Genomic DNA, 60,948 nt, shown 5'->3' with positions numbered 1-60,948 from the left:
ATCCGTTTCTTTAATGTGCCAAAGAAATAACTGCATTGCCCTATCATGTTTAAATAGTCAGTTTACAGAATGCTAGGTTTGGACATCATTTAGTGTTCCAACCCATTCTGTGAATGGAAACCCAGAGATGCCACATGGCTTGCACTGGGTCACCCATTAAGTTAGTGGTACAGGTGGAAATAGAATCCAGGTTTCCTGGCACTTTCCCCATTTCTTTTTCGGCTGGTTATGCCCTCAGTTCTGACCCTTGCTACGGTATGTTTTTAATTCATGCTCTACCATGGGATGGATGAGTTCAAACTTCCTGTTTCCACCTGTAATGTTTCATTTTAGGAAAACTTTTATCAGCTTTATGTCCAAACCAGTAAGTATACTTACTGGTGTTTTGAGTTAAATTCTTTAAGTAACCGGAGCGATTTTGCAGTATCGCAGTTATGTTTTGAAAGTCCTGCTCTTGGGTCTAGTCCTTAATCTTTGAGAAAGCATATGGGATATACAGCGTTGGCTTTCAGATCACTGATAATGAAGAACCAGAGTTCCTGTGACCCCGTGTGTCAGTTGAAAGGGATCTGTAGGGCCACAGTAGAGATGCTTTACCAGCTGCAGTGTTTTAAATTCCAAGATTCACAGGTGGTCCTACCCTGGGTAAAACTCAGGAGGCAAAAACCACCTTGGTGGGAACTGAGGTCGGAAATCAGAGCCATGCCGATGGCCCCGGGGTAGAGCCGCTCCGGGCTGGACCCAGTGTGCACCGCGGCTGGCAGCGGTAGCAGGTGTGCGCGCGGGACAGCCTCAGGCTAAGCGGGGCCCCGCCCCGGAAGTGCTGAGAAGAACTTCCGCCCCTGTGGAGAACGTTTTTTGAAGCTGGTTGCGGCTCCCCGGCAGATAGACTGGTATGCATTTGGGCGTTGGATGGGTGGGTGTTGCACTGCTGCAACCCTGCAGACCTCCTCTCTCTTGGCTAGCCTGAGTGGAGCGGTGGGTGGGGATTACGCCCAAATGCAACCTCCCCGGATAGGGTTTTTCTCGCCATTCAGAGGTACGAGTGCCCAGAGTTGGGACGGCTTCCCTCTTAGGGTTATAGCCCTGGTCTTTCCTGCCAGCTTCAGAGCTTCGTTGAGTCACAACTACAAGTTAGGTCAGTACAATTGCGCTTCTGGTACAATTGGTATCATTGCCCACCAGACCTTGGGCTCGCTTTTTCAAACAAAAGGGAGAAACTACAAATAATTGGAGATAAGTATTAGGAGCTCTAAATTTAGGAGAGGCTTCCTCTTCCACGTCCACTTCTTGTGCCCATAACATTTCCTTTGGAAAGCAGAATAGGCCTCTGTATTTCATCTTGGCAGTAATTGTTCACCTTTTCGCTTAGCGATCACTTCCATCCATGCCAGGGCCATCTTCCAGCTACCTCCATGGTAGTCTCTCAGGACGCCCTTCTGCCTCCTCCAGCAGTGCTCAGGGGCAATGACAGGGAGATTCCCATGGCAGACTTGCTGCACCAGCATGTTATCTGAGAGCCCTTTGTAAATTAGATCCTCATTTAACATTGTACTTTTTTCTCCGATAATCCTTAGTAACTAGTGTAACGGCTATGACAGTATTTGCTTTTTATTTGAGTAAAATAATGTTTCTTTTACAGAAGTGTTCCTGAAGAAAAGGCCCACGGAAGGAATTTTACTGAATTGCAGACTCTACAATTACGGGAAAGCTACGTAAGTGCCTCTTTAAAAGACCTGGTTTCCCTGGTCTCAAGGATTCTGTTAATGAGAAAACTCTCCAGGCTATAAGCTGGCTCCAGCAGCCCAGCTGACAATGGCTGAGGCCAGTTTCTGCCATTCCTGACTATCCTGCCTGAGAAGCACCAGGTCTGGGAGTGGGAGCAGCACTGGCTGGGGGAGGGATAGTTGTCCTTGCAGAAGTGGCTAAGCTGGACAACTTCAACAAATTGGGTGAATCCACACAGAGGTTGGAAAGGGAGGGGTATTTATCAAGTCCTCTTAAAACTTTTAGTGTCTTAGGGATTCTCTTTTCCTCTCCTACTTTTTAAGCATGTAAGTCTAAAACCAGACTACTTGTGATTTTGGCCGAGCCATTTAATCTTTCTGTGCCTCTATATCCTCATCTGTAGATGGGAATGATAAAAGCACCTGCCTAGAGTTGTTGAAGATTACATGAACAGTACCTGGTACATAGGAAGTGCTATCCAGGTATTTGTTTTAATTATTTCTCCCTCTTCTTACTTCCCTGGGATTGGCCTGTTCTGCTGATTTCTTCATTTCTACAGTGATTCCTTTATAAACTCACATGTTTAATTTTTTCCAGGTCTCAGCTCTCACACAGTCAGGAAGTGACTTGACAAGACATGCAGAGGGAGAATAACTCTCCAGTGTCACCCAGGAACATACCATCTAAATGTCAGTAACAGAGGCTCTTCCCTCTACAGGAGAGTTGTGTTAAACTTTGACATTCTGTGGTCTTCTGGTGGTTCTGGAAGTAAGGGACCTAAGGAGACTGAAAAAAAAAAAAGACACCTGCTATTTAACAGGATCGGCATAAGTGAGTTATGAATGCTTAGCAGAGTCTGATTAAGTTCAGAGTGAGGCTAGAGCAGGAGGAAATCCAGCTCAGCCCTGCCATTTCCATGATTTTTATTGTTTAGGAGCTCCATCTTTGCTGCCCTGTTGTCTGGGATATAAGGTGTAAGTATGCTTCCATGATTTTGCTTAAGATGCTTTGTTTTACCTCATAGGAGTTTTATTCTTTATGTGTGGGTCAAATTTATCAATCTTATTTATGACCTCTGGATATTGGCTCATAATGAGAAAGGCCTTCCTACCATGAGGTTATGTAAGACTCACTTTTTCCTCTGTACTTTTTTGGTTTGGTTGATAACATTTAAAACTTTGATTTATTTGGAATATTTCCTAGTGTATAGCATGAAGTAGGAATCCAATTTAATGTCTTTCCAGGTGATTATCCAGTTCTCTATATACATTTATTGAAGAGTCTACTCTGCTTTTTCTTATGTGTTACCTTTGTTATATGCTAAGTTCCTGCTGTGATTATGTCTGTATCTGGGCTTTATGTTCTGTACCATTTGTCTATCTCATAAGTACCACACTGTTTAAGTCTTAAGGCTTTATAATACGTTTAAAATCCTTTAGGGGAAGTGCCCCTTCAAATGCCCTTCTTTCTCAGTTTTCCCAGGTAGTCTTACTTGTTTATTTTTTTATGTCAACACTAAAACCTTCTAAAAAGCTGATATTTTTACTGGAGTGGTGTTAAATTTACAGACTGATTTTGGGATTAGTCTCTGAGGAGCCTGAGGAGCCATACTGGCTCACTGTGAGGCAAGCTCTATATTCAGTTATCATCCAAGTTATTTAATCTGTTGTCTGACCACGTAAATTTTATTTACTTTCTCAGTTTTCTTATATATGAGAGGAGAACTTTAATGTCTGCCCTGTAGGATAAAAGGAAATAAGAAGTGTAAAATGCCTTCTTTGGGGTAAATAGAATCCTTTCTTCACACCTCCCATGCCCACCCTATTCTTGTGGGCTCACGAACCACTGAGAGGGAAGCCTCCAAGATCCTAGAGTGGATCATCAGGTGCAGAAGCTCGGGATTTTGCAGAAATCGACTTCTCTGGGCCGACAGCTGTCTTCAATCATTGGGTCTGTTAGTTTAATCACAGTTTTCCAGGTGAGTTCCCTCTTGACTTTCTACTAGGGTTTTGGGCCCAGGGGTGAAAGTGAACGGCCACCTAGGAAGGGAGAAACTTCCTGCGCCAGGTCACCTGAGGCCTTCCCTTTCCGTCCCCTCATTCTTCTAAGCCTCTCCCCTCTTCCACCCTCTTTCTCACATTCTCTTTTCTCTTTCCTACCTTTTCCTATTTCCTTGTTCTCCTCCCTTGTCTTCTTCTCCCTCGCCCACCTTGCCCTGTGAACTGGCAGAGCTGACCCCCAGAGACCCTGAAAGAGAGGATGGCTGGAGCGAGAGGTGCTCTGCGCCTGAGAGCTTTACCAAGCCAGTATCTTGGGTCCAGCCCCTGGCAGTCTTTGAGGCTCAAAAGACTCTTAAACTCAAGAGTGATCCTGAGACCCTGACTCAATTTTTTGACAGGGCTGAGCATCCGAGGGCAGGATGGGGAAATGGAGACCTTATTTTCTTTTAGCCCTGGATCCTCAGCTCTCCTTTGCGTTGTTTTTTGGGTTTGGAGTTTGGGGTTTTTTTTTTTTTTTTTTAGAATTTTGCTTGTCGCTCAATGGGGATTTGACTGTTTTTGTCATAATACTGAGGTTATAGGTTTTGGGGAGGAAGACCACAGATGAAATGCCATTTTTATCATATCAAGGGTGCATACTGTTAACTTGACTTACCACTGTGGAGACATAGAACAATTTTTAAAATGGAAAAAGGCAGAGAGATAATTAGTGTAATTTGAATTTGGAGCAAATATTTCATCAAGTTCGGAGACAAAATTGGGTTTGTTCCCAGGGGATAAGAAAGTGGCAGCAATCCGGCCAGGCATAGGGTGAGGTGGCTGACACCTGTAATCCAACCACTCCCAGGTGGGAGAATTGCTTGAGGCCAGCAGTTCCAGACCAACCTGAGCAAGAATGAGACCCAGTCTTAGCTACAAAAAAAAAAAAAAAATTGCCCAGGTGTGGTGGCGTGCACCTGTAGTCCCAGATACTCGGAAGGCTGAGACAGAGGAATTGCTTGAGCCTGGGAGTTTGGGGTTGCAGTGAGCTGTGATGATGCCACTGCATTCTAGCGGGAGTGACAGAGCAAGACTCTGTCTCAAAGAAAAAAAAAAAAAAAGAGTGGCAGCAGTCCACCAAGTTCTCCACACAGCGGTCTGAACTATAAAGATGGAATTGCCTGGTGGGATCCCTTTCTTTGCAGAGGTGAAGGGTTTACTCTGTCACAATTCCAGAGGAGACAAAGTATGCCTGTTACTAAGATACTATTTATCATAGCAACAACAGCTGCAGCAATAGCAGTAGCATAGCAACAGGCAGAGCTTTTTGTGTTCCCGTCTCTCTTCCAGGTCAAGTAGTATGGATTCCTGTGGGTGGTAAAACGTGTTAATGATGTTATTGTCATTTTTCCAGACTTAGTGTATTTCTGTTTCTTTTGCCTCCTCTATTCCCGTACTCCTTCATCTGCTTTATCTGCGGATTTCTTCAGGGTTTTTTTGTTTCCCAGTTTAACTAAATAATGATTAAAAGTCTTTTAAAGTAGGAACTATATTATTTTTATGTTCACTTATATCCCAGATTGTGTGTTTTAGATACCTTTATAGAGGATAGATTTAAATAAACATTTGAGTCAGGTGTTCATAGTTTTTTGATGTTACTGGGTCATGGTATGAGTTGAATAAAAACATTTGACCTGGCTGCCATACAATTGGTGTGTCCTGGAATTACCAAACATGTTTGAGAGCCCTAGATGATATCACGTTATATAGCTTTAGCAACAGGGAGTAAAAGTACATTTGAAAGGTCTGTTTATTATTTCAGGAACCAATCCAGAGGTATGAACAAGGTCTCAACTCTGAAGGAAAGATTTTTGTAAGGATGGACCCACACCAGAAGATCCCCGGCATATATAATGGGGATACTTTACTGATTCCTGAGTATGAAAAAGTCTCTCGGTATGAGGACCAATTAGAAAGGCATGAGGGCAGACCCACAGAAGAAAGAAGGTATAAATGCAGTGAATGTGGAAAGAAGTTTGCCCAGAGCTCGGGCCTTGTTCGACATCGGAGAATCCACACTGGAGAGAAACCCTATGAGTGTGATCACTGTGGAAAAACTTTTAGCGTGCGCTCAACCCTAACTGTGCATGAAAGAATCCACACTGGTGAGAAGCCCTATACTTGTAATGAGTGTAAGAAAGCCTTCAGTGTTAGGGCACACCTGATTATACATCAGAGAATCCACAATGGAGAGAAACCTTATGAATGTAATGAGTGTGGCAAAGCATTTAGTGTGAGCTCAGATCTTATCAAACATCAGAGAATCCATACTGGTGAGAAACCTTATGAATGTGATGAATGTGGGAAAGCTTTCAGTGTGAGCTCAGCCCTCATCAAACATCAGAGGATCCACACAGGAGAAAAGCCATATGAGTGTAAGGAGTGTGGGAAGGCCTTCTATGTGAATTCAGCCCTTATTAATCACGAGAGGATTCACTCTGGAGAAAAGCCTTATGAGTGTGGAGAGTGTGGAAAAGCATTCAGCCAGATCTCAACCCTTATTCATCACCAGAGAATCCATACTGGAGAGAAACCATATGAGTGTGATGAGTGTGGGAAGGCTTTCCGTGGGAGCTCTAATCTTACTAAACACCAGAAAATACACGCCAAAGGAAAGTGTCATCAGTGATTTATGTGGTGAATATGTTCCAAAGGATTTTTGTTGCATCGGAAGATACCATCAAAAGAAGAGTATGGTAAAAGTTAATGCCTTAATTTACACTTTATCCCTTGGAATATTAAAAAAGTGAGAAGTCACTGGAAAGTGACTCCATCAGCATAATGACTGTGGCTTTAAAATCACATCTACTTCTGAGAATGTGGTTTTACAACCCATAAGGTAAAGCCATTTAAAAATCATACCATAATGTAGTTTATGTTGGCTTAGTAGAAGCAGACTGCAGTAATTCAAACATTTTTATTTCTCTTACATCCAAGCCTTTTGTTTTGTTGGTACCAGTATTATAGATGAAACATTAAATTTTGAAATTGGAAACAATGTTGGTTAGAGAGGGACCACATATCCTCATTGAATCTAGAAATATCAACCTGTTCATCTTCTTTTTGCCTTTGATGTATCTCTGTGCTCTCAAGGATGATTAAATGCTGTCCACCAGACCATAACCTAACTTCCTAACCCTAATCCCCAAACTTTGTGTATGCACATGTAAAACTCAGGAGAGAAACAAACACTTTAAAATGATTTTGTTATTATTTTTCTATTTTAACAGTAATTTCTCACTCCTGAGTAACAAACCTGAAATTTTTGATCCCTGAAATTTAACTCATATGAGGTTCAAGATGACTACCAAATTGATAGAAATTATAGATTGCCTTGAGGGTCCACAGTTTAAACAGGTAGGAGAGAACACTGTCTGGGAATGAAATGATGTTCTCTTCTTAGAGTAGGGCTCTGTGTTGCAAATGGATGCACAGTTTCCCTGAATTCTCTTTCAATACTTCAGCTGTAAGACACACTAGACTTCATGAAGCTCTGAGCCAACTTGTAGCCAGGAGGCACTAAGGTCATAGATGCATGTGAAAAAGCACATTATGAAGCCTCTGGTATTGGGATAGTGCCAGGTACCTTGTCCAAGTAGTATTAGGCCTGGATGTGGGGATTGAAAGCAGAGAAGGTCATGGTTCTGGAGCTCAAATTGAGGAGATAGGATGTCACTCAGGGAATGGGGCATGTGAGAAAGTAAAGCATATACTATACTTAAACAGGCAGAAATGAAGGGCCTCAGTAGAATACCAGGAAGTTCTCTTTGCTATGCTGGGTTCAAGTGTGAATTCCTTTGCCCTACTTCCTTCTTATCTTTGCCAGTTGAGGGAGATTGTGGTTTCTCTTTGATCTGCCCTGTCACCCCATTTCTGTGCTATTATCTTCAATGTTTTTAGTGTTTACCTTTTTGACCCAGCTGTCTTGGTTTGTTCCTAGGATGGAGGTTTGCAGACAGAGTAATCTGGGTGGAGAACACCTGAGATCAACAATGAGGTGATGCCACATCCTACCCCAAACCACACAACTAAATACTAAGCAGTGAATGGTGAGTATTCTGAAGACTTTGAAGGAGCAGATATTCTGGAAAGAGAAATTTCTTTGATTGAAGAATTTGTTTAGCGATCAGGATATGTGTACCATAGTTACTCCTTTTGAGCTCAAATAAAGGCATTAATAATGATTTGTTTTAAGATGGGCCTTGTGTTGGTGCTAGGAATACAAAAATAAATGAAAAAAAAGCACCCTACTCTCAGGGGACTTACAGTCTATTTGAAGGCAAGGAGAAGAGAGTAGATAGAAAACAATGATTACAGTGATGTAGCCCCTGGATTTGTAGAGTACCTTGCACTGAAGAAAATATAACAACAATTCGTGAGACAGTCTTTGGAGGAGGATGAAAGCTTGGAGAAAAATGAGTTTTTTGAGCCACCTGTGTGAAAAAGAAGAATGAGGGAAGGTACGGTGGGAATAGCATATGAAATAGCACAGTGCATCTGGGTGAAGAGAATGAAGTTTTCAAGGACTGATCAGAGAATGCATATATGAAAGTAGCACACCATGACCAGACCATGAAATTCTTGTTTACTGTGCTAAAAAGTATGAAACATATACTCTAGGCTGGTGTTTTTCAAACACTTTGTGGAATAAGAAATGCATTTTATGTTGTAACCATTGTTGGGAGAGACAATCCTCCTTGGGCCTCTTGCACTCCTACATGTCTTGCTGAGTGTGCCAACACTGCACGGGCATGACAACTCTTTTACCTAGGCTGCTTCTCAGCATTGTTTATGCAGCTGGTATCCTTGAGAGATGAGGTAACGTCTCTTGGACAAAGTAAGCTTACTAAGCTTCCTTCTTGGTCATTTGTTGTTCTTTTAGAAAGTTCCTATTATAGTCTTATATATGTTCTAAGAATTATTTACATACTCTAGATATGAATCCTTTTCACAGGGGATACAAATATCATCTCCAACTCTATGGCTTGTCTTCTTATTCTCTTAATGGTATCTTTTGATGAATATTAGTTTTTAATTTTAATATAGTCCTGGATCAATTTGTTTCCTTTTTTATGTATATGTCTTATTTTGTGTTTTTTGAAGAATTTATTCTCTGCCTTGAAATCATGAAGATAATTTCTGTAATCTTCAAAAGTTATCTAATTTTCTTTTTCATTTATATCTATAATCCATTTGAAATTGATTTTTGTGCATGAGTGAGGTAGAGTCAAATTTCATTCTTCTTCATACAGATACTCATTTGATCCTGCATTACTTATAGGAAATACTGTCATTTCCCACTGTTCTACAGTGCCAATTTCTCATAAATTAATTTGCCATAAATGCATGGGTCTTTGGTTTCTCTATTATGTTCCATTGGTTTACTTGGCTATCCACGCATCAATACCAGATTTCCTAATTATTGTAGCTTTACATCATTTTGGTATCCAGTGGAGCAAATCATCCCACCTGAGGAGTCAGGCTCCAGGTCAAATTTCTATATGTGATTTTTCAAACCTGACCGTAGACAATTATGAAGGCCTTACACCTCATCGAGCAAAGCTACCCTACCCATAGCAGATTTTGGGCACAGCCAATGCATTGCATTCTCTGAAAGGAGTTATAGTCAAAGACTCAGACCCCTCAGTTAGCCATGCTCTTAGACATATAATACCTACATTCCTAGTCTGGGTAGTTCCCTTAGGAGGTCTCTTTATTAGAGGCCTTCCCTAAGCAATTTGGAGGCCCCCTTATTGAGATCAGGAAACTTGAAGACACTTTTCTCCTCTCCTAGCACTTTTCCCTTTTCCCATCCCCAGGTCCATAAAACTGCTTGGGTCTTTTGTTTGGGGCTTTCTTGGTAGTGAGATGGTCCTCATATCTATGCTGATTCATCTATCCCTTGCCTGGCTCAATTCCATGAGTAAGAATGGAATACTGTAGGAGCCAGCACTTTGTTTGAGCCCCTTGTTAATGCTATTGCTGATGAAAACTTGACTGATACTTTATCATTTTGGCCTGTTTTACCTGACTGCTACAACACCTGGCAGCTCAGCCCTTTCCAGATTAGCTCAGTTCTTGATACCACCTTCTTTTCCTCCTTTATAAGTGTCTTGGCTGTTTCTGGTTCTTTGCATGTATGTACAAGTTTTAGAATCAACTGTCCAGTTCTACCCACTCCCTCCAAAAAAGTATATTGGCATTTTGATTGGGATTGTATTGAATCTATAGATTAATGGGGAGAATCAACATTTTTATGTGAGTCTTCTAATCCATAAACATGGTGTAGCCTTCCATTTCTTTAGGGTCTTGTTTAATTTTTCCCAATTATACTTTATGGTTTTTTGTGCAGAGGTCTTGAACATCTTTATTAGATTATTTATTACTAGGCATTTGATATTTTCCCATGTAATTATTAATGATATCATTTTTTTAAATGTTTACTTTTTATTTACAGAGACTTATAGTTGATTTTTATATATTGACTTTGTATCCAGCATTCTAATTTATATGTAGATATTTTTGGTTTTTATATATACCATTTGCAAATAATGACAATTATATTTTTTTCTTTCCAATTTTTATACTTTTTTTTCCTTATTACACGAGTATGAAATCCAGTACCGTGATAAAAAGAAGTAGTGATAGCTGGCATCCTTGTCTGGAAGGCATACTGTTACTTTAGCTCCTTTCTCCAGTTATCCATCTTGAGATTAGCCCTCTCCTATACCTCCAACATTTTTCAGACTTGGAAATTCCAAGTCTATGCTGACCATTTACTTCTTGGGCTGCACATTCAATGGAGGAGAAATAGTTTCTCAGAGCTTCCAGTCCCATAGGCTCAAAAGAAATGATTTTCTGATTTGTTACTCTCAGACCTTGTGCCCTTCTAATGGATGTGGTTTTGGTAATACAAGTTGGCCCTCCTTATCCGCAGGTTCCGCGTTTGTGGATTCAACCAATCATGGATTGAAAATATTCAGAAAAAAACAATAAAAAATAATATAAATTTTAAAAATACAGTATAACAACTATTTATATATAATTTACATTGATTTAGGTATGATAAGTAATCTAGAGATGATTCAAAGTATACTGGGAGGATATGCATAGGTTATATGCAAATACTGTGCCATTTTATATAAGGGACTTGAGCATCCTCTGGGTTCCTGGAGCCAATCCCCCACAGATACCGGGGGACAACTGTATATAGTCAATTCTCATTGTTAATAGTAGTTGGGTTCTATAAAGTTGCTGCAAATACTGAATTAATACTTAACTGTTGTTCCTAGAGGAAATGCAGGGTTATATTCTTTTCAGCCTCTAGTCACAACATTTTCCGTCAATCAAAATGTCATTTGCATTGTATACATTTGTTTGTCAACATTGTTGTAAAACAACCCAGTCTCATCAGGATTAGAAAGCAGCTCTTCCACATAACTCTTTTCCTGTATAACACTGCACAGATACATTAAAAATATTCCACAGCCTGCTGATCTGTAGAACCTACCTCACCTGCAAATTTAATGTTTTCCACACTATTGATGTGCAAGTCAACCAGCACTAGCTGAGAAGGGCTTAACATTTTCCTGACCCTGGTTAACTTGTGTAAATTTCTTTGGCTTTCATCCTCAAAACAATGCTGTCCACTATGCTTTTTTTTTTTTTTTTAAATCAGTTGTCATCTCATGAATCCTAAATTTAGCCAGTTTTCATCACACACAATAAATGTTGCTTTAGCACTTTACAGAGTGGCCTCATGTGCAGATCACCAAATTTCCTCTTCCTTTTTCTGGATGTACCACATTACTGATTCATTAACATTATATTCATAGCCAATAGTGGTATAATTCGTACATGAATGAAGCTTGTCTGACATACTTATTTTCACTGTAAGGCATATCACAGTCTTCTTGCGCTTAGGAACACTAGACAGTACTTTAGCACTCTACTTGGGGACCATTTTAAACAGCAAAATCACCTGCAAAAAGCACAGAAAAGTAGCACTAATTATGCCCCAAAAAGACATTTGTTTGTAGTATGATTGCTGAAACAAGATTGCAGAGTATTACTTGTTTGATCTCTTCTGCTGGTATATTAGTTTCACAGGGCTGCTGTAACAAATTACCACAGACTTGTTGGCATAAAAAAATATAAATTTATTCTCACACCATTCTGGAGGCCAAAAGTCCAAATCAAGGTGTTGGCAGGTCCATATTCCCTCTGAAGGTTCTAGGGAACAATCCTTCCTGGCCTCTTCTAACTTCTAGGAATCCTAGGCTTGTAGCCACATCACTCAAATCTTAAGCCTCTATCTTCACACTGGCTTCACTTCCTCTCTGTCTTCTTTTTTATCTCTTTTAAATCTTTTCTTGTCACTGGATTTAGAGCCCATCTAGATAATCCAGTATAATCTCATCTTGAGATCATAAACTTAATTACATCTGTAAAGACCCTTTTCTCAAGTAAGGTCATATTTGCAGGTTCCAGGGATTAGGAAATAGACATAAGTTCCTGGGGGGCCATTCAGCCCACTACAGATGATACATTTCTCTCCTCTCAGAGATAAGTTGATTAATACAATTGAGCACTGAAGTTGATTTGAAGTTTTCTGGCAAGTAAGATGAAATGAAAATATGTTGTTTTATATTGTTTTTCATTTGTCCAACAAAAGAAAGCAATTATATTTGACTACACAGGTGAACTTTTTCCAGGAACTAAATTCAAATAAACATATTGCTTGAGTCCCTTTGTAAAGGATATTGAATAATAGAGTGGACATTGTCTTCAATTATAGTTCTAAAAATAAAAATACTTAAAATGGATCATAGTAAACCCTAAAACAGTCCCATAAAATCTTAAGTGTAAACTTGTTAATAAATTACAACATATTGGCCAGGTGTGGTGGCTCACACCTGTAATCCTAGCACTCTGGGAGGCTGAGGCAGGAGGATCACTTGAGGTCAGGAGCTTGAGACCAGCCTGAGCAAGAGTGAGACCCCATCTCTACTGAAAATAGAAAAATTAGCCAGATGTGGTGGTGCATGCCTGTAGTCCCAGTTACTTGGGAGGCTGAGGCAGGAGAATCAGTTGAGCCCAGGAGTTTGAGGTTGCTGTAAGCTAGGCTGACGCCACAGAATTCTAGTCCAGGTGATAGAGTGAGACTCCGTCTCAAAAAAAAAAAAAAAAAAAAAATACAACATACCTATAGAAAAATGCCCAAATCATAAACATACAGTTTTATCAACTTAAAGTAAGTGAACGCACTTGTGTAACCCACATCCAGCTCAAGAAACAGAATCTTTGCAACATTGCAGAACCCTCTTCCCCATGATCCCTTCTAACACGAATGACTTTTGCCTGTTTTTCAACTTTGTACATCATGTACTTTCTTGTATCTGGCTTATTTCTCTTGAGATTATGTTTGTGAGATTGATCCATGCTATTGAGTGTAGTTTTAGTTTATTCTCCTATGAAATGTCTAACTCAGTGAAACATTTCTACACGTGGCTAAGAGAGTATGTTCATGGATTTGCTTTATGTAATAATCTTGCTTTATATGATAATTAAAAGGGTTAGACTTAAAGAATCTAAATGGATGGAAGGTTAAATGATTATTAAGATAGTGTCCCTCAAATTTCAGTTGGCTTAGGCAAGTATTGGGTAGAGATTCATGATTAAATTCTTGGAGAAGAACTTGTGATTACATATTCTGTGTAGCCATGTCAGATTCTTTTTGTAATAATTTAGGGGATAAATGGATGAATAGATAACTGAACTTCATTCTTGCCCAGACATAAGGCCAACTCACTTCAGCATGTGCATGAATAGTAGAGGAATTTCTAAGTAAAGCAGTTTATTCCTCAGGAAAAAAAAAACTCTGAATCTGGTCAGTCACAGCTTGGGTGCTTAGTTGGGATTCCAAAGTTCTTTATCAAAAAGTATGAAAGAGGCCATAAAAGCCTGGGAAATGTTTAGAACAAGTCTTACTTGATGGCTGCTCAGTTCATTAAAACATCTGAGATTGAGCTCTATTGATGTCTAATAAGCATACTTCCATTTCCATAACTACTTACAATTTTTCCCTTCTTCCACTTCCCATAACACATTGTTTTTTCCTTAGGACATTCACATTCTGTTTTACTTCATTATCTGTCTCTTTTATCTTGCTTATTTGATTATGAGTTCTTTGATTACAGGAATTATCACTCCTTAAGAATTCTCTGCAGCCCCTAGAGTGGTGAATGGCTTGAGATTGTACAAGTCAGTTTGGGCTAATTATGATCAACAAGCTTTTTATTATGTAACCAACAACTCCCCAAATCTCAGCAGCTTACAATAACAAAGGTTTTTCTTATTTATCTTGCATTTCAGTTATGGATCATCAGGTACAGTTCTGCAATACATTTTCTCTACTCTAGGATTCAGATTAGAGGAGTAGTCCTACCTTGACTATGCTGCTCTTGTGGCAATAGAAAAAACAATGGTAGGACCACATGATGGCTTCTATTCAGGAGACCTTGTGTCACTTCTACTTACATTTCATTGGCCAAAACAAGTAAACATGACCACCTACTATCTATGGGTGAGTAAAATAATCCTTTCAAAAAGGGCAGTGAATAATTAAGAACAACATTATTAAGATATGTATCTGCTTGGATAGCCAATATTTATGGTGTGCTTTATTTACCAGGGCTTTTTCTGAATGCCTTATGTGTATGTTTTTGTCAATGAAAAACGGTGCTGTGAGACAGATACTTCTGTATTCCCATTTTATAGCTGAAGAAGTTGAGGTACAAAGATATTGAATAACTTGACCAAGGTTATGCAGCTAGAAAATGGTAGAGCCAGGAATTGAAACCAGAAGTCTGACTCTACAACCTGTTCTTTTAACCACTGTGCTGTATTATGCGAGTTTTAATCTGAAGATTTATGTTCATGTACCACATTGGGCTTTAAGAGGCAGTGAGTTGTGCTAGTAAAAACTCTAAAAGTGAGATTCAAGAGCCTTGGTCTCAACCTGTCTTTACCTGTAATAATCATACTACCTAGGCTAATACCACCTAGCTGGGCCTCAATTTCTACATCCTTAAAACAAGGGAGACAGACCAGATACTCCCTAATACTCTTCCCAGATTTGTGATTTTTATAATCTCTCCAAGGTATTTTACACAGTAAAATACCTTGTGATGATAGTAAAATACCTTGTGGTGATCTCTTCTTTCATCTGCTGCTTTCTTTTTTTTCGTTTCTTTTTATTTTTATTTTTTGCTGTTTATTTGAACATCTGGGTGCAGATGGGTGGAGGCTGAAAAAGGCATCCACCCTGCTGCTTTCTATATTATTATGTTCGTAGTAGATCTTGAATCTCCCCAGTCCGTTCCTTCTCTTTTACATCTCAGGCTTTACATTAGTGATAATAGTACTGCTAATATTAGCTACCATTTATTGAGACCTACTCTGTTCCAGATACTTTTTCTGGCTCTTTAGGTAAGTTATTTCATTTAAAAGTACAGATACTATTTAAAAAAGAAGCAAAGCTGAACAAAAGTAATGTTCTGAACATCCATTTTGAGAACATTAAAAAAGAAAACAGGAAAATAAACCCAAAGAAAGCAGAAGGAAGAAAATATTAAAAATAAGAGCAGAAATTGATGAAAAAGCAAACATATTTTTACTTAGAGCTTTCATGTATAAAGAACTATGTTTATGTAAGTGCTCTCTGTAAATTACTCTCATATATGTTACATTTGAATCCACCTATCTGCCTTCAGGAAAAAGATGCTAATTACATGATTAACCTCTTCTTTCAGATGGTGACTCCTGTCCTTAAACAAGAAGTTTATTCCAAAGCAGAGTTTTCCAGAAGTTCAACAGAGAGGGTGCTGTCTGGGGAAGTAAATAGGAACATTGCTCAGAGACCCTACACTGAACAAGTCCGTGGGCTTCTAAATAGTTTATCCAAGTGATGGGGGAGCCCCTTTGAAGAAGCACAACAGACACTGCCTCAAGCTAAGGGGAGTATTTGCTGTGAAATTCAGTCCTGCCAATGCTGTGGGAGTAGGAAGCCCTCCATTCAGCTTGCACATGATATTCAACTTCAGCAACTATAATAAAAGAAGCAGCATCTCTATGTAAAGTGAGTGGCAAAAGTCATTGGTCCAAAATATTTCTTCCTAACAAAACAAACCCTGGCACCAGCAGCCCTGACTTAAACACCAGCATGTCCGAACAGGAGGGAAAGCCCTATGAGTATCCTCAGCCTGGAAAGACCTTCAGCATAAAACCCAAGTCCTGTTACATAGAGAAGCCATCCTGGAGAGGAGTCCCATGAGAGTAAAGAATGTGGCAGAACCTTCAGATATTGGATCTTGTCACACATCAGAGAAGCCTTGTGGATATCTTCAGTGTGGGAGGCCTTCTTTGTGAGCTCCAGTCTTATTAACCATAAGTAGATTCATTTTGGACAGGTACCTTATCTATGTCATGGGTGTATCAAAGCCTTGAAGTACTGTGACAGCCTTATTAAACATCAGACAATCTGCATAGGAAAAAAACTCTATGGATGTGAAGAGTATAGTAAAGGATTCATTGTTGTTCACCCACCAGAGAATCTGCACTGGAGTGCACCACTACAAATGTAGCATGGGAGGGAAGGCCTTTATTTGAAAGCTAGCACTTATTAATCATCAGAAAACCCATGCTGGAGAGAAAAATCCATAAATATAAAAATATGGGAAGGCCTTCACTAAAAGCTCAATCTTACATATCAGAAAATCCACACTGGAACATAATGCTATACATGTGGCCACATAAGCTCCCATGTAAGAGGAGCTTACAGTGTTAGTTCAGTGCTTACAAGGCATCAAGATTCCATATGGAGGAAAGGTCTTTGAATATAAATAATGTGGTAAAGCTTTCAGTCAAAGCTCAGATCTTATCAAACATCAGAGAGTTCACATTGGCTGGAAGCCTTATGACTGGGACAGATGTGGGCAAATGTTTTGATGAACTCATCCTTTACCAAACATCAAAGGACACACAAAAATGAACCTTAATAATCAAATGTAGTAGAGGCCAGGCGCAGTGGCCCACACCTGTGATCTTAGCACTCTGGGAGGCCGAGGTGGGAGGATTGCTTGAGCTTAGGAGTTTGAGACCAGCCTGAGCAACTAAAAATAGAAAACTTAGCTGGGTATCATGATGCTCACCGATAGTCCCAGCTCCTCAGGTGGCTGAGGCAGGAATGTCATTTGAGCCCAGGAGTTTGAGGTTGCACTTAGCTATGACACCACTGCACTCCACCCAGGGCAGAACAACAGAGCAAGACTCTGTCTCAAAAAACAAACAAACAAACAAGAAAAAAAAAAAACAGTGGTGTAGGACTTTTTCAACATTAAATATCACTATTTAAGAAAAAAAAAATGCATATAATCACTTTAACTGACATTTTATGGGATTCAAAGCAAGTGGTGTTTAAAAAAAAAGACTTTGTCCTGTTACTTCATGGGCAGAGTTGAGGAATTAAATTTCTGTGACAGATCTTGATGGATATTTAATTGTCTTTTTGGCATAGCTAGCTTTTCATTTTCTATAGTATTAAGTAGAGAGTAGGGGGTAAGTCTTTGTAACACGTCACAACTTGCATAATCTAAACATTGATTACATTTATTGTTTTTTGTTTGGAATGTATCATCGTGCTAGTTAAAATAATTTTTCTAAGAAGGATTTTTGACATTGATTCTTGGAACCCAATAAATATATCCCTCCTTCCAGACTTACTGTGTTTTACTTTTTATGATGTTAGTCAATCTGGAAAATACTGCAAATATATGTGTGTTTTGGCAAACCATTTCCAAAAATATCCTATCTTTTTATTAAAACAAAAGATATAGAAATATAGGTCAGCTTTATTAATTTCCAATGTGCTGAACAACAGACTGAATTTGCCTTGTTCAGTTTTGTGTCTCTGACATACAGAATGATGACATAACAGAGAAAGCTTTCAAAACATGCTTGTTGAATGACTGCTCTAGGAGTTCTGTTTATGGATTTATTTATTTATTTATTTATTTTTGGAGACAGAGTCTTGTTCTGTTGTCCAGGCTAGAGTGCGGTGGTGTCAGCCTAGCTCACAGCAACCTCAAACTCCTGGGCTCAAGCAATCCTACTGCCTCAGCCTCCCGAGTAGCTGGGACTACAGGCATGCGCCACCATGCCCGGCCTTTTTTTCTATATATTTTTAGTTATCTGGCTAATTTCTTTCTATTTTTAGTAGAGACGTGGGGGGGGCGCGGGGGGAGAGGGGTCTTGCTCTTGCTCAGGCTGGTTTCGAACTCCTGAGCTCAAAAGACAACCGCCTGCCTCAGCCTCCCAGAGTGCTAGGATTACAGGCATGAACCACTGTGCCCGACCAACAAAGTCTCTAAAATCTTTTTTCCCTAGCTTTGAGATATAATTGACAAATAAAATTGTATAAATTTAAGGTGTACAATGTGATGATTTGATATATGTATATACTGTGAAGTGATTACCACAGTCAAGTTAGTTACATGTATTTGTTGTGGATGCTGCTATTTCTTTTTGTATTCTTTTGACCCTTCTCCTTTGTGGTCCTTCAGCATTTCTGCTTCCTTCTCCTTTGTGGTCCTTCAGCATTTCTGCTTCTTGAGGTCATTATCATCACATACCCTGAATATCCTGGTGATACAGTGGCTTTCAGGTTTTGAACAAGGGCCCACCAAATCTGTTAGTGTGCATACTATGGAAAGAAGACTTTAGTGGGATGAGTAGGGAAATTATGTTGTTTTTAGTTACCTAAATGAGGGGTAGGCTAGGTAAATTAAGTTTTAAAATCACAACTCAATGACATGACTTGTTTTGTTTACCTGCTCATCCATTGGTGAGGGAGGGAGTCCCACCCTAGGATTCCGAGGATGGCCAAATACATGACACTGGCATTTAACAGATGCGACTGACAATAGTTTAATAGTCACTTATATAATACTTACAGCCCAGGGCCACTCAGGAGCAAAGTAAACAAGCAGAGGCTATGGGATGCAGGCTTTCTAGTAACAAGAGAGTGAGGTGACACCTGGTTTCCACAGAGGGATGTGATCGGCTTGTTTGAATAATTTTGTGGGTGATGTAACCCGTTAGGTTAAGGACCAAGTGGAGTGCAGCTGGTCCAGTTGATGGGGAGTGAGGGTGGTACTAGCCCAGCAGGGAACTTTTGAGGCTCAAAGATATCAAAGCAGCACATGACATTTTAAAACTGCTCACTTTAACTTAGGGAAAAAGTATAGTTTTTCAGAAAAGAAGATTTATGATATATATCTTTGTTCCCAACTCTCTTTATTTGTATGTCCTCTTTTTTTTTCTTTTTAAAGCTCAGTGATACACATCTCTCCTCCAGTTCCTCTCTAGGGGGGAAAAAAAATCCCAGAAATACCCCTGACCATCCAGCACTCCAGTTGCACTTGCTCAAATATTGGTGGTGGAATTGAAGAGATGTCAGGTACTGGAGTCTATAAGGCTTCCTGCTGTATGTTCTGATTTCTTACGCTAAAAGCTATGATACCTCAAGCTCTCAGTTCCCTTACTGTTCACTATAATGCGGATGCTTATTAGGCTTTAGTTTATCCCTTTAACCTCTGGAATAGGCAGTTTGAAAAACATGGGTGTTGTCTTCAACACTGACTTTAAATGAAATATGCTTTTCACTATTAGAAAGATGTGAAAAATTAGAAAATTTATACCAGTGAAATAAAAATTAGGGTATTTCACTATATTCATATTTTTATGGAGATAGTATAAATAACACAGCAAGCAAGAAAACTCCAGAGGTGCTAACTGTTCACCCTTACTATATCAAAGCACTTATTTCATTTTGCCTTGTTTCAAGGTTCCAGTTGGAAATACTGGGGAAGTTGAAATTGTCCGCCAGATGGAACAGTCCATAAATATCTATGACAAAAATAAGAATTTTGGCAGAAAGAAGTAGAGAGAACATTAAATTTTCCTGAAGCTAGACACCTTGAAATTTCAAATATAGATCCAAGAGTTTCCCAGATCTGTACATGTATATTTGAGGAATTTGCAACCAATTGGATGTATTCCCCCATGAAACATGCAGATTTCCTTAGCTTTCTGGTAGTGGAACCTGTGCCAGATCTGAAAACTGACATTCTAAGGATCAGATACATTTGGCAGACACTATGTAGCTCATTCAGTGTTTTTTAAAACTTGAATTATTCACCAACCATTAATAATTTAGATATTTTAAATAAAAATCTGGATTTTTTATTTTTTTTGACACAAGATCTCACTCTGTCACCTAGGCTACAGTGCAGTGGCATGATCATAGCTCACTGCAGCCTTCAATTCCTGGGCTTAAGCAATCCTCCCACCTCAGCCTGTCTGGTATAATAGCTGGGACTACAGGCTCATACCACCACACCAAACTAATTTAATTTTTTTTTTTTTTTTTTTTTTTGTAGAGATAGGGGTCTCACAATGTTGCCCAGGCTGGTCTCAAACTCCTGGCCTCAAGCCGTCATCCCTTCTCAGCCTCCCAAAGAACTAGGATTATAGGCATAAGCCATAGCGCCCAGCCAAGATTTCTACATTATCTTGAAAGATTAAGATCTGGCATCACTCGGCTAGACCTCTGTAGATGCACTCTTCAGTTCATTCCAGTCCCTACCTTCCAGCTTCATTTTCTGTCTGGGCCTTAGAGGCATTGAATTTGCGTCTTAGAATAATGATGACCTCAAAAGAGGATTTTATTTAATGGCAGAGAAAACTAAACAGAAACAAGGTAAAGTCACTCTTGACCATCTTAACAGGTTATTTGCAAAAAAATGGGAAACCATAAATTGAGGAAAATTTTAAAAGATGTTTCTTGATTTAGTTTAAGTAAAAGTAATAAAACATACTATGTCAATAATTTGACTTTTATGGCCTTTTCTAACCTCAGAGAATTGAAAGCATTTTCAAAAGTAGATATAACAGCTCTCTCCACAGTAATTTAGCTAGTACACATTTCTGAAGATATTAAGTATTTAAAGAATGATTACTCCACCTATGTGTGTCATGTATTTTATTAAGGGTATATACAAAAGATGAGTAAAACATGGATTCAAAGTTGTTGAATTTACAATCTAGTAGGAAAGACAAATGAACACAGATCAAAAAATTCTGCCTGGGAGAATTGGGAAAGTAAAGAAAATGGACATTAGGTGGGACTTTAGGGATAAATAGGATTTTGAGATTGCATTAGTCAGGGTCTCCAGAGAAACAGAATATTAATTTATTAATACTCTATTATTTAATACTATAGTATTAACTATATATTATTATGTGTACATATAGGGAGAGAGATTGATTGATTTTTAAGGAATTGGCTCATGTGACTGTGGAGACTACTAAATCCAAAATCTGTAAGGCAGGCTAGCAGGCTAAGAACTCAAGCAGGATTTCTATGTTACATTCTGGAGGCAATATTCCTTCTTCCAATGATATGTTTTTGTTCTCAAAGTCTTTAACTGAATAGATGAAGCCCATCCACATTATAGAGGGTAGTCTCCTTTCCTTAAAGTCAACTGATTGTAAATATTAATTGCAACTACAAAATACCTTAACAGTAGCATATGGGCACACAGCCTAGCTAAGTTGACACATAAATTTTAACCATAACAGATTTGTAGGGAAAGGAGGAAGAAGCTGTTAACAACATATGAGTAACTGATATTTCACAGAGGTGGTATATGCAGTTTCTTTTAAGGTTGCTGGGTAGAGTAGTAGGTTATATCAAAACTTGTGTTCTGGGCTGTTTACATCAAAATTATGCTTTATTTGCTGGAGTATAACTCCTGTGGAAGAGTTCATTTTAAAGAAATTCAAAGCATTGCTCAGGTAACAAAACCATAGAGGAACAAAACCAGGAACGTGAGTCCATCACGAGGAAAATCTCTTCCCAACTCACTCAATGCACCTTAAAAAAGGGAAGTAACTGGGTTGGTGAAGTGGATAGATTGGAATAGCTTCCTTGGGTTCATTACGGCATCTATCCATTTTATAATTTACCTATCCGGTCCTTTAATTTACTTCAATGCTTGGGACAGAGAGAGTGAGGGATTTATTTAAAGTGGAACAGACCGAGACTAAAATTTCTTGACCCCAAGTCTGACATCTTTTCTGCTACTGTTTTCAGAAGTACATCTCCTGGGTGCAAGAGTCGCCTCACAAAGACTTAAAAAGAGCTCTAGGCTGCTTTCAGGGAGGGCGTTGAGCCTTAAGGGGAGCTGGCTGGAGATGGAGAAAATAGAGACGCCCAAATCTCCGACCCCCCTATGAGTCTTGTGTAGACATAGTCCCGATTTTGCTCACGCTCAAGCTCTCTCTTCTACTTTCTCGAGAAGTAGAATGAAGACTGGGGCTCTGGAGAGAATTTAAGAAAGAGGGCAGATGCTAGAGTCAAGGCTAGGAAGTGTGGGGGCGACCGTAGGCTCTCTTCTCCCAGTCCCAGCTGCGGGGAGCGCCCTCAGCCTAAAGAGACCTCCGGAGAGCGTGGGGGTGAGGGGGACATTACTTCCTAGCTGAAGGGGTGGTGGGTTGGCTGGGTGTCACGCTTTCCGCTTACCGCTGCCCAACAAAAACCTTTGTCCGCAGCCTTGGCAACAGTTTGTACCAACACTGTTCAGCTTCATTTGTCACTGCAACTCTATCTTATAATATGAAGTTAAAGAGCTTACGTGAATTCTTGGCTGCCCTGGCAAACTTGTGTTTTGTTTTGAGACAGGGTCTTGTTCGGTTGCCCAGGCTGGAGTGCAGTGGGGTCATCAGGCTCACTGCAGCCTCAAACTCCTGGGCTTAAGTGATTCTCCTGCTTCAGCCTCCCCAGAAGCTTGGACTACGAGCTCAGGCCACCATGCCCCCCCTTGATTTTTCTATTTATTGTAGAGATGGGGTCTCGTTCTTGCTCAGGCTGGTCTCCAACTCCTGACCTTGAGCAATCCTCCTGCCTCCTAAAGTGCTGGCATTACAGGCATGAGTCACTGCGCCTGACCAGCAAATTGCTTTTAATCAGTACAACTTTGAAAAAAGGGAGAGAAGAACTTGTTGATACCTTATGATTGTAATATTTACAAAGATGGTAACTGAAACAAAACAATATGGGCTTTCTTTACAAAGAAGCCCTTGGTGACTTACGTGTATATGTGTATATGCACAAATATATGTAATGTTAAATATACATAAAACATAAGTTTCACTTGTACCCCAAGACTTTTTACTATTTAATATAATACTACCTTTTGAAAACTACTAGTTGGTAAGCAACCTGACTGAGTTGCTTCCCTTCATTATTTGATATGCTGTTAGGGACCATAATCTATTTAAATAACAATGCCCCCAAATAAAATGTGGTTAGGAAGGCATGTTATGCCAATAAAATATATGAACAGTCATTTTTATTGAGGTACACTTCTATTTTTGTGAATTTTCTGAAATATTAGAAAATAAACACAATCCAACATTTGAGGCAAGAATTGCTTACCTTCCAGGAACATCCTGTATTGGGGAGAGACGAAAACAGGAAAAGTCCTGTTTGTCTAATAAAAACAGATTATCCTTATGTGGTCTGTAATTTGCTAAAAAACAAAATGACAACAACAAAAAACTTGACCTCACTGTCTATATGGACAGATCCCCTAATCAGTAATATACCCTTCAGGGATGGCCAACCAGCACTTAATCAGAAAGGTTACATTCCAGTTGAGGTTAGCATTAAGCACTGCTATTACTTCTATCTCCAAATAACAGTAGAGGCTTTATAATTTACATATTGAATGTTAGAAATGGGATTTCATTGGTAGAATTTGTGATATTCAAGATATATAGTGATAGGCCGGGCGCGGTGGCTCACGCCTGTAATCCTAGCACTCTGGGAGGCCGAGGCGGGCGGATCGTTTGAGCTCAGGAGTTCGAGACCAGCCTGAGCAAGAGCGAGACCCCATCTCTACTAAAAATAGAAAGAAATTATATGGACAGCTAAAAAATATATATAGAAAAAATTAGCCGGGCATGGTGGTGCATGCCTGTAGTCCCAGCTACTCGGGAGGCTGAGACAGGAGGATCGCTTGAGCTCAGGAGTTTGAGGTTGCTGTGAGCTAGGCTGACGCCACGGCACTCACTCTAGCCTGGGCAACAGAGTGAGACTCTGTCTCAAAAAAAAAAAAAAAAAAGATATATAGTGATGAAAATATTTGAGAGACTCTTCCTTCTGCCTCTGCAAGAAACTGGTATAGTCCTTCATAGTTCACCTTTCAGAATAGCATTCAGGCTTGATTGTGAACCATTTCTGATGTCAGAAAATTTTATCTGTATTATGCACTCCAAGGTTAACTGCATCCTTAGCAATTTCCTTCCAATGAACCTTTCCTCCAAGGTGTGAGAGAGCAGCTACGTAGACAGAGGAAATGGGAGTTCATCAAGCCTCCAACACGTTATATAGCCTGTGTACCCACTTACTGTCAAAGTTTCATACTCAAATTATTAAAGAAAATGTTTCTCTTCTAAGTATTAGGGTGACTTACAATTAGCAATAATTTCATATGGTTCAGTCCAACAAATAATGAGCATGTGTCCAAGTTTTATTTAACTCATTAACAAAGGAGCCAACAGAATGGCAGACCTAATTTCAAAAGTATATAAGAAATTAAAATTTATATAATTAGTGGGAGAAAATACTACAATAAAATTGCCAAAGTATATACAAAATTCATTAATGTTCTGTTGTGTAATAAAACCATAACCTTTGAGGTTATCTTCTCTACTGAGCAGGGGGAAAATTTATCACCTTTTCAATTTTCTACAAGTTAACCTCTACCTTTATAGGACTGGAAAACATTTGAGACCTAATCAGCTGTGAGTCAAAGCTAAATTCCCCTAGAAAGTAAAAATGTTCTGGCTTCTTTTTGCCTATTTCCAACACTCAAGTGCCGAATTTGAAGGCAGACACCAAAGACAACACCAGACAGTAACCAGGACTTCTGAGTGTGTTTGAGTGTGGGCAGATGGAAATCAGAGCATAGTAAACATGAAAGTTCTTTTAGTTCCATTAAGAAAGGCCCTAGATTCTCCTGCTGGACATCACATCATCAAAGTTGGAGCAGTAGAGGCAAAGAGAGACTGATATGTGTTCATAGGAGATGCAGCTTGTCCTTGTTTCTCCCGCTTCACATCCATCTTTTCCCAACTGCCTACTCTGTTGACTTCAGGCTCCAGCACCATATACAACAGCCTCACGTACTGTTTAACCAGCTCTCACAACTGTGTAAGGCCAAATCCCTATAATAAATCTCTTATGTGTATATCTCCTAGTGGTTCTGCTTCTCTGATCAAACCCTGACTGCTTGGATCCACCAAAAGAAGAGTTTTAATACAAGTCACCTCTGCTTTTTATCCTGGTGCTGATAACACAGTAAAGTAATTCCCAATGCTGGGAATCACCTGAAGTCCAAGTGGGTCCTTGGCTTCACACAAGAAAGAATTCAGGAACCAGCTGAGAAGGTGTAAAGTGAAAGCAAGATTTATTCATAAAGTATAGAAAATATACCCTACAGAGTAGAGGCTAGTTCTCCCCACAGAGGAGAACCGGCCCCTGTGGTCCCCAACCCAGGCTGCATCCCACTACCAGTCCATGGCCTGTTAGGAACCTGACCCCCCATCACTGCCTGAGCTCCGCCTGCTCCCGGGACACCTCCCCCCAAAATTGTTTTCCATGAATGAAACCAGTCCCTGGTGACAAAAAAGTTGGGGACCACTGCTTTAGCCTCTCTATGTATGCAACAGCTTATTTATAGGCTAAACAAGGGGAGGAATATTCATGTTACTTCTTGGAAAGGGCAGTGTTTTCCTGGAAATGGGCTGATGTCCTCCTTTTGACTAAATATGGGCAAACCGGAAGGGCTGGTCCCAGATGCATGATGGGAGTGGGAGGTTTCTTTAGACACTTTCACGATAATTTTATGGTAATGAGGGCATAATGAAGCTGCAAGGTCAAGAGGCAGTCAATTTCTCCACCATCTTGGTTCTAACCAGTTGGAACTTGTCTTGCCTCCATCTTGTTTTGATCAGGATAGCTCAACTTTATGACTCAGGCAATGCCTGCATAATTAAACAATACCTGAAGCAGTGCTTGCCAGTTCCCCCGACTCACTCAGAACACAGGTGGGGCAGACCAGCGCACACATTGAGCTGGGAATCAAGCCCAATCTACCTGAAGCCTTAAGCCCAACTACCCAGCCTATCCTGATCTATCCTACAATAAATGTCTGTTGTTGTAAGCCCCTGAATTTTAGTGTGGTTTGTTATACAACACTATGTTAGGTTTGCTCAGGATGGGAACACACAAAGTATGTATAGGATGGAATGCAGTTAATGGAAAACTTAGTGATCATAAGGCCTGTGAAACAATAGCAGCAGGAGTCTGGAGAGTCCAGAGGTTGTAAATCTAACTCTGACCACAGACGGTTGTAGTGACACAGGGGTCCCAGAAACTGGTTGTTTGAAAAGAATTTATTACAGTGGCTGTTCTGGCCCAGTTGCTCACTCCCCTGAAGAAAATCCTCTACAAAACCCAAGGCTCTAGCCTTCCTTGTGGTGGATGCTCTTTTAGGCCTCCACCCATCTGCACCCAGATGCTCAAATAAACAGCATTTTGCTACACCTGAGGCTTCATGTATCTCCCTCTCGACTCGGGACCGAACACATTATTGTGGCAATAGCTGACTAATACAAGAAAGGCTTTTCTCTCTGCCATTTGTTAATCAGCAGATCCCCATTCTCCTGGCTAAGCAATGGAATTTCATTAGATGAGGCCTAGAGAAAACAGAGGCCTGAGAAGTTAATAACTTACAATTGTAAAAGAAAAAGTACATGAGAAATTTTATATATACAAGGTAGTATTCAAGATCCTTGCTTCTGACAATTATAGCTCAGAACATAATGGAAGCATCAGGCTAAAGAATAGGAGATACAGACCTTATTAAGATCTAGCTCCTTTTGATGAAGCCCTCAAAATTTTTGGTAGGATAAGGCAAAGTGGAGAGGGGAGAAAAAGCCTCCCTTCCATTTGAAACACAAGCAAGCAACCTGAGAGACGTTACACTACTGACATCCTAATGTCTAGCTGTCACATTCGTTCCTGAGAGGGGAAGGTTCTGGGTGCAGGGCAGAGAGGAGATGAGGGCACGCAGGAGAAAGGCAGAGAAGAGAAAAAAGAGCTAGTGATGCTGACTGCAAATGTCCTACCTCGTGTGAACGCCCTTTATGGAAAAGAAAAGGGCTACCATTTTTTATCTGTTGTCATCCAGCACTACTCCAACACATTTCCGATTAAGATACCCTGCCGAGTTTGCAAGAGGCGAGAGTCTGAGACACTTCGTAAAATTTTCAGCAATCCAGGAGCCGGGTTTAGAGTAGTCTTTGCCGCACAGTTGTCGCTTCCTAGACCTTTGGTTTCCACGGCTGGAATTTAAAACAGAGCGGAACCGCCACCTCCAGATTTCTAAGAGACGCCGCGCCCGTTGGCTGAGGCAGGTCGCGGCCGCGCGCTCGCTCGGGGGCGTGCTCTCCGGGAGCCGCCGGAAGCGGGGCGCGCGCCTGAGCTGCCCGTTCCGGGAGGTGCAGTTCTGCAGGCTGCGTCCTACGCGCTGCGACCTGCGCGCTCACTCACCCCAGGTGAGCGGCCCTGCGCGGTACCTCACGCCTCGGTCTGGGGTTCGGCCCTCAGAGCCGAGGCGTGAGGAGACCCTTTCGAGGCTCCGGATGTGCTGGGCTGCATCGGGGAGCTAGCACCCTCTCTGGTTCAGGGTGGGGAACGCCTGGAGTCCGGAGAGGCACCGGGCTACACGAACCTGAGCAGGCGTCTGACCGTAAGCCTCCGGGAAGGCCCAGCTAGCTGCAAGGCCGCCCGAGACGGGACCCTGTCTCTGGATTAGGGATACCATTCCTGGGGACCGTGCTTTCGACAATTGGACGAAACCTGGGGCCACGGGTGCTGTGTGAATCTGAGATTTCGCTTCCCGTTTTGCCAGATTAACATGAAAGAAGGTCAATGTTTTTCCAAGTGTTATTCGTGACAGGTGTTTATCTCTCCCACCAATTGGGTCGTATGGACTCAAGTATGGAAAAACTCTGTAACAACTGATAAATCTAGAAAGTTTTTCTTTGGGCTAAGGACTACGTACACGTACTTAATACCGAATTTGGAGAAGTCTTCTCTCATTAAGCCCACGACCTCCTTCCACCTGTTCCCCCGCACCCATGTGGTTTTATTTATCACCATCGAACATACTATATACTTTCCATAATTGTTGTGTTTATTGGTTGCCGCAGCTAGAATGAATGCTCCCTGATGGCAGGGATCTTTGCTTTGTTCACTAACATATTTCAAACACCTAGAACAGTTTCTGCACATGGTAGGCCTCTAATAAATATTTGTGGATTTAATGAATGAATAAACAAGTTACTCTGGTTACAAGTCTTCTTAATTGTGTAGGTTCTTCGCAGCATTTGCCTTTTTCCCCCTTATCACTTAATTCTTATTTCCCAGAGTTCCCTCAGAAGGCTGCAGTTGAAACTCCAGCAGAAACCGGGCAAGATGGATATGGACAGAAGAAAGGCTGCTGGCCAGCTGTATGCCTCCTGCGGTCAGCAGGGGTCTGTGATTGTGAAGGTGAAGTTGGAAGAGGATCATCCCTGGAATCAGGGTTTCGACCTTCCTGAGAAACAGCCCCCTGCCTGGGAGATCTTCAGGCAGCAGTTCAGACACTTCTGCTACCAAGATTCCGGAGGACCCCGTCTTGCCCTGAGTCGGCTCCAGGACCTCTGCCATCAGTGGCTCAGGCCAGAGACAAATACCAAGGAGCAAATGCTGGAGCTGGTAGTGCTGGAGCAGTTCCTGTCCACCCTGCCGGAGGAGCTCCAGGCCTGGATCCAGCAGCATAATCCAGAGTGTGGGGAGGAGGCAGTAACCTTGCTGGAGGATCTGGAAAGAAAGAAAAATGTACATAAAGACGCTAGTCTGATGTGGTTGTGGGGAAGCTGGGACCAAAATGGGATCTCAAGTGTGAGGCTCTGAGAGAACAATAGGAAGACCCACCATTCAGCAGGGGAACAGAGCTTTGTTTGCTAAGCTAGCCCTGTAAAGAGGGGAGGAGTGGGGAACATAGCAGATTCGGGGAGGGTGAGTAAAGATACTGAAACTGTTTTATGAGCATCATGCTCCTTACTTTACAGGTCACTCAGTTCTCACAGCACAGAGAGAGGTAGGTGGTATTATCTGATTTTTCCCACATAGAAACTGAGTTCAGAGAGGTTGTGAAACTTGGCCAAGAACACATAGCCAGTAAATGAAATGATAGAAACAAGATTTGGTCAAGCCTTGTTTTGCTTGCCTTTCTAGCTGCTTCTCAGTGTCCCGGGAGGTAAATAAGGTACTGGTTTCTCTTTTCTTCTTCCTAGTTTCTCTTGCATATATTTCTTGTGGACACCTTCCTGAGATTTAATTCCTGTTCAATTCATGATATCCTTCAGGCTTAATGAATGCTGTTTGTCTCCAGGTTTCTGCCTGTGCTCTGAAACAGAAAGTCCTCATGCAGACAGTGACCATTCAGACACCAGATGAAGAATCTTCAGATACCTGGGTGCAGCCCCCAGAGAGCCAGTTCAAGGGCAAAGGACCTGAGCCCCAACTAGCAAAGGAAAGAGGTGAGGCAAGAATTTCTTTAGAGGATTTGGACTGAAATGAACTCTGAATGTGTTCTTTTGTGTAGTGTGACATGTTAATTTCTTGTTATGAGGGTTATTAAAGGACATCACAAAGGTGACATTTTAGGTGATAATAATTTAAAAGGTCAGAACAGCCTCAGTAATATGGTCCATTTTAAATATCCATAGTTGAATTTTCAGTATATAGTCTGGTAGCAAATGTTACTTTCAATTATTTTGATGTTATATCCTTCAGTAGACCCTGATAGGATATTAACCTATAAAACTATATTGATTTTTTTAAAAGATACCTTTTATTGTTACCAAAGAAGTATATATGCATTGCAGAGAGTTAAAAAAAATACAGAATAGCAAAATAAGAAAATAAAGCTTGATATTCTACCACCCAGAGATGATTAATGATTTTTTATTTTATATCTATACATCTTTTTGTATGTCCATATATCTGTATGTGCACGTAAATGTACATATACACACATACCTTTTACCAAAATTAGATCATATTCTATGTGCTATTTTATAACCTATTTTTTTCAGTTAATAATCTTCCCCTTTCTCTGTCAATACATTTTAATGTTACCTAAAATCAGTCCAAATTCAAATTGGCCCATTTTTTCTATAATGTCTTGAAAGCTAATTTGTCCAAACCAGGGCTACACACCACACAATACATCTGGTTATTATTCCTCTTAATTCTTTTTTACTCTAGAACAGTCCTCCTGTCTCTTTTTTTCCCCTTATCTTTTTGTTGATCCCAGGCCAGTTGTCCCAGCCTCGGGGTTTTCTTTTTTTTCAAATATTAAAAAATATGGAATGCTTCATGAATTTGCATGTCATCCTTGTGCAGGGGCCATGCTAATCTTCTCTGTATCGTTCCAATTTTAGTATATGTGCTGCCGAAGCAAGCACAGGTTTTCTTTTGCTTCCATATTATGTCATTTACTTTGCTATTCACATCTCCTATATTTCCTGTAAACTGGAACTTAGATCTAAAGGCTTGAAGGATTCAAATTAAACATTTTGGGCTAGAATTAATGTTAGGTACTAGGAGACACTAATATCTGGGTGTCTCACTATTAAATCACTGTTTTAGGGTGATGAAAGTCTGATCCCTCCATTAAACAGCTAATTTTTCCCCTTGTAACTAACTGTGGTGTCACTTTGGCACTATGTGAGTAGCCAGTTTCCCATCAACAAAATACTTAATGTTTGATAATCCTTGTATGGGTCAATCATTTTATTACGGGTTACAAAATGATTTTATAATTCTTTTATTCCTTCACATTATTAACTGGCATTATTATTTACAGATCTTTCCCTAATCAAATATGTCTGTATGTCTGTCTGTTAACATCCTCCTTGGAAGTCATGATTAATGCTTGATTTTTCCCCATTATTTAGTGATTTTCAAATTAAAGGAGTGATTTAACAGGCACTTCAAGTGGTGACATGAGATTTTAGAACTTTATGTTAACATCATTATGGACTTACAGATTTTCATTGAATCAGTTTCAACCCACCACAGTCATGACTTTTTTTAATGCTCACATTGGTATATCTTTGCCTTGTGTGGACGTCTTCAGTCTTGCTCTTATATCTGTGTGCCATAACCCTATTAATTTTTGAATGTTTGCTTTCTGAACAAAATGATTGTTTCAGGTTTACCTTATACTTTCTCTAGTCTCAGGTGTAGTGTCCAGCATTTCTGGAAGAGCCTTGGTTCTTTTTAGTGGAGAATGGTATTGGTGAACAAAATCTGGGTGCTGGGAGTGTTCTTTATCACTAAGGCAACACTACTTCGACATTTCCTGCGCAGAGCTAGATGGACCTTTTTTTGTAAAATACATGAGTTCATATTGATGTATTCAATTCAGTTTCAACATTGCAGTGTTTCGTTTTTCTATATTTAATTTGTTTCTGCATTTATTTTTGTTAATTCCTCGTTTTCCTTTGGCTTATTTATTTATTTATTTTAAGTTGTAGTAGATTATATCGGAGGTGATCCTAGGAAGCACAAGGAAGGGGTATTGAAATAAGAAAGGGCGAAAAGCCAATGAAGTACGTCCTTTTTTTTTTTTTTTTTTTTTTTTTTTTTTTTTACTTTTCAGCTAGATTGATATCATTCTCCCTCTGTTTTCATCCTCCCTCTATTACTGATATATTTGATGCTCTGAATATTTCATTGAACATTGGTTTAGATGAATCTTAAATGTTTTGAAACATAGTGTTTTTAGTATTATTTTCTAGAAAATCTGAAACTTATGTTTGTATTTTGCCTTGAACCAGTAATTGGTTGAAAGTTTTAAAATTTTCAGGTGGAAGGGGTTGTTTGTTTTCTGATTTTGCTATTAATTTTAGATTTTTTGTGTTGTAATCTGAGAATGTTTGTGTTGTTTATATCTTTTAGAATTTATTGTGGTTTTTTAATGCACAATATATAGAAAGTTTTCATTAATGTTCACTGCATACGTGAAAAAGATGTTTCTCTATTTTTAGAGTACAGAGCTTGACGTATGTATCTATCCATAAGATTTTTTTTTTTTTTTTTTTTTTTTTTTTTTTGAGACAGAGTCTCACTCTGTTGCCCAGGCTAGCATGAGTGCCGTGGGGTCAGCCTAGCTCACAGCAACCTCAAACTCCTGGGCTCAAGCAATCCACCTGCCTCAGCCTCCCAAGTAGCTGGGGCTACAGGCATGCGCCACCATGCCTGGCTAATTTTTTCTATATATATATTTAGCTGTCTATATAATTTTTTTCTATTTTTAGTAGAGATGGGGTCTCGCTCTTGCTCAGGCTGGTCTCGAACTCCTAAGCTCAAACGGTCCGCCCACCTCGGCCTCCCAGAGTGCTAGGATTACAGGCGTGAGCCACCGCGCCCGGCCTATAAGATTTAATTTATTAATTTTATTTATTTTTGTCCATTTGGTGTTTTTCTAGACAAAGGACAAAGTCTCTATTTTTTGTTTTTCTCTGTATCTTTTTATATCTTCTATAATTTCTCCTTTAGCAAAGTTACTTTTCTGTTATTTTCTATATAATTATTCATATCTGTTATGTCTGCATTGTAAATTGTATTCTTTAACATTATAAAATACTCTTCTTTGTCTCATTTTATACTTTGGCCTTTTTCTGAAATTTAGATTTTAATGAATTCTTTCTTTTTACTTGCATTTGCTTAATTTACCCTTGTTCATCCTTTATTTGTAATTTTTCTCATTTTGTTTTAGTTGTATCTCTTATATACATAATAGAGTTGGATTTTGCTCTGTGATCAAATCTAATTTGATCTAAGGGATGAGTTAAGCCTATTTGCATTTAATATGACTGATATGACAGTTATGTTTGATCTTAATATAGTCTTATGTTTTCTGTTTTACATGTGATATATACATATGTAAATGATAAATGTAAGTATAACCATATATATACACATACACATAGATACATATGTATATGCTTTTCAATGTGTGGTTTGTTTCCCTTCCATTTTTTTTTAATTATAGTAGTTCTTATAGTTAGGAAACTTTGCATTTTTATACCAGTAGTATATTAGTTATCATTGCTGCTTAACAAATTACCACAAAGTTAGCAGCTTAAAACGACACACATTTATTATCTCATGCTTTCTTAAGTCTGGGAATGGCTTAGCTGGGTCCTCTGCTTCAGGGTCTCTCATGAGGCTATAATCATGGTATTGGCCAAGGTTGGGATCTCATGTGTGACAGGAGAAGGATCCACTTCAAACTTCATGTGGATGTTAGCAGAACTCAGTTCTTTGCAGGCTGTTGGACAGAGGGCCTCAGTCTCTTGCTAACTGCTAGCCAAAGGTTACCCTCAGTTCCTTACCACATAGGTTTCTCCATATGGTGGCTTTCTTCATCAAAGTTAGTAAGGGAGAATGTCAATAGAAAGAGTCCACTAGGAAGGTTGCAACTTGCAATCTTTTGTAATCCCAGAAGTGATATCTTGTCAACTTTACCACATTTTATTGGTAACTTAACCATGCTTTATTCTCTCTCATTTCCACACCTGTATTACTACCATTCCTTCTGCCTTGACTAACATATCTCTCTAAACAATAAGTAAAGACATAATCATAATATTTTCTGCTAAAATTAACCTAAAATAAAGATTAACATTACAAGATGTCTCTCTCTTAAACTGCTATTTTTGGGTTGTCTTTTCTCCTCAAGTTTTATTGTCTGTTGTTTCAGATGGTGGTGTGAAGACTGAGAACATGATCATGATGTTAGGTATGAAGCAGGAACTTTGTGAAGAGACAGAACCACGTAGAGAGGGATCTGATGGACCTAATGAAACTATGTCTCAGCACACAAAATACAGAGGAGACAGTGAGCCTAATGGTAGCTTGGAAATGCAGGATGGGGATGCCATAGATGAAACAATATATAAATGTGATGAGTGTGGGAAAACCTTCACCTGGATAAGAGGTCTTCATATGCATAGGAGGATTCACACTGGGGGAAAACTGTACCCATGTACAGAATGTGGAAAGGCCTTCATTAGACATGCAGAAATTACCCAGCGTCAAGGGCCTCACAGCAAGGAAAAGCCCTATGAATGTACAGAGTGTGGCAAAGTCTTCAGTCATAAGACAAGCCTCTTCCAACATCTTAAAATCCACACTGGAGAAAAGCCCCATCAATGTAGTAAATGTGGCAGATGTTTTAGTCGGAGATCAGTTCTTATGAAGCATCAAAGTCTGCACACTGGAGAGAAACCTTTTGAATGTACGAACTGTGAGAAAGCTTTCTGCCATAGTTCAGACCTCATCAAACATCAACAGCTTCACAACAAAGAGAAACCTTATGAATGTAGTGAATGTGGGAAAGCCTTCAGGCAGCGTTCACACGTTATTGAACATCAGCGAATTCACAGTGAAGAAAAACCCTATGAATGTAAAATGTGTGGAAAAGCCTTCACTCAGTATGCAGGACTTAACCAACATCAGAGAATCCATACTGGAGAGAAACCTTTTGAATGTCCTGTTTGTGGCCGAGCCTTTAGCCGGAGCTCAGAACTCATAATACATCACAGAATCCACTCAGGGGAAAAACCCTATGAATGTGCTGAGTGTGGAAAAACCTTTAGTGTGAGCTCAACCCTGATCATACATCAGAGAAGTCACACTGGGGAGAAGCCCTATAAATGTGATGAATGTGGTGAAGCCTTCAGTCAACGCTCAGGCCTTAATAAGCACAAGTTAGGAGGCAAGCATGGAAACCCTCCTGAGCCAAGAAAATATAAATGTGATGAATGTGGAAAGAACTTTACTCGGTCAACTGGTCTGAGGAACCACAAAAGAATCCACACTGGGGATAAGACATATCAATGTCCTGAGTGTGGGAAAGCCTTCACGAGGGGAGAGCATCTTATAGAACACCAGGGGATACACAACAAGGTCAAGCTCTATCAGTGTAAAGTGTGTGGCAAAGCCTTCAGTCAGAAGACAGGTCTTAGTCACCATCTCAGAATCCACACAGGAGAGAAACCTTTTGAATGTTCCGAATGTGGGCGAGCTTTCTGCTGGAAATCAGATCTCAACAAACATTTGAGAGTCCACTCTGAGGAAAAACCCTACAAATGTGAAGACTGTGGGAAGGCCTATAGGCAGAGAGCAACGTTAATCCAACATCAGAAAAGCCACGTTGTGCTAAGCCCTGGAAGTGGGGTGAACAGGATGAAGGCTGCAGTGGAAGCTCAGCCCTGATTAAACACCAGAAAACCTACTACAACTGGACACCTTGCCCAGGTGTTTGGTGACAACTTCAAGTAGAACCTAAGATTTTTGTTTTGTTTTTTTACTGAGATAAAATGTTTCTTGAATGTCATTATTTAAAGAACATCATAGATGCCACATTGAAGAGTTTTTATAAAGATTATAAATGCTGGAAAAATTGAGATTTAGGAAAATAAGCATCAACAAGGAATTTACCTGTGATTACCTTTATTAAATACAAGGAAGTGTCAGTACAATAAAAAAATACAAGAATAGCTGTTAAAAAATTATATTTTTCTACTGAACTCATGGGCTTTTTGCTTTTATTTTGTTTTCAAACCATTTTAATTTCAAACTAGCTTTAATTTCTAGCTAGCATAACCTAGTGTTAAAATTACTTCTTTGACTACCAGTGGAAGATACTGGAATGTCTAAGAGCTTGGAATGTGCGAGGTGAATTGTCTCTGTTTCTTTCCCACTTTGGCTACCTGACCAAGCCTTTGGCCAGAAGAGATATAGTGGGTGGGCTGCAGCTCCTTCCCAATCCCTACCCCAAAATTTGCATTTCCCAGTGAATAAGGGGTATGCAGTATTCCAAGTAGTATGGTGAATATAGAGATTTTGACCGCTAGTATCTCAAAATCTAGTGGGGCCATTGTGTCTAAAGCCCAGGGGATATATTTCTCATTGTGAACACATCTCCCAATGGAGATGGACAAAAGGGAAGAGGGAAAAACCAAGCCTTTCGTTCCAACATTTTCACCCTCCTACAAATTATGTTTACACAACTGAAACTTACTTCACCTTCAGCACTACCTGTGTTCCTCATTGGCTAATTATGTGCCAGACTTCTTTGCTGAAGCTGATAACAGTTTTCAAACACTGGAAGAATATTTCATTTTTTTTGTGCTATTCACGATATAACAGCTGTAAACATGACATACTTTTGAATTTAATCTGTATTATTAACATTTTCTCTAACACTTCCTTAATTTAGACAGCCAACAAAAGAATAAACAAAGCCTTGATTTGAAGCATTTGCCAATTTCTGTGGTGTAAGTATCAATACTCATACCATGGTTGATTACCTATATGAAGTCATGGAGTTGGGAAGAGATGGGCAGTAACACATGATTATATATTATTTCTACCATGTAGATACAACATACACAACCTTAAGAGCAGAGATAATGGTAAAACGTAGTAAATTAGGAACTGATGAGTTCTGAGTATTTATTACCTTTTAATAATTTAATTGTAAGTTTTAATGGCAGTGTTTTTAAATATCTTGTAAAATTCCTGAAAATTTAATGATTGAGATTTTGTGAGTCCCTTTGGTCAGGCTCCAGTACAGGACTAGACTGATTTATGTTTTTGCCTGTTTTTATGTGTTCCTTTTTATTGCTGAATAGTATTCCATTGTGTGGGTAAACTACAATCAGTTCTTCACTGCTATCATTTTGTCATTTCAATAATACATAAATTGTTATAAATTATATAGTATGTAACCTTTGTGATTGGCTTTTTCATTCATTATAATTTGTTAGAAATTCGTCCAGATTGTTGGGTATATCAATAATTCCTTCTTGTTGTAGGCTAGTGTTTCATGGTATGGGCATACTAAAGTTTATTGATCATTGAAGGACATCTGGATTGTTTCCAGTTTTTGGCTATTATGAATAAAGATGCTATGAATATTTGTGTTTATGTATTTGTGTGAGTGTTAGTGCTCATTTCTCTTCAATAAACAACCAGAAGTGCATCGCAGAGTCATTTAGTAGTTGCACGTGTAGTTTTTTTGCTTATTTGTTTTTGTTTTCTAAGAAACTACCAAACTTCTGCATAATAGCTGTACCGTTTTACACTCCCACTAGCAAAATATGAGTGATCTAGTTTCTCTGCATTCTTTCCACCATATGGTGTTTCTGTCACTATTTTTATTTTAGCCATTTGAATAGATATGGTAATTTTTTATTGTGGTTTTAACTCACATTTCCCTAATGAGTAATGCTGTTGAACATTCTTTGGTGAAATGTCTTTTGCCATGTTCTGATTGCTATTTTACTGTTCAGTTTTGAGAGTTCTTTATAATTCTAGAAACTAGTCTCACCAGATAGAGGTTTGTAAATATTGTCTCCCAATCTATAGCTTGTCTTTTCATCATTTTTAGAGGGCACATGTTTTTCATTTTGATGAGGTCCCATTTATCAGTTTTTCCTGTTATGGAATATGTTGTTATCAAGTCTAAGAACTCTACCTAACCATAGATCCTGAAGATCTTTCCCTATGTTTTTTTTTTTTCTAAAAGATGTATTTAGAAAAAAGTTTTGCATTTAATTTTTAAATCCATGATTCATTTCTAGTCAATTTGTGTATAAGATATGATATTTAGATCAAGGTTCGAGGTGTTTTGTTTTGTTTTGTTTTGTTTTTTGTCTGTTTGTATTTGCTTATGGATGTCTGATTTTTCCAGCACCATTTCTTGAAAAAGCTCTCTCTGTTTCATTAAATTGCTTTTGCACCTTTATCAAAAAAAGTTGCCATATTTGTGTGGATCTCTGTGGGATTTCTAGTCTCTTCCATTGATCTATGTGTCTATCCCTCTGTCAATACCACAGTAGTTATATAATAATTCTTGAAATCAAGTAGATTAATTCCTTCAACTTTATTCTTTTTCAAAATTATTTTAGCTATTCTAGTTCCTTTGCCTTTTATATACATAAATTTTTTTTTTTTTTTTTTTTTGAGACAGAGTGTCACTTTGTTGCCCAGGCTAGAGTGAGTGCCGTGGCGTCAGCTTAGCTCACAGCAACCTCAAACTCCTGGGCTTAAGCGATCCTACTGCCTCAGCCTCCCGAGTAGCTGGGACTACAGGCATGCGCCACTATGCCCGGCTAATTTTTCTATATATATTTTTAGTTGTCCATATAATTTCTTTCTATTTTTAGTAGAGACGGGGTCTCGCTCTTGCTCAGGCTGGTCTCGAACTCCTGACCTCGAGCGATCCACCCGCCTCGGCCTCCCAGAGTGCTAGGATTACAGGCGTGAGCCACCGCGCCCGGCCTATATACATAAATTTTAAAATAATCCTTTCTGCAAAAAATCCTGGGATTTTGATAGGAATTGTGTTAAACTTATAGGTCAATTTGAAGAGAATTGAAATCTTTACTATGTCCTATATGTCAGTTTGGAGAGAATCAAAATTCTTTGCTATGTTGTGTCTTCCAACCCACGAATATGGTATGTCTCTCCAATTATTTAGTTCTTTGACTTCATTCATCAGCATTGTGTAGTTTTCAGCATACAAATTCCCTACATATTTTGTTAGATTTGCACCTAAGTATTTTTTGAGTGATTATAAACATTATATTTTAATTCTCATGTCCATTGCTCATAAGTAGAAAAACAATTTATCATATTTTAGATGTTTATCTTGTATCCAGAGACCTCTCTGAATTCCTTTATTCTTAGAGTATTTTTATATATCCCTTAGGATTTTCTACATAGATGTCATCTCCAAATACATAGATAGCGTCTGCAGATGTGTACAGTTTTATTTTTTCTGATCTGTATGTTTTTTATTTCCTTCTCTTGCCTTATTATAGTGACTAGAACTTCCAGTAGTATGTTGAATAAGAGTGATAAAAGCAGACTTCTTTGTCTTGTTCCCAATCTTAGAGTGAAAAGCATTCAGTCTTTCCGCATTAAGTATAACGTTAGCTATGGGGGGTTGTACATACTTTTTATCAAGTTGAGGGAGTTCCCATTTATTTTTATTTTTCTAAAAGTATCATTGAAGTGTGATGAATTTTGTGAAATGCTTTTCTGCATCAGTTGTTAGGATCACGTGATTTTTCTTCTCCAGTAAAATGTCTGACCCCATTTTCAATGTTTGACTGCTGACAGCTTTCAAGCACTACCATTCCCTATTCCCCTCTTCTACTCATCTAGGCAAACTGACAAGAAAGCCCGGGTGCTCCCTCTTTTTCCAGCAGCAGGAAATTTAAACCACAAAAGCCCTGGCTTAAGCACAGGAACCTTTAAACCAGCCCCATTCCCTAGCCATCAGAAAAGCCAAGCCAGGCTCCTTTCCTTAACTTCTTGGCCATTGTTGGACCTGCTTGGGAGCTTGCCTTGCTCTCCCCAGAAAGTTTCAGTATGTGAGTAGTAAACCTTTTCATACTATGTTGGTGTGGGTGTGTGTGGTGTCATTATCAGTCTCGACATCCAAACCAAAGTTTGGGTGAGGGATCCATCTGGCCTCTCTGCAGGATGCCTCCAACGATCCTGTAAGTGTAGTGAATTACACTGATTAATTTTTAAACATTGAAACAACTTTATATCCCTGGAATAAACCCCACTTGGCTATGGTGTACAATTCTTTTTATATAATATTGGATTCTATTTACTAGTATTTTTTTAAGGATTCTTTTATGTCTGTATTCATGTGGGATATTGGTTTGTAGCTTTCTTTTTTTGTGCTTTCTGTGTCTGGTTTTGGTATCAGGGTAATATTAGCTTCAAAAAATGAATTGAGAAGTGTATTCTCCTATTTTCTAGAAGAAATTGTACAGAATTAGTGTTAATTCTTCTTTAAATATTTGGTAGGGTTTTCCAGTGAAACTATCTGGACCTGAAGATTTCTATGTTGGGAGTCTTTAAATTATAAGCTCAATTTCTTTAATATTCATAGGGATATTCAAATTATTTCATATTGGGTGAGTTGTGTAGTTTGTGTTTTTCAAGGATTTGGTCTATTTTATCTACATTGTGAAATTTGTGTGTAGAGAGTTGCTCATAGCATTCTCTATTATCCTTTTGGTGTCTGCAGGGTCTGTCATGATATCCCCTGTTTCATTCCTGATATTGGTCATTTGTGTCTTCTCTCTTTTTTCTTTGTCAGTCTTGCTAGAAATTTTATTTTATTGATTTTTTTCAAAGAATGAACTTTTTGCTTCATTGATTATTTCTAATATTTTCTATTTGTTTTCAATTTCATTGAGTTTTGCTTTTATTTTTATTACTTGCTACCTTCTGCTTGTTTTGTGTTTTTTCCCTCCTTTTTTTTTTTTGTAGGATCTTGAAATAGAAGTTTAGATTATTGATGTCTCTTTTTATAGTTTTTACCTCTTCTTTCCATAGTGGTATTCTTATAGGGCAAAGGCATTTATTTCCAGGTTCCAGCCTATCCATATAAATACAGTGTTTTCTTAAAAGAAATGGCAACCATTGGAATATCAAAAGTTATTAAAATGTTATGTTGTGCCTTAACTCAAGTGTGAATCACCACAATGTAAATCCTCACAATTTTGACTATTCCAACAAATTGAGAAATGGAATTTCATTTGGACAAGAAGGTACATGCAGAAAATGTGCCAGAGTTTTAGAATATTTATGTTTTAGATTGTTTAAGATTTTAAAAATCTGTAAAAAGTCTCATTTTACAGACTATATAGTTCAGGAACTATTTGTGGTAGTATTTTCTCTTTATTATTATTTTTTCCTTTATCAAAGCACATAGTAAAAATAGAAAATCAATCAGAACAGAAGGGTTTGATTTCAAAGTGTCCCTGCTCTATGTTTCTCCATGCCCAAATCTACCTGTGATGGCTGATTTTATGTCAGCTTCACTGGGCTAAGGAATATCCAGATCGCTGACAAAACATTATTTCTGGGTATGTCTGTGAAAATGTTTCCAGAAGATATTAGCATTTGAATCATTAGACAGAGTAAAGAAGATCAGCCTTCGCCAATGTGTGTGAGCATCATACAATCCACTGAGAGCCTGAGTAGAACAAAAAAGTGGAGGAAGAGTGAATTCCCTTTCTCTTCTTGAGCTGGGACATCCACCTTCTTCTGTCCTTAGACATCAGAGTTCCTGGTTCTTAGGCCTTTAGACTCCAGGACTACACCAGTGCCTCCCCATGCCCCCAGAAGACCTTTGGCTTCTGACTGGGAATTATACTAGCAGCTTTCCTGGTTCTCCTGCTTGCAGATGGAAGATCATAGAATTTTTCAGCCTCCATAATCACATGAGCCAATTCCCATAATAATACACACACACACACACACACACACATACACACATTCTACTGGTTCTGTTTCTCTGGAAAACCCTAATACATCACCCCGTCCTCCTCATGTTAGGAACAGCCAACATTTCTCAACTAGCTATGTTACCACCTATGAGATTCTTCTTTTGTCTGCATTCTATATTACTTTCAAGTCTACAAGCCTTAAACCCTACTTGCTTATCCCCTTGCTGGTGAAGGAGAAACTTCATGGTTGATTGACAGTAGTTCAAATATGCCTGGGTCTGATTGAACCAACATACCTTTGACCAATTGTCATCTTACATTATTTGTAGTAGTTCTTTCCCTAGAAATGAATAGGGTAATTTTTGCACCAGATATTCTGTCACTTCTAAACTTTTGTCATGCTTTACTAACTGCTTAATCTGCCTAAGTACCACAACTAATATCTGTAATCTGAGGAGTATGTACCCTTACCAGGGATGAAAAGAATAAACATTTATAGACAGCAGTTAAAGTATATGACTTTGAGATATTATAGAAAGAAAGAGGATTCTTGGCTGCTTCTAGAACTCCTCAAAATGGAAAAGAAATATATGACTTGCTAAGGTCTATTTGATATTCCAAAAGAAATATATTTTATTAAAGTTGAAATACACACCAAGCACCAACATGGAAGCTAAAGTTCTATTACTATGCAAAAAGGGCAGCCCTATCTAACTTGTAGTCATTGACCTTACCAGGACTCTTCTCACACCAAAATTCTTTGACTTGGGAAAGTTTTCACAAATATTGCAGCTTTTAATCCTAGATAAAAAATACTCCTGGAAATTCCAGATTTTTTTAAATATATAAAGATGGACTGTGGTGATTCCAAGACAGCCATTTGGCAGAGTCTGAATCCATCAATAGAGCACCTGGCAGATATGCTACATGAATCTGCTTATCATGGTAAAAATATCGGTGAGGCAACTCCTGTCAAGAAACACGCTGGATGCTGTTGCTCATGCCTGTAATCTCAAAACTTTGGGAGGCCCAGGTGGGAAGATTACTTGAGGCCAGGGGTTTGAGACCAGCCTGGGCAAAATGATGAGACACTCCCCGCCTTCCCCCTCTGTCTCTACCAAAAATTAACCAGGCACTTGGCAGTGCGCCTGTAGTCCCAGCTTCTCGGGAGGCTGACATAGGAGGATGACTTGAGCCCAGGAGTTTGAGGCTACAGTGAGTTATGATCACACCACTGCACTCCAGCCTGGGTGACAGATCAAGACCCTTTATTCTAAAAAATAATTTTTAAAAATTAAAAATATAAAATTAAAAAAATTTTTAAAACCCACAAAAGGTGGTTGAATTTTACCTTCTCTGTAACTACTACAATTCTTATAAAACTGTATTAAGTGCACAAAGGCTTCAAGCCATATTCTCAGGATCCTTTCAAAAATCGATCAATGAATTTTATGCAATGTTCCAAGTCACAAGGATGTAAATCTGTTTCAGTAGTTGTTTGTATATTGTCTAGATGAAAGTTTTTCCAATCAAAAAGTTTTTTGGACTTCAGGATCAAGTGACAATTGCTTTGCATCATTGAGTGAAGTGGCGCTGGGCTAGCGGGCAGGCTGGGCTGTGACTCCCGGCCTGACCATGAGCACCAAGTGGAGGGCGAAATTATAGGAAAATGAGTCACATGAAGATGAGAGTTATTTCTTTACTTTGAAATGAAGTATTTGTGGCATTTTGACACAGAACACAGAGGCATATCTTAAAGATTACATTATCAATGTTTCACAGGAAATTGTGGGTCTAATGTGAAAAGCGCATGACTTAAGCTCAGAGATATAAAGAACTGGAAAAAGCATTGCTCCCACCTTTACAAGAAAAAAAGCTACACAAGCTGCAAATTAATGGCTGTTCTTGAACTCCTCTGAGAACTGAGGTAAAAATGCAAATAACAAACCTAAAATTTGGAGGGAGACAGGTGCCTGCAGAGGCAAATAGGACCCAAGCCTTTGCTTACATGGTGGCCCTATAACCCTTTAAGATTAAACTAGAAATTGTTAATTAATTGATAATGGCAAGTGTGGGTGAGCATGAATGTGAAGCCCTTGGGGGCAACAGACTTAGATGATTCATACTTTTATATGTTTTACTTCTAAGGAACCCCCAACAGGCATATTTAGGAAAGATGAGGAGAAGAATCCTGATAAGCTCCCAGGTTGCTGGCTGGGGAAGGGGAACAGAAGCTACTGTTAAAACTCTTCCCAGACCCATCTCTCCTACATCTCCTACCTCCCTTATGAAACAAAGGCCTCAATCTGCCCCAAGATGGGCAAAACCTACAGACTGAGGGCAATAGTGGAGACCTACTGTAGCTAGAGGAAGGAAACTCAGGCTCAACCAGTGGCATAATTGGAATACAAGAAAAAGAAGTAAGAGAGAAAGGAAAAGAAGCAATATGTGAAGCAATAATGATTGAAAAAAATTCCCAAAATTAATGTCAGACACCAAACTACAGATCCCGGAAGTTCAGAGAACACTAAGCAGAACAAAGGCTAAAACAAACAAACAAAACTACACCTAGGTATATCATGTTTATAAAGGAAAAAACCCTTTTTTTTCTCTACTCTCACACTCAACACAGAACATTTCTGTGGCCAGATGAGCAAGAGTTTTTCTCCAAACACCAAGTAATTCTCTAGAGGACACCAACTGAGTGTTTTATAATTCAATTCAATTCTGACACTATCTACCTGGAGTTAGAATTGGATGTCATGGGTCTTAAGGTTCCAGTCCCACAAGACTGCCTCCAACTTCAGATATCAAACACAAATATAGTAAGATTGTCACCTTAACTTCTGAGCAACCAGTTATACAATTGGTTTCCCACTACCCTCTTCATTGGGTTTAATTTGCTAGGATAACTCACGGAACTCAGGGAAACACCTTACTTATGTTTACCCATTTATTATAAAGGATAATAACAAACATACAGATGGAAGAGATGAATATGGCATGTACATGGGAAGGGTCACAGAGCTTCCATGCCCTCTCCAGGCACTTCACATGTTTAGCATCACGAAGCTCTCCAAACCCTGTCCTTTTGAGTTTTTATGAAGGACTCATTATGTAGGCATGATTGATTACATCATTGGCTACTGGTGATCAACTAAACCCTCGGTCCCTCTCCCCCTGAGGTGGGGAAGAGGGCTAAAGGTCCCAACCCTCTAATCCCGTGTTTAGTTCCCCTGGCAACCAGCCCCCATCCTGAGGCCATCCAGGAGCTCACCTAGAGTGCCTCATTGGAACAAAAGATGCTTCTATAACCCAGAAAATTCCAAGGGATTTGGGTGCTATATGTCAGAAGCTCCTATCACTCAGGAAATTACAGAGGTCTTAGGAACTCTGTGTCAGGAATCCAGGTCAAAGACCAAATATTAGCTAACAAATTGGGAGCAGAGACTAAACATATATTTCTTACTATATCACAATATTCAAACTTTATAGAAACAAAGATAAAGAAAAAATTTTGAAAGAAGCCTCAAGGGGGAAAATACCTATAGAGGAGAAAAGATAAGAATTACACTTAACTTCTCAAAAATCATGCAAGCAAGAGGAGAGTGGAGTGAAGTATTTAAAGTGTTGATAAAAAAAAAGTACCATCCACCTAGAATTTTATACCGTGTAAAGTTATTTTTCAAAAGTGAAAAAGAAAAGATTTTCTGAGACAAAAACTGAGGCAATTTGTTACCAGTAGACCTGCCTTGCAGGAAATATTAAAATAAATTCTTCAAAGAGAAGGAAAGAATACTGGTCAGAAACTTGGATCTACATGAAGAAAGGATGAGCATCAGAAAATGAGTAAGCAAAAGTAAAATAAAAACTTTTATTTTTTATTCTTAATTGATCTAACAACAGTTTGTTCAAATAATAATAGTAATAATATATTCAACTATGTACGTTTATGTATAAGTGAAATGAATGATGCAAGGATGAGAGGGAGAAGTTAGGAATACTTTGTTATATATATATATGTGTATATATAAATGTTTGAAAGTTTTTAATATATTTGGATTTGCTGTAAATGTGTATTGAAAACTCTAGGGCAACTACCAAAAAAAAAGTAAATAAAGAAGCCTGATTGATATTCTAAGAAAGGATAGAAAATGGAATCATAAAACGCTCAATTAAAACCATAAAAGGTTAAAACAACAATGAGATACCATGACATACCTGTTAGAATGGCCAAAATGGAGACAACTGCTAACATCAAATACTGGCAAAGATGTGAAGCAACAGGAACTCTAATTTATTGCTGTTAGGAATGCAAAATTGTACAGCCACTTTGGAAGACACTCTGGCAATTTCTTATAAAACTAAGCATATTCTTACCATATGATCCAGCAATTCACACTCCTTGGTATCCACTCAAAACTTATGTCCATACAAAAACCTACACACAGATGTTCATAGAAGTTTTATTCATAATTTCCAAAACTTGGAAGCAAATGGCATGTCCATAAGTAGATGAATGGATAAACTGTGGTGCAACTAGATAATGGAATATTATTCAGTGCTAAAAAAATGAGATATCAAGCCATGAAGAGACATGGAGAAAGCTTAAATGCATATTACTAGGTGAAAGAAGCCAATGAAAATACTGTATGATTCCAACTACATGACATTCTGGAAAGGGCAAAACCATGAAGATAGTAAAAAGATCAGTGCTTGCCAGGGGTTAGGGGGAGGAGAAGGGATAAATAGGTGGAGCACAGAGGATTTTTAGGGTGGTGAAACTATTCTTTATGATTCTATAATGGCAGATACATGTCATTACACATTTGTTAAAGTGCATAGAATGTTACAACACTAAGAATGAACACCAATATAATCTATGGACTTTGGGTGATAATGACGCATTGATGAAGGTTCATTGATTGTAACAAATGTACCACTCTGGTGGGGGACATTGATAATGTGAGAGGTTGTATGTAGGTGGGGACAGGGAGTATGTGGGGACAGGAGATATGTGAGAAATCTCTGTGCCTTCTTCTAAAAATTGCTGTGAACCTGAAACTACTATAAAAAAGAAAGTTTACTAATTTTTACGAATGTGACTATTATTGCTCTATAATAAGCACATGAGTGAGAGAAATAAATCATCTATGTGGAAAGCATGCTATCTGCTTTCTCTTTCAACATACATTCCCCATAAGTCTTTCCAGTTGATCCTTAACTGGAAAAAGAAACTCCAGATAATTTCCTTGGCTGACATTATACTATACTAGTATGGTCTTGTGTTGATACTGAAAGGAGAAGAGAAGAGAAAAAAAAGGTTAGAAAGAATGGGAAGTTCAGTTGTTTAAAGCTCAATTTTCATGTTGGCTGTCTCTAGTATGACAGCCTTGGAGGACATGGATAAAATTAAGCAGGAATTATTTTTAGAGAAAGTAAATTTTTAGAGAAAGGAGAGAGATGAGGGCCACACTGGAGACTCCCAGTTGGCAGAGGCTGTTCTCCAATCTTTCAAACAGCATTCACTACTAAATAATTTCCTCATTAGGCAACCAGTGAATTGTGTTGTGAAACAAAGTGAGACCCTTTGTTAGACAAGCTATTCTGTCACTGTAAGAAAAAATCAAATTCTACTAATAGAGCCATTCGAAGAGTGAGTAACATTAATTCAATGAATTCTTAGGCTCCAATGCAACTTGGATGGTGAGGTCACTTTTCTTTGATGAACCAGCTGCATTCTTATTTAATCACTTGCTCATTTCGAGCCAATTAGGAGATATCAACACTTAAGAACATCTACAACCAAGCAAAAGTTTTGCCAGAACTCTGGAGGCCAGAGAAAAGTTATTATTGTGCTCTTTTGTATGATCTTAAAAGGTAGTTAGTATCTACCTTTGAAGAGCAAATGCAATCCAAAATCTGAAAAACCTGAGTGCAAACTCCAAAGAATGAGAGCATTTTGCATGAAATTGGAAGAGGCAAAAATAGTGGAAAATATCTGAAGATCAATCGCTGAAAGATGATCACCTGAGAGGGGGGAAGGAGCGTTTTTGACCCATTTCTTCCCACAATTCATTGAGAGGCAGACCTTTTTTTTTTTTTTTTTTTTTTTTTTGATAGAGTCTTGCTCTGTTGCCAGGGCTAGAGTGCCTGGCATCAGCCTAGCTCGCAGCAACCTCTAACTCCTGGGCTCAAGCAATCTTTCTGCTTCAGCCTCCCGAGTAGCTGGTACTACAGGCATGTGCCACTATGCCCCGCTAATTTTTTCTATATATATTTTTAGTTGTCCAGCTAATTTCTTTCTATATTTTTTTAGTAGAGACGGGGTCTCGCTCTTGCTCAGGCTGAGCTCGAACTCCTGCGCTCAAACGATCCGCCCGCCTCGGCCTCCCAGAGTGCTAGGATTACAGGCGTGACCCACCGCGCCCGGCCTAGGATCCAGATCTTAACACAAGAAAATGTTGGAACCGCTGTCTAGTCACCATCCTTTCCACTACCCTCACCCCTACGGCTTTGAATACTTAGGGCGAATTCGAACAGCTTTCCTGGGATCTCATACCATAGACTTATAACTGCAGAAATGCAAGTGAACATTCCAGCAGGGACAAGAATGGCGTTAATGGTGTCACCAACCGCCGACATTCGTCAGTTCGTCAGTTATCCTTCTTGACTTTTTCTCCATATGTCTGGAGACACATAATTCTCTAGGAAAGGGTGGACAGGACTTGGTCCCGGATTCCCTCAAGGCTGCAAACAGGGGCAGCTGATTTAGATGGGGGAGGAGATTGTGACCAGGGGAACGGCCTCGGGATAGCGCGTTGGGCTAATTATTATGCAAACACTACTTTCCCCATCTGAGAGAACCGAAGCCCAGAGTAACGTCCTTCGAAAGCCACCAAAGGAGCCGGGAGAGGCCCTCACGTACGCACTGAGCAGATTTGGTTTCACAGCTTTTGGATTGGTATTTGGCGAATTGGGTCCTAGGAGTGGCTTCTGATCACCATGACGCTCCGTTCCGCTTTTATTCTTTTGACACCGTGAGTTTCACCCGTCTCCGTCTCCCCAGCCTCAAACCAACCACTCAGATCCGACTGTGTCTTCCTTGAGCTTTGGGGAAAAAATATTTTTAAATTCTCGCGTCTGAAATATTGCATGGGCCGTGGAGACAGATGGCCCGGGTAAAACCCTCAGATGGGCTACTCTGCCATGCGGCCTTAGGCACGCAGAAAAATAAGAGCACTCACCTCGTAAGTGTGGTTCTGGATTTCCACGAATTAATCCATGTAAAGCGCTTGGGAGAGCACTCAGCAGAGTCCACGCTGTGTAGGTATTTGCCAGCATTATTATTGCTCAGCTATAAGGGCTTTTTGAAGACAGAAGTCAGAAATTATGTAAATCTACAGAGAGGTCCCTCCTCACCACCCTCACCCCTGCCCTGCCCTGCCCCTGCCAGACCTCGTGTAGCATGTCAGGTTTAGTGGCATCGCCACCAACTGACGCTCCTCCACCTCAATGCCACAGGTAGAGCGTGGGGGCTTTGCGAACAGGAGCCTTCCTGGGCTGGTGGTATAAGCTTGGGGCCTTCAGGCCAGCGAGCACTTCCCGCAGAGCTTTGAACTCTAGGAATTGTGATGTTTTTCAATTTTGTAGTCTTATCTTATCTTTTTTTTAGGTTGTCGATAAGGAATTTCTGGCAAATAGAATATTAAGCCTCCCCCTCAGCTTTTCTTGTCAGCATAGTTATATATGTATTTGCTTATCTACTGATATTCTCTCTGACCATTTTATTAATTCCTCCTGTGCAGGGACAACATCTGTCATACTCATGCAATGAAACAAAGTTAAACATTATATAACTTTTTTATTATGGAAATTTTAAACACAAAAAGTAGGAAAAATGACATAACGAAGCCTTATATATCCATCACTCAACTGCAAGAATTAGCACTATTTTGCCAATCTTGATTTTATATACATGTAACCTTTTTTCTCCTGTATTTTAAAGCAACATCCAGGCATCATATCATTTTATCATTTATAAAGACTTCAATATGTAGGAGAAATAGGATTTTTAAGCACTGTATATGTACTGCTTATTTAGTGGGAATGTCTAATAAGAAAAATGGCTTCTTCTGATTTGTTTTATCTTATTTTGACAAGTATGTTAATTTTCTCAGGATAAACTTAAAGGACCAGGTGAAATACTTCATTGCACAAAATTAGTAGGGCAGAATTTTGCTTATATTCAGCAAGAATATTTTCCTTCTAAGGACCAATGTTAAGTGCTGTTCTTATCCCTATTCGAAATTAATCAGCAATATTGTTCAAGAACAGAGTCACCTAAATATTCATATTCATGACAATGTGTGGTATTTCCCTCATTTCTCTCCTTTACTTGAATGCCTTGTCAGAGGTTGTCAGAGCTGGAAGAAACATTAGGGGTTACTCAATTCGGCTTCCCAAGCGGGGGTTGATCTTAGCGATGTGGCTTAGAAAGAGCCACAACTAGGATCCTGCATTGTGGTTCCTGCGTCGAGGACCACGGGCCATTCCTGGTGCTGGTGGTAGCCAGGCTGAGTCAAACTTGCGCTACTACACAAGCGACTTCCTTTCTCTCGCGGTACTGACCAAAGCCAGAGGAGCCCCATCAGGGCGCTTGCGCTTCTCTACTTTTTAAAAAAACCACGTTCCCACCTGTTGCTGAGTTATCATAGACTGATCAATTCCAAGCCCTAGAGCAAGTAGCAAAAGAGAAAGGAAGTCGTCTCCTGGCTCTCGGGCATATTACAAACACAGATGAAAAGGAATCGCAGAGCCAGGTTTCTGGCACCTCTCAGAAAACAGGAACCCCAGAAGTTTAGCTCGGGAGGCGGGGAAATCGAACCCTCAATGCAGAATACAACGGTGAAAGGAAGGGCCGAGTGAAGGTGGGAGAGTGTGTGTTTAGGGGCACGCAGGGCGGTGGGCTGGAGCACGGTCAGCAAGACAGGATTGACTCACTTCTAACAAGGTGTGCCAGGCACTGGTTCAACCTGTTAGCAGGTATTTGCCAAGTAACTTCACCACTCTAAGTGTCGTCCGTCATTTTTGTTGTGGTTGTGAAATGTACATTAATTAAGACACCTGACTCTATGAGGATTAAGCCTGGAAAAAACGATTTGATTGTGCTGCCAGAAAAACGTCTGGGAGCACTACACGAGGGAAGACATCCAAGACACCAGGTCCCCATGTGACGAGGTGGCCGAGTGGTTAAGGCGATGGACTGCTAATCCATTGTGCTCTGCACGCGTGGGTTCGAATCCCATCCTCGTCGGTTGCTCTTTTGTTCCAAGAGTCCCGAATAATGCGTAAGCACTTTATTTGGTGAGTTAATTCCTTACTCATCAGCCATTTGAGCAATTCCCTCTAATGTTTCCTGTTTTCTGCTTTCTCAGTAGAACTTACAGTGGCTGTGAATTTAATTTGTTAGTTTATTTGATTTATGTTTCATTCCCACACCAAATTTTCTTTCCCTCACAAGTTTTGCTTAGCAGAATTCCCCATTGAGGAAACAATTGAAAATTCATTTGAAGGCCATAGATAAAATTTTTAAAAATTGGTAAAATCATATAGAGTTATATACACAAAATTACGCATACTGAATTTTATGGATTAAGGCATTTGCAGGCTAATTTTAGCTCTACTGCAATTTTCATCTGTTATCTTAATGCTAACTTTAAGAGCAACCCTTGTTGTCCAATTATGTCTGTCTTTGACAAGGAGGAGAGAGTGTGTCTTTAGGTAGAGATATGATGGAACTTAAAAGGCCACTCCCAAGCTAGGCGTGGTGGCTCATGCCTGTAATCCTAGCACCCTGGGAGGCCAAGGCAGGAGGATTGTTTGAGGCCAGGATGTTTGAGACCAGCTCTGAGCAAGAGTGAGACCCCGTTTCTACAAAAAAAAAAAAAAGAAAAAGAAAAAAGAAAGTTACCCACCCCCATAGTTCCAGCTACTCAGGAGGATCTCTTGATTCCTTGAGCACAGGAGTTTGAGGAGTTTGAGGTTGCAGTGAGCTGTGATGATGCCACTGCACTCTAGCCGAGCAGACAGAGACCCTGTCTCAATAAAAAGAAAAAAGAAAGAAAGAAAGAAAAAAAAAGGAAGTACATTCCATAGAACATATCCAGTTAGGGCTAAGGATAATGATTTCTTCCTGAAAAAGGCAAAGAAGAATGTCTTTATTGTGCAGTTTCTATTTGTGACTCCCATCTTGCATTTATTTTATTATTTCTACTTTTTTTTTTTTTTTTTTTTTTTGGTTGAGACAGAGTCTCACTCTGTTGCCCAGGCTAGAGTGAGTGCCGTGGCGTCAGCCTAGCTCACAGCAACCTCAAACTCCTGGGCTTAAGCGATCCTACTGCCTCAGCCTCCCAAGTAGCTGGGACTACAGGCATGTGCCACCATGCCCGGCTAATTTTTTGTATATATATATATTTTAGTTGTCCATATAATTTCTTTCTATTTTTAGTAGAGACGGGGTCTCACTCTTGCTCAGGCTGATCTCGAACTCCTGACCTCGAGCGATCCACCCGCCTCGGCCTCCCAGAGTGCTAGGATTACAGGTGTGAGCCACCGCACCCGGCCTATTTCTACTTTTTGATAAGTACTGCATTCATATGATTCAAAAAGTATAAAAAGCCCTATAGCAAAGTCTTGTCACCAATTACCCTTCCTACCAGTAGGGCACTGTTATTAGCTCTGATATATCCTTCTAGAAACAGAGTATGCATATATAAGAATATTAAACTCCCCAAGATAAATTAAGTGAAAAAGAGCATGGTGCGTGCAAGACAATATGTATAGAAGCTACTTGTGGAAAGAGGTAAATATATCTATATCCGAATATATACGTAACTGTATATACCATTATACATGTGTATGTCTATATTTGTAACATAATATCTAGGAGTAGATACACTGTGTCCTAGGGCATGTTCATTTATAAGATATTGCCACATTTCTTCCATAGAACTTGTGTTGATTTACACTTCTAAGCAACAAAGTGGAAAAGAGATCAGACCTTATAAGAGTGATTATTATGTCAACTAGCATTGTCACAGATCATCTAAATGAAAGCACAAGCACCCATGATGAGAAGGCAATGATTGGGTATCCTGGGTTCTCATAAACATGATAGCCTTGGTTTATTACACATTTTTCTGGGTACCCACTGGCAGTTTTATAAAGTGGGCTGAATAAATATTCAAGATTTAATACATTTTTAGGGATTAGTGATATTGAGCCTTGTGTGTGATTTAAATGTAGAATTCATTTGATTTCTTTATGTGAATGAGAATGAAAAATGTCTAAATCAGAGGTCTGAAATCAGATCACTAGATTCAAGCATTAGCTCTTATACATCAGATGAGTTTACTCTAGTTTCGTGCTTCTCAAAAATGTGGTCCCAGGAGCAATAACGTCATGATCACATGGAAATGTATTAGAAATACAAACTCTAGGGCTAGGGCCAATAATTTGTGCTTTAACAAGCTCTCCACGTGCCCCTGATTCATGCTAAAGTTTGAAACTACTGCTCTAGTTTTGCTTTGTTTTGTCTTCCCCACCCCCTTCTAAACCATGGTTAATCTAGATTTTTGCCGGTTTGGTAAAACCTTCTCTCCACCGGAACCCACCCTTCTCCCATCATTCCAACATCAACCAGAGTCTGTCCTGAACATTCCAGGACATGCCAGAAACAGTCGCTTTAACCCCTATTCTGCCTGTGTCCGCAGAGCGGCAATGTGGTATTAAAGACACCAGCCAAAGACCAGGAAGAACAAACCTGTAGTTTGACAACATTAGATTTATTGAAAGGGTGAAATAACAGGATACTCTACAGTACATGGGACATGCAGATCAACAAGAGGGAGAAGAGAAGCGTCTTTTTTTCTACAGTTTGGGTTCCAATTGAAGGATTCTGAGGAGGCTGTAGAGGAAGTTGTCATTGGGTCTGGATTGGTTGCTGTTTCTGAGGCGGGATTAGGAGTAGCGAGGATCACCTAGCGATTGGGCACTGTCCAGAGGAGAGGGTGTCCCCAGTAATAGATAGGTGTAGTGAAGCGAGTCTGAGGACGGATAAGAAGGCAGTAGTCACGGAAAAGGGAGGGCCATTGTGACATTTTAGGGCCTCTGCATTGTCTTGCGGAAAACAGTTTTTCCCCGTGTGTTTCCTGTTAATTTTGCAGATAGCAAAGTAGTGGGTTTTGGTTTTGTTTCTGTTTTCTTTTTCAGTTGGAGCAGATTTCCTTTCTTTCCGTCTAGACAGGTTTTTACTTTTTCAGTGAACATTTCCTGTTCGGGTCGGGAACTATGGTCTGACTCTTACTCCGGACACACGCCCCCCAGCGAAGAAATCTCTCCCCCAGCCCGAGGTCCGCGGTAGGATTGCCAGATAAGATACAGAACGCTCAGTTAAATTTAATTTTAGATAAAAAGGAACATAATTTTATGTACAAATCTAGCAACCCTAGTTGGTGGTTCCGCGCGTCCGTGAGTGGGCTTCAGGGCAAAGCGGACCGCGGGGAGAGCTACCTTGCTCCGAAGACTCTGAAGCCAGCAGATGAAGCCAGTCTCGTCTAAGAAAAGGTTACTATTCTGCCCTTTCCATCCGGCTCCCGAGAAATTTGTAAACTTCCTAAGGGCAATGTCTGCTTCTGAGTTCTCCATGGCTCAGCCTCATTTGAGTCACAGAAAAGAGGTATTAAATTACAACTTGAGAACTTCTTCCTCTCGAAATATAACTCTCTCACTCCTTGGAGCTAAATATATTTTTAAGCTGCAAAAGAGTTTTACTTAGAAAAGTGGAGAAATGGACAGTTACTGGAAAGGTAAAAGCAAAACTAGACCTCCAGATTCAGTCTGGACTTGAATTCGTATCTCCAGATTCAAAGTCACTGATACAAATCCTTACCCTACACAGCAGTTGCCTTGCAATGCGTGGTGTGGTGAAATGAATTGACTGTTTCTGAAGAATTTCTGGAGAAAAAAATTCTTATGCTGTCTGTTACCAAGCTGTACTGTGGCATCAGTTCACGAGGCTAAGACGCAGGTTTGGGCCAAGACAAGGAAAACTGGAGCGCAGGGACCTGTTGGAGAAGAGGCAGTAGACCAAATGAACTGGGAGTCAGCTGTAAAGTCGCTGTCCCACGCTTCTAGTGGGAGAGCAAACTGGGGCATCCTTTATCACACTGTAAAAGTAAATATCAGATTTGAAAAATAGACTTAGTGGGGATGGTGGCACGAACCTATAATCCCAGCTACTCGGAGCCTCAGGCAGGAGGATCACTTGAGCCCAGGAGTTGGAAGCTGCAGTGAGCTAAGACCCAAGATCTTGCCACTGCACTCCACCTTGGGCGACAGAGCAAGATCTCATCTCTAAAAAACAAACAAACAAACAAACAAACAAAACCTCACTGCCAAAGTGGTTCAGTGAAACCTCTAAAGGAGAAAGGAATCTTTTCCTTTTCAACAAATGATGGTATAACAATTAGACAGCGGCCACATGCAAAAAAGGATGAATCTTCATCCTTACCTCACACTACATACAAAAATTAATTCACAATGGCTAATAAATAAATAAATGCCAAAACTAGGACCTAAACTTTTAAATTTCTAAAAGAAAATTTCAAAGAAAATCCTTATGACTTTGAGTTAGGCAAGGATTTTAAAAATAGGACACAAAAACATAAGCCATAAAAGAAAAATTGATGTATGTGACTTTATCAAAATGTAAAAATTTTGTTCTTTGAAAAGCACCACTAATATAAATGAAGGAACAAGCTTTAAATTCAGCGAAAATAAATGTAAAGATCTCTTACAACTCAGCAATAGGAAAACAATCCCATCCTACCCATAAAAATGGGGGAAAGATTTGAATTTACACTTCAACAAAGATGATAGGCAGACAGCAAATAAACACATAAAAAATCTCAGTATCATTAGCCATCAGGAAATTTTAAATTAAAACCACAATAAAATGCCACTACACACCTACTAGAATGGCAAAACATAAAAATTTAAAACCTGACAGTAAAAGTGTTGATGAGGATTTGGAGCAATTGGAACTCTTAGACATTGTCAGTGGGAATGCAAAACTGATACAGCCACTTGGAAAAGCAGTTTGGAGGTTTCTTATGAAGTTAAACATATATTTACTCTATGACCCGAAAATCCTCCTCCTAGATATTTACTCAAGAAAAATGAAAACATGTCTGCTGGTACATGAATGTTTACAGCAGCTTTATAATTGCCAAAACCTTGAAACGACCTATTGCTATCACCTGGTGGATGGATAAACAAATTGTAGTACATCCATACAGTGGAATATTACTCAGCAATATCAAGAACAAACCACAGATATAACAACATAAGTGAACCTCAAAGGCAGCATGCCAAGTGAAAGAAACTAGAAACCAGACTCAAATGCTTATCCTAGATGAGTCTATCCTAGAATAGTAAAGTAAAAAATCATATTAGGGATTGTCAAGTGCTAGGAGTAGACGGAAAGGTTGACTATAAAGAAGCAAGAAGGAATATTGGGAGGGTGCTGGAAATGTATATTCTGTTTGTAGTGGTCCTTATATGACTATATGTATTGGTGAAAAGTCATCAGACTGTACCTATAAAAAGGTAAATTTTACTGTATGCAAATTTACTTCAATATACCTGACTTTTTAAAAAGTGGATATCATCACTCAGCTATACCACCTCTAAAACTCTATTCTACAGAAATACTTACATAAGTTCAACAAGATATGCACAAGAACATAAAAGAATGTTCAAGGTAGGAGTGTTTGAAATAGAGGGTTAATATTAGATTGGTTAAACAAATTATGGTGCAACAACTTAATTGTACTACCACTTAAGAATAAACTAGACAGATAGTCACTGACATAAAAATTATGCTTCAGGACAACAGCCTATAGCCGTTTCCATTTTTATAAATATAAATCTGGAAGTACACATACAATTATATCTGCATTTTAAAGTAGTTGACGAATACGTGCCAAACTGTTGTTGCAGATTTATGTATGTATGTACTTACGTATCTATTTATGACAGAGTCTCTGTCGCCCCGGATACAGTGCAGTGGTGTCATCATAGCTCACTGCAACCTCAAATTCCTGGGCTCAAGCGATCCCCCTGCCTTAGCCTCCCGAGTAGCTGGGACTACAGGCGCGCACCCACCACGCCCAGGTAATTTTTCTGTTTCTGTAGAGACCCGGGTCTCATTCTTGTTCAGGCTGGTCTCAAACTCCTGGCCTCGAGCGATCCTCCCGCCTCTGCCTCACAGAGTGCTAGGATTACAGGTGTGAGCCACCGCGCCCGGCCCCCATTTTTTAAAAAATTGAATTAGGGTGCAAGAACTTTTCGATTATTACTGAATTTCCTTTTGCAATGTCTGAAGGCAGTGGAGAAGCATATCAGCTTTTATCACTTAAAAAGATCTGTATAAGACAATTAGTGGTCACTTATATAGGACTCAGGTGTTAGATTAATATTCCGTGCTGACCTCCTACAGCGCTGAACTAGGCGGTGACGGTAGCGAGAAGACTATGGAAGAAATAAAAGGTAGACTTCCCAACTGCAAAGGATTTGTCGTCCTTTCTGGCTGGCGGAGATGGGAGGGGACACCATAAAGCACAAGGGGGCGTGTTACTGGTGGCTGGGCAAAGGAATGGGGAGTCCCCATCTTGGTCAGCGGGTTTTCAAACATCTGGGCAGCTCTTCAAGGATCTAAGGAAAAACTCAAAATTCATGAATTCGAGGATTCTCTGACAACACTCCGGGAACCTCAACCCAGGACGCTAAAAGGGGGTCGGAGATGGAATCTCAGAGCAAAGAGCTGTGGGGGCGCTGACCTCCGATGTTCGCCAGACGAGTTCCCAAGTCCTTGGCTGAAAATGTTTTGAATCAGAAAGACAAAAAGTTAGCAATCAGCGGAGTCCAAAGCAGGAAAAATGACAGCGTGAGGAAGAAGATCTATTTAATAAACTCTCCTCAGGCACCTCTCACGCGTTGCGCGCTCTCAACCCGACGCTGGTGAGCGGAGGGAGCGCAGGGGGGACAATCCTGGCGGCCCCCGCGGCGGGTCCTGCGCTCCCACACCCCTGGCGGAATGCTGCGGCCCGGGCCTTTCGCTTTCAGAGTCTCATTCTTTTTGCTCCAGGTCCGCTTCCTTGTTTTTCATCCTTCTGCACTTCAGTTCCCGCAAACTTTAAATATCTTGGCTGAAAGAGCGCGCGCTGCTGCGTGAATTAGGTGGAAGTTGTGTGCTTACCCCCTCCGCTCAAGTTTCTATTCTGAGTTTGGCTTTTCTCTCCGCTAATCTTTCTGCTTTTCCCTCAGGAGATAGATCCTGTAAAGGTTCTTCGTCGCTGGTCACAGAGCCAGCGGTAGCAGCAATGTTTGTAAACGCCTGCAGATAAAATTCAAAGATATTATTTTGTTCAACGCTATACAAAATAATTTAAAAACCTGGTTGCAACGTATATATTTCTTGAAAATATACCAAAACGACCTTAGAAGAAATAGAAAACCAAACATACTAATTACAACAGGAGATGTAACAGTTGTCAACAAACCACCCCCCCAAAAATTATCAGACACGACAGTTTCATAGGTAAATTTTAATAAGCCATTATAGAACGGATAATTCCAATTAAAACTGTTCCAGAATATAAAGAAGGAAATCGTCTAGTTTTTTTTTCTAAAACAATCCTAACATTAATCTTGAAATCCAAAATTGATTACCAATAAGAAAACCACATATTCTTGTCCTTACTTATGGTAAATCCTAAATAAAATGGAAGCAAACAGAATCCAGCAACACATTAAAGGAATAAATATTCACCATGACAAAACAGATATGAGCATAATTATTCAAAAGAAAATTAAGAAATCTTTAGGTCAAGCGTGGTGGCTCACGCCTGTAATCCTAGCACTCTGGGAGGCTGAGGCTGGCGTGATCCCTTGAGCTCAGGAGTTTGAGATCAACCTGAGCAAGAGCGAGAACCTGTCTCTCTCTTTTTTTTTTTTTTTTTTTTTTTTTTTTTTGAGACAGAGTCTCACTCTGTTGCCCGGGCTAGAGTGAGTGCCGTGGCGTCAGTCTAGCTCACAGCAACCTCAAACTCCTGGGCTTAAGCGATCCTACTGCCTCAGCCTCCCAAGTAGCTGGGACTACAGGCATGTGCCACCATGCCCGGCTAATTTTTTGTATATATATATTTTAGTTGTCCATATAATTTCTTTCTATTTTTAGTAGAGACGGGGTCTCACTCTTGCTCAGGCTGGTCTCGAACTCCTGACCTCGAGCGATCCACCCGCCTCGGCCTCCCAGAGTGCTAGGATTACAGGCGTGAGCCACCGCGCCCTGCCGAGAACCTGTCTCTTAAAAAAACAACAACAACAAAAAAAAAAAACAAATCTTTAAATATAATTAATTAAATCTTTAAACATAATTAAACATAAAGAATTATCTTTAAACGTAATTCACCAAATGAGCATACCTAGGGAGAAAAAGCATATAAGGATTTAAATACATGTAGAAATGACATTTGATTAAATTAATATTTATTTTTGTAAAGATTTTTAAAACTTTTAATAAAAAAGAATAGATAGTTCCTTACTTAACATTAGAAAACATATCTCATTTACATCAATTGCTTCATCCTGCTTTTCAGAGAAAACATTATATGCGTTGCCTTTGAAGTTAGCAACATGTTAAAAAGATGTTCACTGTCATTGCTATTATTTTGTAGTGTTCTGGAGGAATTGGAATTACTTAAATAAATAAATAAATTTGGAATAAAGAGTTAAAATCATCATTATATTAGAATATGAAGATATACTAGAATTTACTTATAAAATTAAATATATTTATACAAATATATAAGAGAAATCAATTGCCTTTCTACACACACACATACAATAGAAGAAAAGACCCCATTTACAACAGCAACAAAAGAGATAAAACATTGAGAAATAAATTTAAAAGGAAATTACAAGATCGATATAAAGAACACTTTAAAAATTTTAACCCAAGATATGGAGAGGCATATCAATTTTCTGTACAAGTTAGTCTACATATTTAATATAATGCCAATAAAAATTAAAACAATTTTATTTTCAAACTGGATTACATGCTTCTAAAGTTTATGTGAAAAATAAACAAGCATTAATAGCCAGGAAAGAATATGTGGAAGATATATGCCTTCCAGGTATTCAAACATATTAAAGCTACAATGAATAAAACATTGTAGTACAAAAAGGACAGAAAATCCAGAATTAGGCACAAATATTTAAGCATTGGATGAAGATACATATCAAACCAATGAAGAAAAATGGATTATTCAATAAATGGTATTGGGACATCTAGATATCTGAAAAAAATAGAGTGTAATCTACCCCTCACATCTTACAACCCGATTAATTTCCAAGTGGTTCAAAACTTAAATAGGAAAAAAACCCATATAAGAACTGGAAGAAACCATGTGAGAATTTTCTTTTATAGTCTTGGCACAAGAGACACCTTAGCATTTCTTAGTGTCACACAAAACCCAGAAGACATAAAAGATTAGTAAATTTAACTATGTAACAATTAAAAATTTCTGTATAACAAAACCACCACAAAGTTAAATAGAAAAGTTCTAAATTATCACAAAGGGCTAATTTTCCTAATGTATGATGATGATACAAGTCAACAAGAGAAAGACCATCACAAATAGGAAAAATGGAAAGGACATGAACAGAAAATTCACAGAAAGAAAATGTGCATGAATATTAATTTATTCAACCTCATTCATATTTAAAGAACTATTAATTAATGTTACAATATATAGCACTTTTTAACCCATCAGATTGTCAAAGAACAAAAACTTTGGTGAAGGTGGGAGAGGAAATCACTTTCAGATATTCTTAGAGAGTTGTAAAGTTTTATAACTACTTTGGAGGACAATTGAGCAGTGTATATACATTTTACAAATGCAATATTCTTTTACTCAGAAATTCTACTTCTAGGAATTTATTCTACAAACATTCACACATGTATAAAATGATGTATGTATAAAACTGGCTACATAATGGAATATTAGGCAGCTGTCAAAATAAAGATGTAGCTTCATGTGTATGGTTATAGGAAAGATGCCAAAATTTATCATTAAATGAAACAATCAAAACAGAGAACACTATACATAATTTTCAACTATTTGTGTAAAATACCTGAGCTAAATCATACATAAATATTTGCTTTTATATGCATAAAATATCTTTGAAAGGCTACATAAGAAATCAATAGCTTTGGCTATTTCTAGGAAATGAAATTAGGTGACTAGGTGTAGGAGTAGGATGTAGATCTGTATTTCTAAAGATTTTATTTTGAAAACATTTAAACATGCAAAAAGATAGAGAGACTAGTACATATCCAGGACCCCTTATCTACAGTTCTGAAATCCATAAAATTCTAAATACTAGGGTTTTTTGCAACTGGTGTTTGATAAGAAAAGGGGGAAAAAAAAAAAACAAACCTCTAAGTTCCCCCCACATAAATTTGGCACTGAAACTAATC

The 60,948-nt window shown here is 39.2% G+C and overlaps 2 protein-coding genes and 2 non-coding genes across 4 annotated transcripts; 3 read left to right on the top strand and 1 right to left on the bottom strand.

The window, feature by feature from the left end:
• Nucleotides 1-3,503: 3,503 nt before the first annotated feature.
• LOC138399180 (zinc finger protein with KRAB and SCAN domains 8-like) lies at nt 3,504-16,279 on the top strand. Its single transcript, XM_069493779.1, has 4 exons — nt 3,504-3,706; nt 5,530-6,463; nt 7,708-7,816; nt 15,581-16,279. Exon 2 carries the CDS (start codon nt 5,587-5,589, stop codon nt 6,394-6,396), a length of 810 nt encoding a protein of 269 aa, XP_069349880.1. The 5' UTR covers nt 3,504-3,706; nt 5,530-5,586; the 3' UTR covers nt 6,397-6,463; nt 7,708-7,816; nt 15,581-16,279.
• Nucleotides 16,280-27,061: 10,782 nt separating this feature from the next.
• LOC138398793 (zinc finger protein 345-like) lies at nt 27,062-35,467 on the top strand. The gene is made up of 5 exons (XM_069493262.1): nt 27,062-27,215; nt 27,316-27,512; nt 28,387-28,839; nt 29,396-29,543; nt 33,779-35,467. The coding sequence occupies exons 1-5, from the start codon at nt 27,062-27,064 to the stop codon at nt 35,293-35,295; spliced, it is 2,469 nt and encodes an 822-aa protein (XP_069349363.1). The 3' UTR covers nt 35,296-35,467.
• Nucleotides 30,367-30,473, bottom strand: LOC138399187 (U6 spliceosomal RNA). The gene has a single exon (XR_011236087.1). It is a non-coding gene; the product is annotated as a U6 spliceosomal RNA (small nuclear RNA).
• Nucleotides 35,468-50,576: 15,109 nt separating the features above from the next.
• On the top strand, nt 50,577-50,658 carry TRNAS-GCU (transfer RNA serine (anticodon GCU)). Its single transcript has one exon. It is a non-coding gene; the product is annotated as a tRNA-Ser (tRNA).
• The last annotated feature ends 10,290 nt before the right edge of the window (nt 50,659-60,948 follow it).

The sequence above is a fragment of the Eulemur rufifrons genome, chromosome 18 (genome assembly GCF_041146395.1).
Source record: "Eulemur rufifrons isolate Redbay chromosome 18, OSU_ERuf_1, whole genome shotgun sequence".
NCBI lineage: Eukaryota > Metazoa > Chordata > Mammalia > Primates > Lemuridae > Eulemur > Eulemur rufifrons.
The sequence above is the reverse complement of the archived record's forward strand: the minus strand, read 5'-3'. Positions and strand labels throughout refer to the sequence as shown.

What these genes read in the sequence shown, in the direction of transcription:
- LOC138399180 (XM_069493779.1), top strand. Translation starts at nt 5,587, where the DNA reads ATGGACCCACACCAGAAGATCCCCGGCATATATAATGGGGATACTTTA.
- LOC138398793 (XM_069493262.1), top strand. Translation starts at nt 27,062, where the DNA reads ATGCTGACTGCAAATGTCCTACCTCGTGTGAACGCCCTTTATGGAAAA. An exon ending in ATCTGGAAAGAAAGAAAAAT is followed by an intron (nt 28,840 to 29,395) that starts GTACATAAAGAC and finishes GTTTGTCTCCAG; the next exon opens with GTTTCTGCCTGTGCTCTGAA. An exon ending in CCAACTAGCAAAGGAAAGAG is followed by an intron (nt 29,544 to 33,778) that starts GTGAGGCAAGAA and finishes CTGTTGTTTCAG; the next exon opens with ATGGTGGTGTGAAGACTGAG.